At 45.5% G+C, this 66,108-nt stretch overlaps 7 protein-coding genes across 17 annotated transcripts in view; 5 read left to right on the forward strand and 2 right to left on the reverse strand.

Annotated features, from left to right (window-relative positions):
- The first annotated feature begins 13,552 nt into the window (after window positions 1-13,552).
- Tinf2 (TERF1 interacting nuclear factor 2) lies at window positions 13,553-19,154 on the forward strand. 5 transcript variants are annotated; one of them, XR_003713913.1, is made up of 10 exons: window positions 13,558-13,955; window positions 14,071-14,154; window positions 14,291-14,383; window positions 14,471-14,578; window positions 14,663-14,759; window positions 14,876-15,320; window positions 15,404-15,456; window positions 15,756-15,850; window positions 18,083-18,456; window positions 19,054-19,154. XR_003713913.1 is itself a non-coding variant. In XM_028787314.1 (9 exons), exons 1-9 carry the CDS (start codon window positions 13,764-13,766, stop codon window positions 16,023-16,025), a joined length of 1,236 nt encoding a protein of 411 aa, XP_028643147.1. In that variant the 5' UTR covers window positions 13,553-13,763; the 3' UTR covers window positions 16,026-16,219. The 5 variants fall into 5 exon arrangements, 4 of the variants coding, with proteins under 4 accessions (XP_028643147.1, XP_028643146.1, XP_028643144.1 ...); XM_028787314.1 differs by lacking the exons at window positions 18,083-18,456; window positions 19,054-19,154 and adding an exon at window positions 15,954-16,219 and having other exon boundaries at window positions 13,553-13,955; window positions 14,294-14,383; XM_028787313.1 differs by lacking the exons at window positions 18,083-18,456; window positions 19,054-19,154 and adding an exon at window positions 15,954-16,219 and having other exon boundaries at window positions 13,554-13,955.
- Window positions 14,621-22,937, reverse strand: Gmpr2 (guanosine monophosphate reductase 2). 4 transcript variants are annotated; one of them, XM_028787318.1, is made up of 10 exons: window positions 22,822-22,937; window positions 22,345-22,446; window positions 22,090-22,209; window positions 19,969-20,052; window positions 19,656-19,829; window positions 18,532-18,613; window positions 18,332-18,438; window positions 18,116-18,158; window positions 17,367-17,526; window positions 14,621-14,781 (listed from the first exon to the last, which is right to left on the reverse strand). In XM_028787318.1, exons 2-10 carry the CDS (start codon window positions 22,429-22,431, stop codon window positions 14,769-14,771), a joined length of 870 nt encoding a protein of 289 aa, XP_028643151.1. In that variant the 5' UTR covers window positions 22,432-22,446; window positions 22,822-22,937; the 3' UTR covers window positions 14,621-14,768. The 4 variants fall into 4 exon arrangements, with proteins under 4 accessions (XP_028643151.1, XP_028643148.1, XP_028643149.1 ...); XM_028787315.1 differs by lacking the exon at window positions 14,621-14,781 and adding an exon at window positions 16,623-17,178; XM_028787316.1 differs by lacking the exon at window positions 14,621-14,781 and adding an exon at window positions 16,623-17,178 and having other exon boundaries at window positions 22,767-22,884.
- A 158-nt stretch (window positions 22,938-23,095) lies between these two features.
- Nedd8 (NEDD8 ubiquitin like modifier) lies at window positions 23,096-32,880 on the forward strand. Its single transcript, XM_028787414.1, has 4 exons — window positions 23,096-23,415; window positions 30,899-30,946; window positions 31,233-31,315; window positions 32,517-32,880. The coding sequence occupies exons 1-4, from the start codon at window positions 23,398-23,400 to the stop codon at window positions 32,611-32,613; spliced, it is 246 nt and encodes an 81-aa protein (XP_028643247.1). The 5' UTR covers window positions 23,096-23,397; the 3' UTR covers window positions 32,614-32,880.
- Window positions 32,881-34,522: 1,642 nt separating this feature from the next.
- LOC114638832 (magnesium-dependent phosphatase 1) lies at window positions 34,523-36,942 on the forward strand. 2 transcript variants are annotated; one of them, XM_028787412.1, is made up of 6 exons: window positions 34,523-34,632; window positions 34,742-34,802; window positions 34,873-34,983; window positions 35,440-35,547; window positions 35,634-35,719; window positions 35,846-36,942. In XM_028787412.1, the coding sequence occupies exons 1-6, from the start codon at window positions 34,596-34,598 to the stop codon at window positions 35,935-35,937; spliced, it is 495 nt and encodes a 164-aa protein (XP_028643245.1). In that variant the 5' UTR covers window positions 34,523-34,595; the 3' UTR covers window positions 35,938-36,942. The 2 variants fall into 2 exon arrangements, with proteins under 2 accessions (XP_028643245.1, XP_028643246.1); XM_028787413.1 differs by lacking the exon at window positions 35,634-35,719 and having other exon boundaries at window positions 35,440-35,495; window positions 35,848-36,942.
- A 3,630-nt stretch (window positions 36,943-40,572) lies between these two features.
- On the reverse strand, window positions 40,573-42,991 carry Tssk4 (testis specific serine kinase 4). Of its 3 annotated transcripts, none has more exons than XM_028787418.1 (4): window positions 42,573-42,962; window positions 42,015-42,229; window positions 41,268-41,631; window positions 40,573-40,854 (listed from the first exon to the last, which is right to left on the reverse strand). In XM_028787418.1, the coding sequence occupies exons 1-4, from the start codon at window positions 42,795-42,797 to the stop codon at window positions 40,663-40,665; spliced, it is 996 nt and encodes a 331-aa protein (XP_028643251.1). In that variant the 5' UTR covers window positions 42,798-42,962; the 3' UTR covers window positions 40,573-40,662. The 3 variants fall into 3 exon arrangements, with proteins under 3 accessions (XP_028643251.1, XP_028643252.1, XP_028643250.1); XM_028787419.1 differs by having other exon boundaries at window positions 40,573-41,000; window positions 41,268-41,661; XM_028787417.1 differs by having other exon boundaries at window positions 40,580-40,854; window positions 41,268-41,661; window positions 42,573-42,991.
- Window positions 42,992-49,844: 6,853 nt separating this feature from the next.
- Window positions 49,845-57,891, forward strand: Tm9sf1 (transmembrane 9 superfamily member 1). The gene is made up of 6 exons (XM_028787421.1): window positions 49,845-50,284; window positions 50,709-51,070; window positions 52,046-52,667; window positions 52,922-53,107; window positions 55,683-55,956; window positions 57,221-57,891. Exons 2-6 carry the CDS (start codon window positions 50,726-50,728, stop codon window positions 57,612-57,614), a joined length of 1,821 nt encoding a protein of 606 aa, XP_028643254.1. The 5' UTR covers window positions 49,845-50,284; window positions 50,709-50,725; the 3' UTR covers window positions 57,615-57,891.
- A 296-nt stretch (window positions 57,892-58,187) lies between these two features.
- Window positions 58,188-66,108, forward strand: part of Ipo4 (importin 4) — a 9,740-nt gene continuing 1,819 nt past the window's right edge. Inside the window, exons 1-27 of the mRNA XM_028787359.1 lie at window positions 58,188-58,327; window positions 58,409-58,495; window positions 58,648-58,727; window positions 58,813-58,854; window positions 59,266-59,395; window positions 59,482-59,661; window positions 59,924-59,989; window positions 60,091-60,192; window positions 60,280-60,363; window positions 60,568-60,732; window positions 61,319-61,372; window positions 61,522-61,631; window positions 62,105-62,213; window positions 62,376-62,505; window positions 62,697-62,810; window positions 62,914-63,027; window positions 63,224-63,344; window positions 63,516-63,627; window positions 63,738-63,856; window positions 64,235-64,312; window positions 64,393-64,450; window positions 64,535-64,640; window positions 64,721-64,914; window positions 65,066-65,113; window positions 65,475-65,600; window positions 65,714-65,922; window positions 66,039-66,108. The exon at window positions 66,039-66,108 is cut by the window's right edge and continues 63 nt beyond it. Coding sequence (XP_028643192.1) covers window positions 58,259-58,327; window positions 58,409-58,495; window positions 58,648-58,727; window positions 58,813-58,854; window positions 59,266-59,395; window positions 59,482-59,661; window positions 59,924-59,989; window positions 60,091-60,192; window positions 60,280-60,363; window positions 60,568-60,732; window positions 61,319-61,372; window positions 61,522-61,631; window positions 62,105-62,213; window positions 62,376-62,505; window positions 62,697-62,810; window positions 62,914-63,027; window positions 63,224-63,344; window positions 63,516-63,627; window positions 63,738-63,856; window positions 64,235-64,312; window positions 64,393-64,450; window positions 64,535-64,640; window positions 64,721-64,914; window positions 65,066-65,113; window positions 65,475-65,600; window positions 65,714-65,922; window positions 66,039-66,108 — 2,877 coding nt within the window. The 5' untranslated portion in view covers window positions 58,188-58,258. The remainder of the gene's footprint in view (window positions 58,328-58,408; window positions 58,496-58,647; window positions 58,728-58,812; window positions 58,855-59,265; window positions 59,396-59,481; window positions 59,662-59,923; window positions 59,990-60,090; window positions 60,193-60,279; window positions 60,364-60,567; window positions 60,733-61,318; window positions 61,373-61,521; window positions 61,632-62,104; window positions 62,214-62,375; window positions 62,506-62,696; window positions 62,811-62,913; window positions 63,028-63,223; window positions 63,345-63,515; window positions 63,628-63,737; window positions 63,857-64,234; window positions 64,313-64,392; window positions 64,451-64,534; window positions 64,641-64,720; window positions 64,915-65,065; window positions 65,114-65,474; window positions 65,601-65,713; window positions 65,923-66,038) is intronic.

Here is a 66,108-nt window from a genome sequence, read left to right on the forward strand (position 1 = left end):
ACTTATCTGGGGGTGGGTTTGGGGTGGTGTCTGCTTATAGCAGCAGACAATTTATGGGACTGGTGCTGATGGAACAAAATTTAATTATCTGGGGTAGGCAAGAATGCCCAGAGAGAAACTCTGAACTCTTTTTAACTCTGAAGAAGCTGGAGGGAAAGAAACGGATAGAGGAAGTCATACACATGCGTGCTGGGCACACACGCACACACACACCTTGACTGAGCCTGACCACATTTTTCATCAATTTCGCAAGTGCACATGTGTTGGGGTTTTGATTTGTGCTTAGCTTACATGGGAATTCACATGTCCGCTGAGGGTCCCTGTCATCAGTTGGTTTATTGACTGGTCAATAAAGAGCCAGCAGCCAATGGCTGGGCAGGGGGACAGAGGCGGGACTTTGAGGATTTCCAGAGAGGAAACACAGGACAAGGTGAAGGAGAATTGCCAGGGCAGAAGGAAGGAAGAAGATACAAACACGAGAGCTGTGGAAGACAGAGAACCAGCCATGTAAGAGTCAGGGAAGAGTGGCCCAGGGGCCACTCCCCCGATTGGGCCTGGGGTAGCAGAGATAAAGTATAGATTTTAGAAACTCTAAAATGCCGGAGGAGAGTTAGCCACGTGGAGGTTCAGGAGTGGCCCAGCCATTAAGCTAGTTCAGGCATTGTCTTAGTCAGGGTTTCTATTCCTGCACAAAACATCATGACCAAGAAGCAAGTTAGGGAGGAAAGGGTTTATTCAGCTTACACTTCCACACTGCTGTTCTGTAACGGCCCTTTCTGCTGCTCTGGTCCGCAGGTCAGGGCCTAGCAAGAGAGAGAGTGGGGATGGAGACGCGAAGAATGGAGACGATACAGAGTCTGCTCTAGTCTCTTCTCTAGTCTCTCCTTTTATATCTCTCCTCAAGTCTCGCCTTGAGTCTCACTTTTAATCTCTCCTTGAGTCTCGACTTTAATCTAGCCTCAAGTCTTGCCTTGAGTCTCTCAAGTGTTGGGATTAAAGGCGTATGCCAGCACTGCCTGGCCTTGATTGAAAGGAAATCATGGGTATATCAAGATAATTATCAGAGTGTACTCAGCTGTTGTAGGCTGTTGAAAACAAGTCTTTTGTCAGGGTACATGGCTCAAGATGGCTGCAAAGATGATAACCACTTTCTGCTCAGAGTCGGCTCCCAACAGGTCCCCCTTTTTAAATTTGTTTTCAAAAGGGAAGGCTGGGAAAATTTACTGAAACCATGCCTGTCTTAAGTTGGAACAAAGGACCCCAGCCTCCCTTTCCTGTCTTTGGATACTCAACAGCCATTGGTTGAGCTCCTGTCTTAGGATGGTGAGGCCTCCCAGTTTGGGGTAAGGGTCTTGAAGTGTTCTCTTACCCGTCATTGACTATCTGGCTTAGCACGTAAGTTAGGGGTTAATCTTCGTCAGTCTTGATGACAAAGGTTTTGGAGTCCCCTACTTCCAGCCTGTAATAACGGACCTGTATGGGTTTCATTTGAATAGCATCTATCTATTGTCTTACAAAAGCCATCAGTTTGTTGAATAGTGTGAGCCCAAGAGACAAGAGACTTAGCAATGCCTGAATGGTTAGTGTAAAAGCAACACTCTTTTTAGAGTAGCACATAACTCCCTCTGTTGGAGGAGTAAAAAGTATAAGCCTCTTCTATTCTGTAGCACTATTTCAGCTAAAAAGGATAATGAATTTTACAATTGCATTATAGCAGATTCTATTCTTTCTAAATCTAAATCTATAGAAGTACAGAACTGATTGTAGCTTTGATCTTAACAAAACAAATAAAGAAAATCCCCATTCTTGTCTCAATCAATCTTAAACCCCAAAAAACAATTATAGTAACTGTGGTAATGGGTTTTCTCCTGAGTCTAAACAATGTACCCCACTAAATCATAAATCAGGGAACCAAAAGTCCAATAGAGCCACCCTGGAGGTGTGGGTGGTGATGTCTTCTTCCACACTGAGAACTTCTCAAGTCCGGTATGTTGGTTGATCCGCTCCTGTTTGAAGACAATTGTGAAGCATCTTCATGTTTCCTGTAAAGAAAAAATACACTTCTCAGGGGGTTTCTCTTCCCTGGATTTGTTGTTGTCTATTTGTTTGATCAGTCTCTCTGGCAGCCAGTGTGCGGCATCTGCCGTTCGGGAATATATGGAGACAGAACCTCTTCTCCAGATAAGCACTGGATCTGGCCCATTCCAGGTTCCAGTTAATGGGTATTTCCAGAGGACTGTTGTAAAATTATTTTTGGTATCAGGATGCCAGAATCTATCTGCCTTCAGAATCTAAAGTTAAAAAATTTAAAATGAAGAGCGTGTGATGAAGGATATTTCTGGTTGATCCCTTAGTAGGGTACCATTCCCCATTTTTAATTTTTTCGAATTGACATTTAATGGTTTGATGTGCCCTTTCTACCATACCTTGGCCCTGTGGATTACATGGAATACCCGTTTTATGTAGTATTCCCAATTTTCACAAAATTGGTGGAAACTGGAGCTTGTATAACCTGGGCCATTGTCAGTCTTGATCTGTTTTGGCACACCCAATACAGTGATTGTAGCAAGCATATGATTGATCACATGTTTGTTTGTTTCTCTAGTTTGTAATGTCGCATAAATGAAACCACTGTATGTATATATTTTTGATTTCCAAATTCATTATAATGGGTAACATCCATTTGCCAGAGACTGTTAGGTATCAGTCCCTTTGGATTCATACCTAAATGAGGAACTGGTAAAAGTTTAACACATGATTGACATTGTTTGACAATTTGTCTAGCTTGTTCTCTGGTAATTTTAAACATGACCTTTAAAGTTTTAGAATTAAGGTGATGTAACTCATGAGCTTTTATGGCCTGTCCCAAGTTAGATGGCAGATCTGATAAAGTCACTGCGGCTATACGAGTGGCTAGATCTGCCTTGGTGTTTCCTTCAGTGAGAGGACCTGGTAGCCCAATGTGGGCTCTCAGGTGTCCTATAAGGAATTTACACTTTCTCCTCAAAATTAATTGTTGGCACTGTAAAAACAAATCGGCTGCTTCTGAGGAGTGTTTTATTTGTGCAGCAGTTTCTAGCAGAGAAATAGATTGAGCTATATATGAACTATCTGTGTAAATATTAATGGTTTGATTTGGAAATGCTTGAAACACAGCAACAACAGCATGTAATTCAATCAATTGAGCTGACACAGCTGATGTAGCAAAAGAAATTACTTGATCCTTAAAGGCATAAGCAGCCGTTCCTGATGAGAATCCCATCAGTGAAAACTAGCAATGCTTCCTTTATAGGTGCATGTGCAGTACGAGATGGAAAAACAAATGTATGGTGATTACAAAATTGAACTAATTTGTCTGGCGGATAATGGTTATCTAGGTGACCACCAAATGAAGCACATGTTATAGGCCAAACGTCAGAACTCTGCATAAGCCAATTAACCTGATGTCTTGTATATGTTTGTACTATGACATCAGGATCGTTTTACAAATTGGGATGAAATAGCATTTTCTACCTTCCGTAAGGCTTTTCTAACCTCCTCTGTTAGAGCTCTGCCAGACAAGATCTCCTCTGAGAATGTCAAACAAAGGTTTCAACTCTCTTATCAAGTTTCAAATATGGTCGTAGCCAATTAATGTCTCTCAACAGTTTTTGAAAATCATTAAGTGTCTTAAGGGAATCAGTCTTCAAGGTGGCCTTACTGTTAATAATACGTGGACCATTAATCTGAAATCCTAAATAAGTATATGGATCTTGTAACTGTACCTTTTCTGGTGCTATTTGTAACCCTGTAGTCTGTAAAGCTGTTTTAAAATCATCAAAGCACTGGAGTACATGTTTTCCATCTTTTCTTGCTATTAAAATATCATCCATGAAATGAATCAGGTAGATTTGTTTCCACATGGTTCTAACACTCTCTATGGTGGAAGCCACAAACTTTTGGCACAAGGTAGGACTGTTAGCCATACCCTGAGGCAAGACCTTCTATTGATATCTTTTCATAGGTTCTCTAAAGTTTATAGCGGGAACACTAAAAGCAAAGCGCTTTCTATCGTTAGGATGCAAAGGGATAGTAAAAAAACAGTCTTTTAAGTCTATAACTATTTTGTAATAGCCTAAAGGTATGGCCACTGGTGTGGGCAGCCCAGGTTGTAAGGCTCCCATCAGAATCATGGTCGCATTAACAGCCCTCAAGTCTCGCAACAATCTCCACTTTCCTGACATTTTCCTAATGACAAATATTGGGGTATTCCAGGGAGAGTTACTTTCTTCTAAATGTCCTGCCTGTAATTGCTCCTGCACTAGTAATTGAGTAGCTTGTAATTTTTCGGTGGTTAGGGGCCACTGATCCACCCAGATGGGCGAGTCCTCCTTCCAGGTGATGGGATCAGCACAACGTCCTAGGGGTGCAGCTGAATCAATAGCCCCCATCAAAAATACCCCAAGCCTCTTCTTCCAGAGTTACCATGGACCTCAATAGGATGAGTAATCCCATTTTCACTTTTTCCTAATCCTTTCCCTGGGGAAAGTCCAGAGTTTATCATTTGAGCTGTGATTACTTCATTAGGGCTGCACATAATCAATCCCGACTGGGATAACAGATCTCTGCCCCAGAGATTAATGGGAAGGCCTGGGATGACATAGGGTTGTATATTCCCTGTATTTCCTTCTTTATCTTTCCATGTCAGCATCTTAGAGATTTGTTGTGGATTTTGACTTTGGCCAATACCCCTTAAATTAGTTAAAGTTGGGGTCAGAAGCCAGGCGGCAGGCCAATTGCTTTGTTTGATAATCGTCACATCAGCTCCTGTATCAACCAAACCTTGGAATGCCTGCCCATCGAGCAATATTGTCATCATAGGTTTTTGTTTAACTATAGGCTGTACCCAATATGCATCAGAGGAACCAAAGCCTTGATCCCCTCTCTTAGGACTCTTATATTTGTGATTAGTAGGAATCAATGGAAGTAACAATAGTTGAGCTATCCTCTTTCCTGTAGGAATAGTGACTATATTCTGTATTGCCTTGGCCATTACCTTAATCTCACCTTGATAATCATTGTCTATAACTCCAGGAAAAACTTGTAGTCCCTGCATAGTAGCACTGCTTCTTCCCACTATCAGGCCAAACACATTTGGATAGAGTGGTCCAAACACTCCAGTGGATAAGGCCTGAGGTCTCATTTCTGGGGTTAATACTGTGTGGGTGGCAGAACTGAGGTCTAGTCCTGTGCTTCCTGGGGTTGTTCGACTAAGTTCTGAAAGGGGTGGTTGTTTGTTGGTATGATACTGACTGTCCCATAAGCCTGTTTTGGCTTGTGTTGGCTCGGGGCCTGGGACTGGCCCCTGTTCCCGTTTCCCTGATTATGGGAAAGGGTGTTTCCTTGTGTATCTGTCTTGGACTTACATTCACTATCCCAATGTCTTCCACGTTTGCAACGTGGGCATAGGCCAGGCTGTTTTCTAGGCTGTCTCTGGGTTAACTCATTTTCTGCTTTGCAATATTTTGTAAAGTGTCCAGGCTTGTCACACTCAAAACAGGCCCTTTTGTCTCTACTTGTCAGAAAATCTCTTACCGATTGTCCTTGCATGGTGGCTGCCATAGCTAAGCCTTGTTGGTAGGAGGACTCTATGTCAGAACAGAGTCTGATATATCCAGTAAGGTCTGCCTCTTTCCTATAGGGTCTAATGGCCGCTTGGCAGGCAGGATTGGCATTTTCATATGCAAGTTGTTTCACATAATCTACACCTATCTCTGCATTACCAAAAATCTTCTCTGCTGTTGTCATTAATCGATGAACAAAATCAGAAAATCTTTCGTGAGGCCCTTGTCTAACTGAGGTCAAAGATGTACCAGGGTCTCTCTTTACCAGGAGTTTGTGTCAAGTCTTCATGGCTGCATTTTGAATTTGAGCGAATAAGCCTGGGTCATATTGCATCTGGTTATCACTAGAAGCAAATTGCCCTTCTCCTACTAAGGCATCAGAGGACCAACCATTGCCTTTCTGAATGTTTCTCCTAGCTGTCTCTTTACAATTCTCATAATATTTTGATTTCCAAATAAGATGGTCACCACCGCTAAGAACTGTTCTCACTAGAGTATTCCAATCACCAGGAGTCAACCACTCCTCTGTAACAGATTCTAAGATTGCAAGAGCAAAGGGAGCAGTGGCACCGTATTGTGCCACCGAATTTTTTAATTCTTTAATAACTTGAAAATTAAACCCTGTGTGATGTCTCTACGCAACCCCTTGGGCATCTCTAGTCTCTGATACAGGGAAAACCTCAGCCTCTCCCTCCTCTGGCTGATCTGTGGCTGAACTAAAACCAGAGGGCAGGGGCTGCATTTGGACTCCGGGTTGAGGAACTCAAGGACCTGAGGGATTTTCCTTTCCCTCTCAAGACATCTTCTCTGTCTTTAACTTTTGTAGCTGATTAATTAAGTCCTGATTTTTTCTCTCTCTCTCTCTCTCTCTCTCTCTCTCTCTCTCTCTCTCTCTCTCTCTCTTTAACTCTATTTGTTGTTTAAGCAGAGAAATTTTTTCTTGTAACTCCTTTCTGGGATCTACAACCACCATCTCCATAGCAGGAGCATCTGGAGGTGGAGGAGCAAAGGGAGGGGACCTATGGGAAGAGGACCATTCAGGGTTGTAATTTTTGGCTGCCTCTTCCTCTAGGTCAGCATAATCCAGCTCTGTCAAATCAATTACTTCAACCTTTGGTCACATTTTGGATTCTATACTTTTCTTTTTCTTTTGAACTTGAAAGACAGCATTTAAACAGCAAAACAGAAGCAAACAATTAACACACGTAAGCAGCAAACAACAAAACAAAACCAGAGAGTTGAAATCAGGCTGAGAGTTGAATTCAGGCTGACTTATTACTTGTCCCATTATCATTACTATGACCTACTGGTCTCCACACGGCAGGTTCCCACGGCAATCACCTCTGTTTCACTTCTGAATTTTCAGTCGACCCTTCTTCTGGTAATGTCTCTCACTAGGTCTCTCGTTCTTGTTGCCCCATATTGGGCTCCACTTTGTAACGGCCTGTTCTGTTGCTCCAGTCCGCGGGTCAGGACCTAGCAAGAGAGAGAGTGGGGATGGAGACGCAAAGTGGAGACGTGACAGAGTCTGCTCTAGTCTCTTCTCTAGTCTCTCCTTTTATATCTCTCCTCAAGTCTCGCCTTGAGTCTCATGTTTAATCTCGCCTCGAGTCTTGCCTTGAGTCTCTCAAGTGTTGGGATTAAAGGTGTATGCCAGCACTGCCTGGCCTTGATTGAAAGGAAATCATGGGTATATCAAGATAATTATCAGAGTGTGCTCAGCTGTTGTAGGCTGTTGAAAACAAGTCTTTTGTCAGGGTATATGGCTCAAGATGGCTGCAAAGATGATAGCCACTTTCTGCTCAAAGTCAGCTCCCAACACTGTTCATCACCAGAGGAAGTCAGGACTGGAACTCAAGCAGGTCAGGAAACAGGAGCTGATGCAGAAGCAATGGAGGGATGTTACTTACTGGTTTGCTTCCCCTGGCTTGCTCAGCTTGCTTTCTTATAGAACCCAAGACTACCAGCCCAGGGATGGTACCACCCACAAGGGGCTCTCCCACCCTTGATCACTAATTGAATAAATGTCTTACAGCTGGATCTCATGGAGGCTTTTTCTCAACTAAAGCTTCTTTCTCTGTGATAACTCCAGCTTGTGTCAGGTTGACACAAAACCAGCCAATACAGGCATATTAAAAATAACTCTGCACATTTGTGTCTTTCATTTGGGGACTCCAGAATGTTGGGGTGGGTAGAATTGAACCACCCCAGCCAGGAATTAAAGAGTGGATTAGCAGTCTAACATTTCACATATGCATACACATATACCTACATATGTATGTATGCTCATACATATAGACAGAGATACACACACACATACATATAATGTCCATTTGGTGAATGGAGCAGAGCCCCAATAGCCACACTTCTTTTTCTCCGCCTTTTTATAACTTCTTAGACAAAAGTTCTTTATAAAATTACCTCACAGATAAAATGTTACACAGAAGAAAGCTACAGAAGTTGACAGTAAGTTCAAAGCAGTGTTTCATTCTATAAGCTCATTATAGTTCAAAGCAACAGTTTCACACGGTCTTCTTTTACCATAGTGCACACCTGTGGCTACATCCTTGGACCTGACCTAGAATGAATGTTTTTCTTTGATCACAAATATGTCCCAAGTCTATTTCTCAGTGCAATATATAAAAGCTCATTGTTTTCCTTATTATGCAACCTTTAATTACTATTCTATGAGGAATGGGCATATTCTATTCTTGATTATAACTTTATTACATCTTTCTGGCAAAACAACTAAAACTATCTCCTTAAGCTTTCTTCCTAAAATTATTTTAATCAAATCAGGAATACTATAAAGTCATTAATTCATCTAAACAACATTAATTCATGAAAGTTCATCTTCATGTTGATCTGCAGGAAATATTCCCAATAGGGTGGGCTGTCACCCAGAAGTAATCACACCAGGCTATAGGCAGTGAGGGTTTCCCAGTGTCCACTCACAACACGCCAAATAACTGAGGATTATGGAAATGACAAACATGAGGAAGCCATTAGTAGCAAGAAGCAGTCCAGGGACGAAGTCTATGGAGCCATGACTCACCAGAGAGCACCCATGGTAGTCAAGCAGGAGGGCAGGCAGTCTCCAGGGAGCTCACTTGCCCACTTTAGCCTTTCCTGCATGGCGTCCACCAGAAATCTATAAAGAACATCAAAGACAAGTGATGTGTCAATAATAAAAAGTGCTAGAGGAATTTTAGTCTAACATTTATAGCTGTAGTGTACACTAAACACAACCTAACCTCTAGCCACATTAAAAAAAAAAACCTGGCACACTAAAGACTGGTTTCCTCAATTCCTTTACTATACACATCTGGAGTTCCACCAAAAAAAATTATTTGGTATGCTAAAAGAAAAACAAGCAGAACACAAACACAAAGTTTGAATTTTCAGAGCAAGCATAAGAACCAAACTCAGACATGGCAAATGTAATGGAATTATTATACTAAAAACTTTAAAACTATGCTAGAGCTTCTAACAGGAAAGGTTGATAATGTGGAAGACCAGGTGGGGGTAATGTGCACAGAGGATTCTAAGGAAGCGCTGGAAGGAAACAGCACTGCACTGGAACAGAATGCCTTGGTTCTTCTTGCTATTCTGAGCTTTCTGGGTCTGTGTTGATGGACAATTCTCATCAATGCTGTTGGAGAACCCTGCTATTAAGGTTGCAACCCACCATGTGCTGATAGCTCTCTGAGCTCTGCACAGAGTGGAGGACTCCCTTTCTCAGCAGGGATCTCCTTGCTCTGCCTGACCTTCCTTGGAGAGATCTCTGAGCACAGTGACCTTATCTGAAGAATGACCCAGTGCATGACTTAGCACACAAGTCACACTCTAGCTTCCTGCCTTATGATAATTACACACTGTGTTCTGACCAATCAGCCCTTTCCACCCTTAGCCCTAAGAGCCCTTATATACCCTAACCCTGGAACAATAAACTAAAGCTGTCTCATGGAAGCTGTCTCTGGAAGTCCTCACAGCCTTCTGAACCCTGTTCTCTGTTCTTGCTCCCTCTGCCCTCGTGGGCCAGTGGCCAACAAGCCCCCCAGGAGAAGAGGGAACCATAATTGCTTCAAACATTTCTTCATCATCTACTCTTATTGTGTGCCTGTGTTACATGAACATTTCCTGGAGAGACTAGCTAAACCTCTTAATTTGAAGAAATCAGTGTCAACGGAAATTTCCAAAACTAGGGCTCATGTTGGGGCCTACCTAGCATGTACAAAATACCAGCACCACATAAGCCGAGAGTGGTGGTGCACACCTATAATCTCAGCACTTGGGAGAAAGAAGACAGAAGGATCAGGAGTTTAAGGACATCCTTGGCTACATCGCAAGTTTGAGGCTACTTCAGGATGTATAAGAACTTTTGTAAAAATCTGAAATGTTTCCAAAACTGAAATGTAAACAATAGAGAAAAGTGAAAAAGATATAATATCTAAGAAGTGTTAGACTACAAATGGTGTAGCACACTGTTGTGAAATGCTGTCTGTTGTCCCGGAACTCACTCTGTAGACCAGGCTGGCCTCGAACTCAGAAATCTGCCTGTCTCTGCCTCCCAAGTGCTGGGATTAAAAGTGTGCACCACCACTGCCCAGCCAGTCATAACCATCTTAACCAGAGCAGCTTACTGTAAGATTACCTGTAAGAGCCATCTGGGTGCAGCCTGTTCAAATTCCTCCAGGGAAGTCGTGGGGAGAGTCCTGAGACCCTCACCTGAGATTAGCCACTCTCTCCTGAACCTCTCTGCTATTGTGTGTAACTCTGCCCTAGCTTCACGTGGTCCTTAGAGATAACAGTATAGGATGTGGACAATTAACTGAAAAGTGACCTCCATCTACATCTACAGCTATAGAGAAGTTGTCATTTATGTAAAGATGAGTCTGTGGTGGTGTGTTGTTTGGGGGCCACGTACATCCCTGAAGGAGATACTCACTGGTTCACAAAACTACACTTAGGTAGTAGGATCATTACTTTGGTCTGTCATTGTCCTATTTGGGATAAGCAGCTACTGTTTCACCTCCCCAGGAAAGTTCATTCAACACATAACATTGTTATAGGATATTTGAACCTGTTTCTAGTTGTGGTGTGGCTCAGCCCTTAGCACACACCTTTAATCCCTCCGGCTGGAATACAGACAAACTCTTCATACACACCTTCAATCCCAAATAATGAAGGCAAAGTTAGTTTGTTGAAGGAAACAGCTGTGTTTGAAAGTGATATGTAACTGAGTGACAAAGTGATGGATCAGAGAAAGATGTGACAGAATAGAATATGTCCAACTCTCAAGAGAAGAGAGAGAAAAGGAAAGCTACTTAAGGGAGACAGACAATACAGGAAGAAGATAGTACAGTACAGGAATACAGTAGAGTTTGTGGAATTGAACCTCAGTCCTCTGTAATACCAGTCTGTGTTCTTAACTTCCGGGCTATCCCTTAATTTAATTTTTAAGAATAATGTATTTGTTTTTATTTTATGCACATTGTTATTTACCTACATGTATGTCAGAATGAGGGTGTTGGAGCCCCTGGAGCTGGAGTTACAGTTGTGAGCTGCAGTAGAGGGGCTAGGAATTGAATCGAAGTCCTCTGGAAGGCAGCCTGTGCTCTTAACTGCTGAGCCGGCTCTCCAGCCCCCCCTTAATTTAATCTGTAACCTTGATGGTCATTAGACAGTGCTCGCTGGCCTAACTTTCATCCTTTCCTTCCTACTTGCTTTAGCATTTTTGTTTTTGCCTTTGTGTGTGTGTGTGTGTGTGTGTATGTGTGTGTGTATGCACGTGTGCAGTTTGAGTGTCATTTAGCTCTGTGTTTGTGTTGGTATTTATTCTGCTTGCTATAATGAATGCTCTGGATCTATCGTTACTTTGGGACACTTCTCAGTCATTGCTCCAAACATTCTTCATCCTCTATTCTCACTGCGTGTAACAGTAGTTTTTATTTACCTGGCTCTGTCTGCTAATCTAGATCTTGTCCTAGAAGCTTCTGGCCTCTAAACAATCTAATCTAGGACTGGAAGGTTTTCAGCTTCTGAGATTTTGTCTTAGTGAGGTTTCCATTGCAGTGAAGTGACACCATGACCAAGGCAACTGGTATAAGAGACATTTACTTCGGGCTGGCTTACAGGTTCAGAGTCTCAGCTCATTATCATCAATGCGGGAGCATAGCAGCATCCAGGCAGGCATGGCACAGGAGGAGCTGAAAGTTCTACATCTTGTTCCAAAGGCAAACAGGAGAAGACCGGCTTCCAGGCAGCTAGATGAGTCTCAAAGCCCACCACAGTGACACACTTCTTCCAACAAGTTCACACCTCCTAATAGTGCCACCCATTCCCTGGATCAAGAATATTTAAACCACCACAGACTTACTACTTGAAAAAGCTCACCCCTTTTTAGTTTTTTCTGACTTCTGTCCATCTGGTTCAACTCAGCTGTTCTAGTTTAAACTCCTCTCTCAGCTGACTTATTCAGTTTGGCTTTCTCTCAGCCTCTGAACTGCTCTGTTTGACCACAAATTAACTCTAGTGATCTTTTCTAATCTTCTGGCTCTCTCGGGCTTCTTCTCATTCTCTTACTTGTTCCGTCTTTACTTGCGCTTGTTTACTTTTCTTTTTTCTTTCTTTTTTTTTTTTTTTCAAGACAAGTTTTCTCTGTGTAGTCCTGGCTGTCCTGGAAGTCACTCTGTAGACCAGGCTGGGCCTCGAACTCAGAAATCTGACTGCCTCTGCCTCCCAAGTGCTAGGAGTAAAGGCGTTCGCCACCACTCCCTGGCTCCTGTTTACTTTTCAGTCTATCTCTGTACAACTGTCCCGATAAATTGCCTCCTCTTCCTTCTCCCCCGACCCCCATTGTTCTGCTCACAACCACCTGTAACTTCCGTCGTCCCAGGAGACACTTAATACCCTCATTTGTCCTCCATGGGCACTCCACATACATGGTTCACAGACATATATTCAGATAAAACACTGGTACACATTAAATAAAAATAAATAAAATCTCAAAAGAATTAAATTAATACACGCTAACTTTAAAAAGGAAACTAATTTTTCTCAGCTTTAAAAACAATGTATAACTTCCACCCAGAACCATGCAAGCAACAAGGGAGTAAGTAGAGTGAACTATTTACAATACTGAAAGCAGGAAAAAAAAAAAAGCCCACCTCACGTTGGAATTTAGAGGTGTGCGCCGCCATATTCTGTGAGACAATTCTTTAAGGAAAAAAAAAAAGAAAGTGATAAGGTCAGAAAATTCATATTTGCATAAAAATGACAGAAAAATTACGAATCAACTACAACTATAACATCCAATGCAGTACTTTGGTACCAGGTCTGGAAAGGCTCAGAAAACTGATGTGCAGAATGGAGGCAAAGTGTGAGCCTTCAGTCTGGGAATGGAAGAAACCATCCAAATAATGGCCAGGTTTCAAACACCAAAGTAAGTGTGCCCCGTTCTGTCCTTGGGGAAGGCAATAAGATCTCACTAAAGGGCTCCATCAAGTTAGTGCTCAAAAGAAACTTGGAAAAGGAAGCCTTAACTATTCTAAACTACACAAAACAGCAAAGATGTGGCACAGAAAAACTCAAAACGACTGTAATCCTACTGTCCAGAACCCTGGCTGACCCTGTGATATTTCAAACTACATTTTATTTGTTTAGGCGTCTGCGAGTCAGGACAGGAGGGCGGAGCTACCACCCAGCCCTGTTTGGTTTTTTTGAAAGCGAGCGCCCTCTTCCGTTTCGCGAGAGGAATGACAGAATACTTCCTGGGAGCCGGGGGCGGCCCGGGAAGGGCTTGGCAGATGCTGATTCAGGCGCCTAGGTTTACGGAACACCAGGGGTGAAGTGTGACGTGAGGCCGCACGTCACTTTCACAGGTCAGGGGGCCTCGTGACGTCACAGCTCCCTCCACGGCCTCTTCCGGGGCGGGAAGCTGCGCGCCCAGTCGGAAGTGACGTACGCTCGGGTTTCGCGCAGTGGCGGCATTTTAAGCTTAGAGGTCTGGACAGGTTGATAGACGGGCTCCTCGAAACGGGCCAAGCCAGCCCGCCGACCTTCCGGTGCCGATGAGAGAACCGGAGCTCCGCCCACGGGAGCGCCCAGGAAGCCTGGGCTGAGAGTAAGGGGGCGCGGAGGAAAAGGTGCCCGCGGGCCATGGCCCCACCTCCAGGGATGGGTCCTGCGTCTCTGCGGTTTGCTGCTGCCGCCAGCTGGCTGGTTGTCCGCCGTCGCCGCGTCGAGCACTTTTCAAGAGTGGTCGAGTTTCTGCAGTCCCTGCGTGCTGCTGCCCCCGGCTTGGTTAGCTATCGGCACCATGAACGCCTGTGTATGGGCCTAAAGGCCAAGGTACGAGAAAGAGTAGTATCTAAAGGGGCGGCATGAGAGGACCTAAGGAAGGACGACTCGTTGGGCCTAATACCGGCCGGAAAAGGGTAGGTATTCTGAGCTCAGTACCGTGCAGGTGGTGGTGGAGCTGATCCTGCAGGAGCGACCCTGGGCCCAGGTCCTGAATGCCCTGAATCATCACTTCCCAGAATCCAGAACAGTAAGTACCATTGGACCTTGAAGCTGTAAGTGCTATCTTGGTCAGACCAAAACTCATTAGGCGTGATGCAGCCAAGTTGCCCCTGGGTCCTGGTGACACCTCCTACCCCCAATTTTTCTGTCTTCAATATCCTCAGCAGACAAAACAAGATAGGAAGCTTTTGGAGGCACAGGAAAATTTTTGCCTGCTTGTGAAGCAACTGTCAGAGGACCCGGCTTCAAGCCTACAGGTGAGAATGGTTGGTTTGAAGGATGTTATGTGATTCCTGGGTTTTTTTCTAAAATATATCTGACCTGCTTCTCTTTCCCACATGCAGGAACTAGAACAGGACTATGGGGAACCCTTTCTGGTTGCCATGGAAAAGCTGTTGTTTGAATACTTGTGTCAGCTGGAAAAAGCACTGCCTACAGTCAGAGCACAAGAGGTTGTTGAGACAGAAACACTTTAGGGGGATACTGGGTGGCTTTGCTGAGAATTACAGTCTTCCTATCTGTCACCTTGTCCACAGCTTCAGGATGCTCTAAGTTGGATTCAGCCTGGCTCATTGATCACTTCTTCCGTTGCTTTGCGCCAGTATGGTATGGACATGGGGTGGCCATTTCCAGGTAAGGGAGTCATCTGAGATAACTAGGAATTTGGAGGTTAGTGTTTAGTTTGACCAAACCTGACTGAATTTTTAACCTAGTTCTAATTTTATAAAGCATCTTATTTTATCTTTCAGAGAGCTCTACTTCTGGCTCAGTAAATCTGATAGAACCCATGGAAGAGAGTCCTCATCAGCAAACAAAACCAGCACTCCATAATCCTCTGCCTAAAGCTAAGCTTGGCCCTCACCAGCCAGCCTCACGGGAGCACCCGCAACATTTAGCTGGCAACCACTTTAATCTGGCCCCTTTGGGAAAGCGAAAGTTCCATTCACAGTGGACATCTGCAAAGGCAGGCCATAAAGAACGGCCCACAGTCATGCTGTTCCCGTTCAGGAACACAGGCTTACCAGCTCAAGATGTGTCTAACCCTAAAAGCAGGGAAGAGCATGGAATGGACACAGCGGGTTCTGTGGGAACAGAACCAGTCTGCATTGGGAAGTCTAAGACTCCATCTCAAACCTTGGGGAAAAGGGCATTAGAGGAGATGCCACCTGACTCTCCAGCTGCAGAGCAAAAGGAGTAAGAATTGCTGCTGCTTCCTTGAGAATACATTCCCTGCCTGCTTCCCTTCTTTACCAACCTTTCCCTTGTCTTCACCTCAGGAACTGTGTGGATCCTCTAAGACTCTCATCACCACCCAGTGTCAAGAAACCAGGTAAGCAGGCTGAGTCAGAACTGGATTGGGCAGCCTGTCTTTGGGGACCCTTCAAGGCCTGTGCTCACCTAAAAGTGGGTTCAGGTTTTTTTTGGGGGGGGGTTGTTTGTTTGTTTGTTTGTTTTGAGACAGGGTTTTTTCTTCATAACCCTTGCTGTCCTGGAACTCAATATGTAGAAGCAGGCTGGCCTTGAACTCAAGAGATCCCCCTGCCTCAGCCTCCAGAGTGCTGGGATTAAAGGTGTGGTCTACCAAGCTAGGCTAAAAAAGTGGTTTTAATTGTGGTTTCTTTCCTGCAGTGCTGTCCCCTCAATCCCTGCATAACTCTGTTATTACCATAGAGGACTTGGTTTTGGACTCAGATGAGGAAGAAAATAACCAGAAGGAAGGGAAGGTGAGTAGGAAGAAGCAGAAACCCGAGCCAAAGGATGGGCAGAACAAGACAGGAATCCTGTGAAGTGTTCCCAGTTACAGGAATTATGCTTTCTTCTCTATAGGAGTCCTTGAAAAACTATCAGAAGACGAAGTTTGACACCTATATCCCCATGTTTTGTGACTACATCCCATAATGTCCTGCCTATTCCTTTCTGACTACATAAACAGTTCTCTCTCAGGTCCTCTGGAATACCCTCTGCACTGTCCATCTACCTCTGCAGCTCTGCATGCATTTTAGTGGAGGAGAAGAAGCCCAGACCTGAGTTGCCAGCTACATTGCTATAAGCTTTGTAACACTTGAAATTAAATCTTGATTTGTTTAACTGTCTTGATGGGAAGAAGGGGAATTAAGACTTGCATAGGTCCGTGTAGGTCATTCCTCAGAAACATAACAGGCTTCTCTTGGAGCTAGTTGAGGCCCTTTTCATATTTACTCCTTTATAAAGGGTTCAAACTTATCTAGAAGGGTTGAGAGCCTGGAAGGGAAGTTGTCCTTAATGCTATTCTAACAGTTGTCCTTAATGTCAGAATATACTTTGTAAAATTTTTGTGCTACCAAGTTAGCTTGGGCTGGTGTAGGTGCTTCGTGACAATAACATTCATTGTCCTTGATCCCACTGGGTCAGGATTATCCTACCTCTGCCCAGGAGGAGCATCTAGATGCCAACCTGTGCTGAAAGCCCAGCATCTATCTTTTTGAAGGTATTTCAGATATATAAGTACTTCTTAGCTGTTTAGACATTTGATGATTTCATTTAATGAAGCTGGTTAACATGATTCCAATAGCCTTCCTTTTCTAGACCAAGGTCTGCTATTTCTGTATGGATCAGCATCTTTTTTTCCTAATCTTCGGGGGCTGTCCCCAGATTGTCATTTGTAGATTTCCCATCTTCTCCCTCGTCTCCCTCTCTCCTGTAGCCTTTTGTGTGCAGCTAGAGAAGCAGGAGTGAGTAGAGGAGCCGTCAGAAGCGAGAACCGGAACTGAATTAGGTGGCTGCCACCACCACCACAGGGCACTGCCTGCCATGGGTGAGGCACACCCTGTTGGGAGGCTACACTGGCAGTGTTGCTGCCTCAGGAAAGTAGACTTCTTGGGTCTACTGGGAGTTGCTGAAGATTGGATTCACTTGCTGGGTGACTCGGATAAAAGTAGTTCTCCGACTTAATTCCTTCAGTTTAGCAGCACCTACATATGTGCATGTAGACCGGATGCCTCCTAGGATGTCACGAATAGTATGTTCCACATCGCCTTTAAAGGGAACTTCTACTATCTTTCCCTCTGAGGCCCTTGGAAAACAAAAAGTTTTATTACCTCCTTCTGCAGAATTCTTTAAGCCCAGTTACTCTTCCTGTCTCTAACATTTATACCCCTTCACAAGTTTCTCAGTAATACCCTACATTTCCCAGAGGGTATGACACCATTTTCCATCATCATAGTCACTGAGAGCACTCAGGTGCTAGCCCTCCATACATACCTGTACTCAGCCACACCTCCTGAATACTTCTTCATGGCCATTTCAGAACTCATTCCATAAAAGAGCTTGTATTTCTTGCCATCTCTCTCAATGAGTTCGCCACCTGATTCACTGTGTCCAGCCAGCATGCCACCCAGCATCACAAAGTCAGCCCCTGCCCCTGCCAAAATCAAGAAGTTGGAAAAGATGCATCTGGCCAAGGTACCCATATAGGCACTGTCAAAAACAGCTTGTGCAAGTCTCGATTCCTGCTGGGTCTGTTTGCATAACTGATCCACAAGTCCTTGAGAATGCCTCTGCTCTGGCCTCTGCTCCCCAGTGGGTCTGACTATCTCAAGATTTTTAAAGACCTAGAAGTTCCCTCACTGGCTTCTGCTTTTCCAATCTTCTTTAACTTCATAAAGAAAATATGTCTCCAATTTTTAAAGATTACCTTGGAAATAGAAAAATGAATATTTGTAGTTCTGTTCCTCAGGGTGATTTTGTAGGTCAGATATAGGGTGCAGCAATCTATATTACATTGTCAATCTAGGGCATGTCATAAATAGCCCTGGCTCACCCTTGGGAAGGTCAAAATCTCAGGATTTCCTTGATTGCTTGTCCCAGATGACATTTAGGTTTCAGGGTCACTGGTGTATGAATCTAAATGGCTTCTTCAGCTGTGTCTAGCTTGACATCTTGCCCTTAGACCCTCAGCATCGATTTATCTTCTACAGGATCTTCCTGCCATGCCCTCCCAGTCTCCTTACCAAAAGCCTTTGCCACATCCCCAGGACAGCTGCAGCCTCCATCCTACAAAATAAGGAATGCTGTGAGAGACAGCATAGATTTCTCAAGACTTATCAACTGCCCATGTCAAAGTGGACCAGAACTCATGTCCTGACCAGGACTTCACCACAGCCCCACACTGCAGAAAACAATGGCTGCTGAGCAGCCACGAGACCTCTCCAGGTCTTGAGTCTTACCGAAATGATATGGCCTTTGAGGCCATGAGCAGCATCTGCACACTCCATCACTGCACTGAGCTGTGGATACCCCACTCCAGTTTTCTTCCGAGTTGTACAGACAGAGCCTGGGAAGAGAGACAGAGGTGAGAGTGAACTGTCCTATGGATTTTGCCTTCCAACAGGGCAGATGACACGATGGCCCCAAGGAACCAGCTTACCAGGACCAATTCCCACTTTGATGATGTCAGCCCCAGAGAGGATTAGCTCTTCTACCATCTCTCCTGTTACCACATTTCCTGCCTGAGACAATAATCAAAACAGAGCATTCTTAGGGTCAGTGGTGGAGAACAGCTTTTGTGCTCTCATATAATCCATGCCTTGACTGGCCTTCCTATTACAGATAAAGGGGACCTAGAGCCCTCTCCAGGACCTTCCACCAAAGGACCTAGATTCCCACTCACCCATCCTCCACCCCACCTACATACTTTGACTAAGTGTGGAGGAGAGAGGAAACAACACTGTCATGTAAAAACAGGTCCAGAATGACCTTTAAGGCAGCAAGGTGAGGCAACAAGCCATAAAGTAGCATTAAAGAGCAGTTGGTGAGTCAGAAACCCCACTCAGATTGACAGTAGTGCCCATTCGCTAGCAGGGGACTACTGCCCAGTCCTGGAGCTCTCTACCTTGAAAAAAATGGAAAGACACTGGAATGTGGGCTAAAATATTCATCTTCCCAACAGTGTGTGGACAGTGTGACACCCCCTTCAATGCTGTGAAGAAGACGAAGCCTTGGATTTTGTCTCTAATAAGCTTCTAAAAAATAAAACAGTTTTATATGATACTTTTTGTTGTTAGTTTGAGACAGGCTCTCAATCTGTTTCAATTCCCCAAGTACTGGGATTATAGATATGTATCAATGTTAGGCTTTCATGTAATACTTTTTGTTATAGCACGGGCAGTAGGCAGACATATGTACAACAGGTACGTGCAATGTGTAAATGTCCCATCGTGTTTTTTAAGTCCTTGATTAACTATGAATCAAAGGTCAGAGTTGTTGCACTGATTAATACACATTTTAAACTCTGAACCATGACAGTAATATGTAGAAGTGCAGCAGAGACCAAGTACTGATACGACAAAAGGAAATGCCAGGAGAGAGGAGACAAAAGTAACAGGTTAATAATACTCAGAGTGTGGTGGTGCATGCCCTTAATCCCAGCCCTCCAGAGACAGAGGCAGGCATATCTCCTGAGTTTGATGTCAGACTGGTCTACTGAGTAAATTCAGGGCAGCCAGAGATACAGAAGCCTTGTCTCAACAAAATAAAAATGTAGAAACATACCATGATGGTGTGTTGGGGGAATCGCTTCCGTACATCCTTTACAAATTCAACAAAATGTTCAGAGTAGCCATTAGCCACATCCAGGCATATATATTTTACTTGAGGAATAGCTTCCAGGATCTGTTCCAGCTGCTCAAAGTCAGCAGATCCTGTGCCTGAGCTGGCAGCTAGATACTGTGGAGAAAAAGCATTAGACCAATCTGCAGCACTGTATCAGAAATGAGGTGGTAAGTGGCCAGTAGGGATTAAAGGGGAGGGTTGATTTCCAAAAGGATTCCTGGAAAACTAATGAGCAGGGTAGGCCCAGAGTTACCTCAAGACAGTCGGGATTCTGGCTAGCAAACTCCTGCCATTGATGGATGCTGTAGTGCTTATGGATGGCAGTGAACAGGGAGAACTGAAGGAAAAAAAAAACACATCAAAAGGGCAGAAACTTGATTAGACTATCTAGATATATCTTTATACTGCCTTGAGAGAAAATGAGACAATAGTGTGAGGAAGTTCATGGTTGAGCTGAGCCACTATTAGTCCTACAATCCCAGTACAGCCTTTACTCATTAGCACTTGTCCGGTATTCCTACCAAAGTACTGTGGTTCAGGTTGGGTTTCAACTAGTAGCACACTCATTGTTCATGACCTTAAAAATGATAGGGACATGCTCTTGGTACAATAGAACAAGTAACAGGTCTGGAGGAACTAAAGAGGCTAAATGGAGAGGGAGTTTGTCTACATTCAGCTCTAAGGGGATCCAGTTCTTAATCTATGTTTTCCTCTCTTTTGGTTTACTTGTTGGTAGTAATCCAACAAGTCTAGATACACAGAAAGTTAAGGGCTTAAGACTGGTAGAGGAACAAAATACTATTGCAACTATTCTCTCTTCTGCTGGAAAAGAACAGACTGTTCATATTAGGGACATAAACATGCAAATACAAAGATCAATGTCATTTCTCTTAAGCAAACTCAAAAAGACAATGATTTCCAGGCAGTGGTGGCGCAGACCTTTAATCCCAGCACTTGGGAGGCAGAGTTCAAGGAGAGCCTGGTCTACAGAGCAAAGTTCCAAGACACCAAAGGTTATACAGAGAAACTCTGTCTTAACTAAAATAAAACCTCTGACTCATGAAATTCCAAATATCTCAATACTGTGAGAAAGGCATAGAGAAGACACTGTGAATACTGGTGTTTTTGCTTTCTGAGCATAAGTGTGCAACTCCCAAGAGTCAGTAGTTGGTTGAAACAGCACAAATTTTTCAAGTGAGAAGAAACACAAGTCAATTATCAGCCAACCACAGGGAGTTCTATGCATAAGAGCCAGTATTCTGCTTTCTCAGTAAAATCAACTGTCAACATGTTGATAATCAAAAGCTATAGGTGATCAGCAGGTCTTGGAGATATGTTGGTTTAATAAGTTCACCCAATATATACAAACCTTAAGAAAAACCTTGCTTGTATCTAACCTTTTTATCATTATTGAGACTTGGCTATTTTTCTAAAATTTGATTTCTGTAGTACTTGTCCACATTATTGAAATCCAGTCCTCAGTAAGGTTCATGGATTACAGCATGTCTTTTAACAGATTTGCCAATTCCCCAAATCCACCTGTCAGAGAAGGCAGACAAGAGATAACAGATGGAACCCTGAAGAATTAGTAAATGGTAACAGGAATAAGGTAATAAAACTTCATAATTATGAGTCTCAGAGAAAGCACAACAAATATTCTATATAAACAGAAAGAAAACAAAACAAAACAAAAAACCCAGGTCTTTAAGGGTAACAGCCACAAACAGAAACAGAACTCATTAACTAGGGCTACATGGGTTAACTAGCAAAGCACACTATGTTCTCAAAAGTGCCCAGGCAACTATCTACCTTCTCAGTTACATGCATAGAGGCAACAGAGATTACTGACAGGAGCAGTGTCTTCCATTTTCAAAGGGAACAATCTGTATTTAAGAACAAAACTTCCATTTGGGATAGATCTCACAAACTCCCAGGAACCTAGAACTTAAAGAAGTGAAAAATTAAAAGAATAGTAGGCATACAAGAAACCTAATAAAGTCCTTTTCTCTGATATTCCAGGTAGAAAATTTTAAATACTCAAAACAGTATTAATTTCTGGACTAAAACAGTGACTGTTTAATGTTCAAAGGATGACTGACTAAAGAAATGCATGTGATTGGGTTGACCTGGGTGAGCACTGGAAGAATTTGGTAAAGATATAACTTATGGGGAGTTACAAATAAAAAGGATGAAACAAAGCTAATTTTGAATCTCATTAGTTCAGACAGATCTTTGAACTGATCAAAGGGTTCTTAGTAATGGAAAAATTAGTAAACCCAACATTCTGTTAATTGCCAGAGACTGAGAGTGGAGATGTAATGCCTCTGTAGCCAGCTGGGATAACATTTGGTAGGGTGTATAAGGTTAATCTCACCTTACAGAGAACCTTAGCCATTTCAAAAGTACCCACGGTATCCATATTGGCAGCAATGATAGGGATGCCATTGTACATCTGCTTTGAGTTCCGGAACGAAAATGATCTTGTGAGATCTACCTGTAGACATTAACAGGACATTAAGCATTTCATTCATTCAGAAAATATATATCATATTAGAACCCGACAGCTTTCTTGGTCCTGGTCCATTAGAAGCTTGAGGTTAAAAAAAAAAAAAAAAACAACCTGGCTCACCTCACTTCGAGACTTAAGAGTGCTGCGTTTGGGCCTCAACAGGACATCCTTGAAGTCTAGTTTCACATCATTGTCAATATGAGGCATGATGCAGGGCTGGAGCTAGATTTAAAAAAAAAAAAAAAAAGAGCTGTAGGAGTGGGAAGTAAAGTTCTAAACCAAGTCCCCTGTGAGCCTCAGTGTCTTGATGACGGTAGGACAAGAACCACCTCTCATGCTTAAATTGTGTATAGTCAGATCAGGGTGTGGTCCTTGAAGTCTCGCTGGGACCATCCTGTGTCTGGATTACCCTAATGCTTCAATCCCAAGTATGATTTTTAGGGAGAACTGGAAAGCGATTATGATCTCTGAACGTGCTTCCTTACCCGGTTAATCTCCCTTTTCCCACCCCTGCAAGGGGCAATTTAGAGTAAGAGGCTTACTTAGTAAGAGAGGAGAAAAGATATTTTAAACAGCTTCCGGCACAGCGGTACTCACTTCCTGTTGCTTTGACTCAGGTGGCAGTTGACCAAAGATTCTTTTGCTTAGCAACTACCCGCGTGCGGCCTCGATGAGCCTTCAGGGCGACTCAAACAAGTTCCGCTAATTGCAAACTCGACTACCCAAGGAATTCTAGCTTCGGGCGTTGTGCACGGCCTTCTGGGTAACAGAGTCCACACATTGAGGCTGCCGTTGAGTGCGAGCGGCAGGAGGACTACAACTCCTAGGATACAAAGGACGGAGCTGCCTCCAGGCATGATGGGAAAAGTAGTTTGTTCTGTTCCAGCTCGCCGCTAACACCAGTTCGCTGGGCACGCGCGGGGTCTCAGGACGTCGTCTGGCTGTTCCTAAGCCGGCTTGCCTTTCTCTTTACAACCCCACTGACACAAAACACGAGGACATTCCTGAGCGTTTCGGGAACCGGGTGGAAAGCGGAGAGGGTTGGTCCGGAGAGTGACCCGGAAGCAGAAGTGTTCCTCACCGTGGAGTGCTGGGAAGCGGCAGCAGCAGCAGCAGCGACCACAGCGGTAGAAGCAGCACTCTAGCCGCCTGCAACCCCAACCTGGAAGGAAGATGCTAATTAAAGTGAAGGTGGGAGCGTTTCCAGACTTTTCCAAGACCCAGTTGTGCTGAGTTGGCCGCTACGCCTTAGGGGAGAGGCGGGAAGGAAGACCATGCCTTTCCTGAACTTGGAGGGCTGACACCCTCGGGGCCCCGCGCGAGGCGTGATGGGAACTAGGGGGACCCCGGGAGGCTTTGAGCTCTGGAGGCCGGTCCAACCTGAAAACCTCGGGTGTTTGCCTCTCCTACTACTTTGCCAGGTCTGTGTTCTGACCTAGAAGGAGGCAGCGTTTGTCTTGGGCTCACTGTCTTCAAGCCCTTGCAGTCATAGAGAAGGCTTGGCTCCTCACTCCAGGATTTTTTGGAAAAGCTTTGTCCTCTAGTCTTCATGCTTAGATTGTATACTTCCCTCAGGCCCTAACATAGGCTACCTCCAAAGCACAGTACTGAAGCATTAGTCTGATGAAAGTGAGGGCCTTTCAGTAGCCAGATTATGAGCCAAGGTTAGTGTCTCACCCGTCTTTCAGTAGCTAAACTATGAGTTGTGACCATTTGGCACTTCCTGTCGGACATTAAGACCTAGCCTCACTTCTTTGGCCAATTCAGGCTATTTATCGGTGCGTTGGTTCTTGGTACTCTGTCTTCTTCAACTCCCTTAGTTCTTCACTTTTAAGCCCTTGTCAGGCCATTCTGCTGTTTTTACCTTTGTACATTTAGACAGAAACACAAAAGATAATAATGAGAAGGCCTGGCATTAATTTGACCTTTTCATCGCCGTGTGAGTCTGTCTTCAGCTACTGTATACGTCAGCTGTTAGCCTTTTTCCCCCCTAGTCCTTCCAGAAAACTTTAATTAAAGATCGAAGCCAGAGCGCAGGTTGATGTTTACTGTTTTTCAGACACGGGTAATCTGTGAGCTAGTCTTTGAGTCTTAAACACCATTTTATTCATTGTTTTTTTAATGTATACAACACTGTGTTCTGGGTAGGTTTCTCAGACTTAATGGATCATAAGAATAGTAGTCCCTCCCCGTTCAGTGGATTATAATAATGGAGGAGGAGGAGGTGGTGATGGTGGTGGTAGTGGTGGTGGTGGTATTTGTATCCCAGCCTCTGTAGCCTAGGCTGCTCTCAAACTTGTGGAGATCCACCCGTGTTAGCCCCCTAATTGCTGACAAGACAAGCTAATGGCAGTGTGCTCATCCACCGTGCACAGTCCTCCTTGGTGTGAACCTTCAGAGGCTAGGATTACAAGCAGGCATCGTCTTAGTATTTGCCACTCTCCTGTTCTGCAACACCTGCCTGTTTGTTTTTAAATCAAATTGTTTATTATTTGTATGTGTATGAGTGCTTTCCGTGCTTGTATGTCTTTGCACCTGTGTGCCTGTTCCCCAAGGAGACCACTAGATTCCCTGGAACTGGAGTTAACAGGTAGTTAACATGTGAGCCACCATGTGAGTTCTGGGAACTGTATCCAGCTCCTTTGAAAGAGTGCTCTTAAACACTGAGGCATCTCTTTAGCCCCACTTCTGTCTAATGTTAATCCCTCTGTCCATCTCTGTCTTGCATATATTATATTTATTATATATGTGCATGCATATTATTTGAAGATTATTCTCTTTCCAACTGCTCCTCTTTATTGCTGACTTCTTGCCTATCTCTCTTTCTTTCTTCACAATTAAGTCCTTCCTGGTTTGGTTTTGTTTGGAATGGGGTAGAGCATTGTGTATGCTAGCTACCAGCCTAGACCATTTCTGAATGAAATGTGTTACCCTATGTCTGTGGTTCTCAGAATGTAGCATCTTCTATCATAACTCACCTTCCCATTACCCTGATCCTGGGTTAATCCTTCGAGTCTTCCAGGTATCTGGAACACAATTTTTTTTAAAGATTTATTTTATTTGTTATGTATACAGCGTTCTGCCTGCATGTATGCCTACAGGGGAAAAGGGGGTACCAGATCTCATTACAGATGTTTGTGAACCACCATGTGGTTGCTTGGACTGAACTCAGGACCTTTTTAAAAGAAGCCAGTGCTCTTAACCTCTGAGCCATCTTTCCAGCCCTGGAACACAGTTCTTGAGCCATTTCTTTTTTATAGCTCTTTACTTTTTGTATGAAACCAATTTCTGCTTTACTTTTCTTCCCATCCTATTCAGATGTGGAGTGTCCTTAACTTTCTGGGTGATACCTCCATGTCTTCATACTATCATGCTTCCTCTGATGCAGTGGTTCTCAACCTTTGTATTGCTGAGACTCTTAGACAGCCCCCATCTTCTGGTGACCCCACACCGTAAACCTTTTTGTTACTATTTCATAGCTGTAAGTTTATTTCTGTTGTGAATCATAATGTTACTTACTATCGTGTTTTCTGATGGTCTTGGGTGCTCATGGTTATATTACTGTGAATTTCACATTGTTAATACAAGTCTTTTTTTTAAAAGATCTATTTTATATATGTGAGTATACTATAGGTGTGTTCAGACATATCAGAAGAGGGCATCAGATCACATTACAGATGGTTGTGAGCCACCATATAGTTGCTGGGAATTGAACTCAGGACCTCTAGAAGAACAGACATTGCTCTTAACCACTGGCTGAGCCATCTCCAGCCTTTCTTTCTTTCTTTCTTTTCTTTTTTTTTTTTTTAATAGGAGTGGAATTGCTAGGTCATGGTAGATGTCATATATAACTTTAAAAGAACTGTCAAATTGTTTTCCAGGGAGTCTGCCAGTTACCGTCCCACCCTGCAGTAGCTGGAATACAGAAGCTTTCCAGCTGCCTTGATTATATAGTGAGACCTCGTCTCAAAAACCAAACAAAAGCCTCCAATCCATAATGTATAGATCTTTCATCACCACAGTATGATAACTTGGTATCAAGAATATTTCTTGGGGGCTGAAGAAGTGGCCAGTGGCTCCTGGCCTCTTGGCTCTTTCTCTCATTGTCTGTCTGTACTAACCATGCTCCTGTGCTGTGTGGCTGTCCACAAACACAAACAACATGTGGTGTTCTCTCTTTTCTGTATTCCTCCTTCACACAGCTGCTGAGGCTACAGCTTGCCTGCCCTGAGGTTTTTCCTTTAAACTTCAGTAAAATTATCCTTAAACTTTAAAAAAAAAAAAAAAAAGTTCAGATCATCCTTGGCTACATAGTACAGCCTAGGATATGTCTTAAAACAAAAAGCAAAATCCTGTATTATTCATTCTTAGGCCCATATCATCTCAAATTATCATCTCTCAGACATTGTTATATGTAAAACTCATCTGTCCTGATTTTTTGAACCAAAGCCCAGAAAGCATAGCATATATTTATTTGTAAAAGAATTGCCACACAGAAAAAATTAGATGACTGGTGGGCATGGTAGCATGTTTCTTTCTCATGAGTTCAAGGCTAGCCTGATCTACATAGAGAGTTCCAGGTCCTGTCTCACAAAACAAGACTTAATGACTTCTTGCTGTCACCAGGTGACCCAGTGCTCATTTGGTTCATTTGTTTTTTTTGTTTTTTAAAATATACTTCACTTTCTTCTTCATTTCTTATCAGTTGGTAGTTAGATCACAGGCTAGAGTATTCTTTTTTTAAATTATATCCATGATTTCACTGGAAGCTATAAAATGAAGTCACTAATTCTGTTGCTTCATAGAGTAGCAAGAATGTTTGAGTTGTTTCCGTAATAGTAGCAGTTAGTGTGTACACTGAAATGTGATTAGTGAAACTGAGGAATTTAAGGCTTAAAGATCCTGAATTTTAATTAATTTAAAGTTTAGAGGTGAGCTGGGTAGCTGAGTCTGGTAGTGCAGCTCTGTAACCCTAACTCCTCAGGAGACTGAGGCAGGAGGAGCCTAAGATCAGGCACGGTGTGAGTTCAAGGCCAACTTACACAACTTAGAACCTCCAAAAAAAGAAGAGAGTTGGTGAGATGGCTTAGTGGTTAAAAGCATTTACAGCCTGGTTCCTACCACCCACGTGGCAGCTTGAAACCATCTGTAACTCAAGTCCCAAGGAATCTTGCACCCTTTTCTGGCCTCCACATGCACCAGACATGCACTAGGTATATTTACATACATTCAGACAAAGCACTCATACACATAAAAAATAGTTTTTCCAGCACTCAGAAGGCAGAGACAGGAGTCTAAGGCCAGACCCTGTCTCAGTAAACAAACAAATCAATCTTTGGTGCAACATAGTGACAAACTGCCTAAAGTAAGTAATTTTTAGGGGTGCAGAAGAAGCCTAAGGATACAGCTCAATGAAGGTCTCACCTGACATGCAGGGGAGGAACAGGTGAAGAGGGAAGAGGAAAAGAGAAATAAGAGCCTATAAGGTGAGGCTTGACCCTGGAGACTCAGCTCCTCAGGAAGCTGAAGCAAGAGAATCATCTGAGCCTAGAAGTGTTTAAGATCAGCCTGGGCAGCACAGCAAGGACATGTCTCAAAAATAGGAAAAAAGGGGGGCCTTTTATTTAAAATAAATACATAAAGCCCAGCTGATGGCTCAGTACTCTGGAGACAGATAAGGGCAGCCTGCTCAGTGAGCTTTGGCTAATCAGGGCTACACAGTGAGACCTGGTGTAAAAACAAAACCACAAAGTCTACTGCATCTTCCCTTCATCCCGCTCCCACTTCTTTGCAAAAATCACTATTGTGAGTTCTTTTTTTCCTCTGTATATACATATGTGAGCATCTAGATATCAATACATAATTATACATTTGAATAATTGCATACTGTGGTATAATGAGATGGCTCAATGGGTAAAGATCTTGCCAACAAGCCTAAAAACCTGGAGTTCAATCCTTAGGATTCACATGGAAGGAGAGAACTGACTCTTATAAATTGTCCTCTTTGTTTCACATGTATACCATGTAACAAGTATACTCACACACAAACATGCAGGTAGGTAGACTAAAGAAGTGTAATAATAAGAATTACACATTGTAGTTCGAGGCCAGCCTGGTCTACAGAGTGAGTTCCAGGACAGCCAGGGCTACACAGAGAAACCCTGTCTCGAAAAACCAAAAAAAAAAAAAAAAGAATTACACATTGTTACTGCATACATAAAATACATACATAAAATAGTCTGTATTTTTATTTTGTAGGGGGCAGTATGTGTGGTTGCACATGCCACAGGGAATATGTGGAGGTCAGAGGAGAACTTTGTGGGGTTGGATCTCTCTTTACATAGTTCCATTAACTTTTTCTAAGTTAATGACCTAGCCATGAAATTCTATAGTTGAAAAGTCTTTGTGTTTCAAGTATTAAAATAAATAAAGCAAAATGATAGCTGGACAATATAGAATTACAACCCTCCCTTTGTCATGTGAGAAATTTATTTTTTATTTTATTATTAAGTCAAGATCTCATGTCAGACTTGCCTGGACCTATATGTAGCTAAGGATGATCTTGAATTTGTTATGTTCTTGTCTCTACCTCCCAAGTGCTAGGATTCCAGCTGTGCACTAAAGACCCAGTTTATACAGTTTATGTTATGGAACACTCTACCTACTGAGCTACATCTTCAGCCCTAATTCTCTGTGTTTTTGAGATAGATCAGGCTGGCCTCAAATTTATTAACCTCAGTACCTGGGAGTACTGGGATAATAGATTGCTCTTTCAAAAGACCTAGGTTCTGATTCTTAGCATCCACATGACAGCTCATAATCATTAATACCAGTTCCAGAGGATCTCATGCCTTCTGAGTGCATGTGGTGTATCGTCTTCTGAGAACATGCAGGTATGACACCTATACAGGTAAAATAAAAATAAAGGTTTAAAAAATAAAAACAGCTGTCATAGAATGCACCTATAGTCATAATACTTAGAAGGTGGAGACAGGAAGATCTCAAATTTGAGGCTGGCCTGGGCTACAGAGTAATGAGAGGTCAGCCTGAGCTACATAGTAAGACTTTGTCTCAGAATAAAACAAGATGAAAAAAAAAAAGGTGGTATTGGTGTTAAGAGTGTTAATGACATTAACTAGAACAGATAAAGGCGTTATACATAGGAAATTTTTAAATTACATTTATGTAATATATAAGTGCATGTTTATGTGGGCATGTGAAGGTCAGAAGACAACCGTGCAGAAATTGGTGTTGTCTCTTCCATGTGGGACCCATGAATTGAACAAAGGTGATTGGGTATGGCAGCAAGTGCCTCCACTCGTTGAACCATCTTGAGGAAATCCTATATTAAAGATCCTTGAAGTTTAAAGGAAGAAGGGAGGGTATTGAAGAAAGTAGAAGCAAAAAACAAACAAACAAACAAACAAACAAACAAAAACCCAAACCAGGCCAAGTGTGGTGTTTGTGGTCAGAATTACTGCAGATCTATCTGTAAGAGCAAATCCATAAGCCATAGGGCACACACCTGAAATCACAGCAGTTAGGAGGCTGAGACAGGAAAATTATAAGGCTGGCCTGGAACACGTGGTGAGTTCCAGGCCAGTCTAGACTGCCTAATCAAAGCAATACAAAGATGATGGATGCATTAGAGATTGTATGAATCACAGATTTATAGTTTGTATGCAAATATATTTGGTTATCTAGTTTTAACCTGTAGAAATTAAACAATTTGAGTTGTAGTTTAGGATTTAGATAGAATTCTGGAAAACATAGGAAAAGAATATAATGTTCAACTCTAGCATTTCAAAAAAAAATCTAATTGGTAGTGATTTCTTGCACCCTTGAGAATTCTTTGAATTATGTAAATATGATTTGTGTACCAGAATAAAGTCCTTATTTAAGGATTGCTTTACCTAGTTAACTTGCCATTGTGTTTCATCCAAAGAATTCCTGATATTCTTCCTGAGGGGGGTGGTGGGGGAGATGGCTTGTGACATTAAGGGAATCAAATGGGTCACAGAATGCTGTCTTCCTCACACTGCTTGATATGACATGGGCTGTGGCACAAGCCTTCTGATTCTTCAAGGTAGTATTGCTAAGAATATATACATCTCAACAGAGAAAACCCCAGAGACCAAGGTAAGATATTATACTTAGAACATGTCTTGCCAGGCAGTGGTGGTGCACACCTTTAATCCTAGCACTTGGAAGGCAAAGGCAGGTGGAATCTCTGAGTTAAACAACCAGGGCCACACAGAGAAACTCTGTCTCAAAAAAACAAATAAGTCTTTTCTATTTTTGTGAAAAAGATACCATGATAAAAGAACATATTTAATTTAGGACTTACAGTTCCAGAGGGTGAGTCCAATACTATCATGGCAGGGAGCATGACAGCAGACAGGCAGGCATGGTGCTGGAGCAGAAGCTAAGAGCTCAAACCTCAATCCACAAGCATGAGGCAGAGGAAGAGAACAAAGGGATGGCTTGGGCTTTTGAAACCCCAAAGCCTGCCACTAGTGACACACCTCCTACAACAAGACCACATCTCTAATGCTTCCCAGTTCCGCTAACTGTGGACCATGTATTCAAACGTGAGCCTATTCTCATTCTGTCCACCACTGAAGGCAAGTTGGTACTGGGCTGTGGGACTTAATGACATCTTTGTCTGTTTTAGACGCTGACTGGAAAGGAGATTGAGATCGACATCGAACCCACAGACAAGGTGAGGTATACTCAGCATGTCTTTCTCCTTTCTCTGTGTGTTTCTTTGCCTGTGCTTATGACCTTGGTTCTTTTGTTCTCAAGTTGTCTGTACAGTCTTTGTTCTTAGTGTTTGTTTGTTTTGGTTTTACTAGACAGAGTTTCTCTCTGTGTACCCCTGGCTGTCCTGGAACTCAGGCTGGCCTTGAACTCATAGAGATCAGCCTGTCTCTACCTCCCAAGTGCTGAGACTAAAGACTAGTATTTGTATAATTCTAAGCAGCCTCTGACCACTTGTTTCTCCAAAGGTGGAGCGAATCAAAGAGCGTGTGGAAGAAAAAGAAGGAATTCCCCCACAACAGCAGCGGCTCATCTACAGTGGCAAACAAATGTAAGCTTGGGTGGAAAGTGAGGTGTAGCCTGAGAGGTTGAATGCAGGGAAAGGTGACGAGGCCAGAGGTGCATCAGGCCTGCACTACTTCAGTGTGTCCCTGCTTTCAGCTCTTTGGCAATCTGATAAAGCACAGGGAGTCGTCTCAGAATAAGAGAATGCATTGACTATTCCAGACACAAAATAAAATAGATTGAATTATAAACTAATATTAAAACAGTTAAACTACTAAAACAAATTTGTAGAATAGTAATATATGTGCTTCTTTATTAGTGTACTTTAAAATTGGTTATGTTCAGTTGTGTATGTATTTATAGGTATGTACACTTGAGTGCGGGTGCCTCTCAGATTTCAGAGCTGTCAGATCCCCCTGGAACTTTATTTAAATAAGACTGTGAGCCTTCTGAAGTAGGTACTGGGGGATCTGAACTCAGGTCCTTTGCAAGAGGAGCAGTTTGAGCTTTTAACTTCTGAGCAATCTTTCTAGCCCTCTTTATTAATATCTTATTGTAAGGCCTAATGATTAGTCTGATAACTGCTTTTTTCTTGTTTGTAAATTTTCTTTTCTTTTTTTTTCTTTTTTTTTTTTTTTTTTTTTTTTTTTTGGTTTTTCGAGACAGGGTTTCTCTTTATAGCCTGGGCTGTCCTGGAACTCACTCTGTAGACCAGGCTGGCTTCGAACTCAGAAATCCGCCTGCCTCTGCCTCCCAAGGGAGAGGCTGGGATTAAAGGCGTGTGCCACCACCGCCCAGCATTTGTAAATTTTCAAGGGCTCGAGAGATGGCTCTGTATTTAAGAGCACTGACTGCTCTTCCAGAGGTCCTGAGTTCAATTCCCAGCAACCACATGATGGCTCACAACCTTCTGTAATGGGATCTGATGCCCTCTTCTGGTGTGTCTGAAGACAGCTACAGTGTACTTATATACATAAAATAAATAAATTAATTCTAAAAAAAAATTTCAAGATACTTGCAAACAGTCATAATGTAATATAAAGATAATCTAATTTCTATTGTGTAAGTTACCATATTGTTAACACTGTGAGTCTCTTTGTCTATATTCAAAATTAAATACTAATTACCCTTAGAGGTTAGTAAAAGAATATTTTTCTCATACAGTTTCGCAGGCCTCAGAGATCCACCAAACCCAGGTTACAAATGCCCATTTTAGATGGTATTCTAATGCTTTTTCTTCCTCGTAGGAATGATGAGAAGACAGCAGCTGATTACAAGATTCTAGGTGGTTCTGTCCTCCACCTGGTGTTGGCTCTTAGAGGAGGAGGTGGTCTTGGACAATGAAGAAACTTGGTTCCGTTTACCTCCTTGCCCTGCCGCTCATAATGTGGCATCACATATCCTCTCACTCTCTGGGACACCAGAGCCACTGCCCCCTCCCTTGGATGCCCAATCTTGTGTGTCTGCTGGTGGGAGAATGTAAGGACCCCAGGGTGCAGTGTTCCTGGCCCAAATGGCCCTTGCTGGCTATTGGGCTTTAGTTTGCAGTCCCGTGTGCTTCCCTCTCTTATGGCTATATCCTTGGTTGTCAATAAAATATTTCCTGGCCTTCTGGACTCTTCTTCTTGACACAAATGACTGAAGTCAAATGGCCGTAATGGTAACCAGTAGAAGTAGATCGGTGGAGGAAGGGTGCTCTTAGGTCTGTTTTGAGAAAGTGTGGTTGTGTTGGGGGACAGGGTTGGGAGGTGTCTAACTTTGTAGCCCCAGCTGGCCTATAACTATGTAGACAGACTATATATAGACTATATATATATATATAGACAACTGCCCTCACATGGATCTGTCTGCTGGGATTAAATGTGCCATCAGCCTGGAATATTCTTTATTTTGAAACAGATTTTTAATAGGTATCCCAGACTGGCCCTGAACTCTTGATTTTTTTTTTTTTTTCTTTTGGAAACAACGTTTATAGCTCTAGCTGTCCTGGAACTCTTTCTCCTGAGTGTTGGAATTAAAGGAGAAGGCCACTACACCCTTGAATTTGTAATTTTGCCTTCGCCTACCTAGTAGGTGGGATTACAGGCATGACCCACCACCTGGCTTTAACATAGCTTTTCAACTGAAAAACATTTTAGTCCATTATACCAAATGATTATGGATGAGAGTGTTGTCATCCTGCATAGATGGGCACACTGAGCCCAGAGGAATTATTTATTCAAAGTTCTAAATGCCAGTTTACCCTGCTTTTGCACTCCACGTGAGAAACAAGCTCAGATTGTGTTTGGTCCTCATCCCCTAAAAGGATCTTTAGACTAGGAAAGCCTACTCCAAAGTTGTGCTGCGGTCAGTTCTTCTAAGCTCATGAGTGCCAAGTGTTGTCACTCTTCCTAACTACTGTGTTAAATGGCTCTCTTGGTGTTGGTAATTGAAATCAGACATGGTAGCTGGCTCTGGTGGTTCATGCCTGTAGTTCCAACACTTGGGAGGCTGAGACATGAGAATCAAGAATTCCAGAGCAGTTTCAATTTCTCAATTGAGAAAGGAAGAAAAGAGGAGGAGGAGGAGGAGGAGGAAGAGGAGGAGGAGGAGGAGGAGGAGGGAGAGATTGTGTCAAGAATAGTTTCAGAAATAGGCTAACAGCTACAAATTCATTTGTACAAACCCATATATCTGTTAAAATACTGTTGCTGAGGATGGTAGAAACCAAGGGAAGAAATCCTTTCCCAGTGCAGCCCTCCTGGGCCTTCACAGTGGCTTGGAGAAAGTATCAAAGACTTTACAAATTCCCCCACCCCCTTTATAAGACTAGATTTTCATTCATTGCCCATGCTGATCTCAATTCCTAGGTATCAGTAACCTCCCCTGGCTAGGCCTCTTGTGTAGCTGTGGTTAAAGCATACGTCACTTTGGGGTGCATACACTACATTCTTTCTGCTTATTCTGTTGCTGAAGACTGGTTTTTACTGTCAATAAGTGCAAAAGAAGACAAGATGAGCGCAGAGAAATAAACTGATGAGATGAGGTCTCAGTTCCAAGATAGAAATGCAAAAGGAAGCTTCTGTGGCTTCTCTAGTGAAAAGTGAGTTGGGTGGTGTAAGTAAGCAAGGAATGCTTGTGGCCAGTGCCTTGGAGAGAGGTGTGGTTGCCCGCTGCCTGTACTTTCCCCGCAGGGCCTCCAAAGGCGCTCTTGCGCTATCGGAGGAGGCCGAGAAGACGCTCTAGTCACCAGAGCTGCGCCGGTTCTCTGTGGTGGGCACGCCGCCTACTTTGCCACCGTACAGTTGGGGTGCGCTCAGCGCCAAGTTTGGGTTTGCAGGTGGATCATGACGCGGCTGCCAAAGCTTGCGGTTTTTGATCTGGGTAAGAAACGGCAGGGAGATTTTATAAGGCCCTTCCTTTTCCCGCTCTCCGCGATAGCTAAGTGTCTGCGCTCCTCTAGCTTGAACCTTCTTCCTTCTTCCTCTCGCAGATTACACGCTCTGGCCTTTCTGGGTTGATACACACGTAGATCCCCCATTCCACAAGAGCAGGTGAGACAATGGGGAGGTATGGGACCAGGAAGGACCTTGCAGGAGCTGAGCGTTGTGTCATCCTCTCCAGCGATGGAACTGTACGAGATAGTCGGGGCCAGAACATCCGATTGTACCCGGAGGTGCCCGAAGTATTGGAAAGGTTGCAGAGCCTTGGAGTGCCGGTCGCTGCTGCTTCACGGTGAGATAAGTGACAGTTCTGCAGACTCAAGTAGATGCATAAAGAAATTGCATGTAACTCCCTGGGTACCAAAAATTAGGAGGTACAAATGTACAAATATTTTAGTTGCTTTTCATTGTTTGTTCGTTTGTTTTTGTTGCTGTTTTCGAGACAAGGTTTCTCTGTGTAGCCCAGGCTGTCCTGGAACTTGATCTGTAGACCAGGCTGGCCTCCAACTCACAGAGATCCGCTTGCCTCTGCCTCCCAAGTGCTAGGATTAAAGGCGTGCACTTTCCATTGCCTGGCTTTCGTTGCTTTTCTATCATTTGCTTTCTGTACTAAAGGTTAGTAGTCAGAATCTCTGGTATTGAATAACATTGGGCAAAGTTGTCCCTTTATCCCCTTATACCTAACTTTGCCTGCATCTCTGACACTCCCCTAATACACGTATTTATTGCCTCTTTTTTTGTTTTAAAGGACAAGTGAGATAGCAGGGGCCAACCAACTCCTGGAGCTCTTTGACCTTGGCAAATACTTTATTCATCGAGAAATCTATCCAGGCAGCAAAGTCACACACTTTGAAAGGTAGGCAGACAGCTGGTGTGGGAGCGGGTGGACCTACCAAAGAGGTCAGCTCCACAACCGGGTTACCCTGACCCTGTTTTTCACAGGTTGCACCACCAAACCGGAGTTCCTTTCTCTCAGATGGTCTTCTTTGATGATGAGAATCGGAATATCATAGATGTTGGCAAACTTGGTACTGAGTTGCTGCTGGGGGGTGAGGGGAAAGTTCGTAGAAGGAGGCAGAGAAAGTAACTGTAGGATGGATAGTGCACAGCAGAGTCTTGAACGCGGGGTAAAGTGGGACTTCTTTTTGTTCCAGGCGTTACCTGCATTCACATCCGGGATGGAATGAGTCTTCAAATGTTAACTCAAGGATTAGAGACATTTGCAAAGGCCCAAGCAGGACTCTGAGGTCCAACCCTGTGGATAAGCCTCATCTACAGTGTAAAACTGAAAAGAAATCAAGAAAGCCTTGTCAGGAGCACTTGTAATGGATTAAAGTGTCCATGTGTGACGTTCAGGGTTTTACCACAGTATGGTCTATTTCCGTTTTTCTTTTTTCAAAAATATTTCAAAAAAAAATTTTTTTAAAGATCTATTTATGTATATGACACTGTCATTGTCTTCAAACACACCAGAAGAGGGCAATGGATCCCATTACAGATGGTTGTAAGCCACCATGTGGTTGCTGGGAACCGCTGAGCCATCTCTCCAGTCCCTGTTTCTGTTTTTCTAACATGTAAACTGGAGTTGTGTCCAGATTAGAATACAAAAGATTAGAGTGCATCAGGTTGTTCCCTTACGTTGGAAGCCATCCAGAGACCTCCTCCAACTATCTCAAATAATGGGGTGCCATAACGCTGCATATTTCCTTTAGGGACTAAAAGCTAATAATGTTTGGGAATAAGGTTGGGGCTGGCCTTTTTTGGTAGTAGGGAGTAATGCAGGAGTAAGCGGGTTGGCCGAGGCTTTGTCCCTTCAAGGTTTTAATTGCGCCTATTGATGATGTCACGGCTATGTTCTGGAGAGATTGGCCAGGCAGTTCTCAGAATGATGATAGTCTCGAAGGAAGGCAGGCAAGCAGAGGGGTGACCCTGGGAGACAATGGGCTGCCTGGGAGGTGCTGGCCAGAGGGAATGGGAACACCACCAAGTCAGGAAGAGGCCCAGGAGACAGGCTGACCCGAAACCGGTTGACCAAGCCTGACACTCTGTTGCCAGAAGGCCAACCTTGTCCATCAGCCTTGACCCAGCCTGCCGTGAGTAGGACTGAGTCAGGGATGTGAATGAAAGATGGTATGGCAATTGTTAACTCCTGTGGCACAGGCTGGAGGGGATTGGTTTCCAGGTGCCTGCATCTAGTCTTTTCTAAAATTTTGTTGCTTACTTGGTTTGAATAAAAGAGGTCTAAAGTGAAGAAGAATGATGATTTTTTTTTAAGCTGTATCTGCTGATGTGGGTGTGTCTAGAAAAAGTCATTGGCAATATAATGTGCAACTCATCGACAGAGATGATCCTGAGGAACCAAGGCAGCATAGAAGTACACTCTGGACACCATGTTCAAAAAGTGTTACCGTTTGCCCCGTGTAACACTGAGCTAACTCCGGGAAGGAGCTTTCAAGAAACAGAAGCCCAAGTACAATAGTTTAGTGAAAACAATTTCTGGCCGTTCTGGGTTTGTGGGATGTGGAGGTGTAAAAAGGGCAGGATGCAGAAGCATTTACAGAGAGGTGAACAGGTCATAAAGGACCTTATAGAATCCAGAAGCATTTTTGGGTTACTATCCTGTTGGCAATGCAGAGAGTATGAGAGGGTTTGAAGCAGGCAGAAACCACCAGGCTTTTATTTGCAAAGGTTATTCACTGTAGAAGATAGAGGAAGAGACTGGTCACGTTATCTTCCCTGCACCCCAGTCCCTTGAACTTCCTTTGATCATGTTTGATCATGTAGAACAGATCCTTTGACATCTCCTAAGATAGACAGCAAGTGGAACAATGGTCATCAAATATGACTTAAAATGAAACTAAGACAGTGCAAAAGAACATGGGCTTTGGAATCAGTTGCTCCTTTTTTTTTCCTCTTTTGAGACACGATTTTGCTATACATAGTCTTGGCTGACCTCAACTCATGTGTAGTTCAGGCTATCCTCCTGTAGCAGCCTTCCAAGTGTTGGTATTTATAGGTATGTGCCACCATGCCCAGCACAATGTTTTGATCACTACTTAATCTACTCAACATGACTTCAGACAAAAACATTTAGATCTTTGTGCTTGTCTTCATATTTGTCCAGTGACACCAACACATTCTTTATAGTCATTTGGAGATGAACAGCTTTGGTAAGAGCTAGCATACACTGGCATACACTTTGCACTCGGTGACTGGCGGCTAATACTTTTCCTTCACACAATACCGGTCTGCTCCATTGGACTCTTGAGGAAAAGAAGAGTTTAATTCCCGAAGAAGCAATACAGAAACTGAAGGAGACAGAAGCAATACTGATCAAGAAACTGGAACTGGAGTTTCAGGTGGATATGAGTTGTCAGATGTGGGTGTTGGGAACCGCTGGGTCTTCTATAAGGCTTTTTCTCTTTTCTTTTTGGTTTTGTTTTGTATGTTTTCTTTAGTTTTGTTTTGGATACAGGGACTTAACTCACAGAGATCTGCCAGCTTTTCTGTCTTCTGAGATTTTTTTTTGTTTTAAATTTCTTTTATTTTTAGTTTTTAAAGATTTATTTTTATTTATATGAGTACACCGAAGCTGTCTTCAGACACACCAGAAGAGGGCATTGGATCCCATTACAGATGGTTGTGAGCCATCATGTAGTTGCTGGGAATTGAACTCAGAACCTCTGGAAGAACAGTCAGTGTTCTTAACCTCTGAGCCATCTCTCCAGCCTCTTAATTTCTTTTATTTATGTGTATGTCTGCGTGTGTTTATATCACATGTGTGGATGTCCACAGAAATCAGAGGAGGGTCTTGGATCCCCTAAAGCTGGAGTTAACAGGCAATATGAGCTGGCTGATGTGGGTGCTGGAAACCGAATGTATGTCCTCTGTAGAACAAGTGCTCTTAACTAAGCCTTCTCTCTAGTCGTCACTTTGGATTTCTTAAATTTCTCAGATAAAATACACATCATGCCTTTAATAATTAGAAACCTTACTTTCTTCATGAAAGATCCTTTTGCTGGCCAGTGTATTCTAAGCAAACAAGATTCATTTTTAAAGCTTCTTTAGGGAAGGAAGTATAAAATCCAATGTGACGCCATATGATGGAAGGATTTTGTCGTGTGAAGTAAGAAAGCCAATGGTGGTTAGTGCTTCAGGGAGCGGAAGCTGAGGAAAGGGTACCCTCTGATTCCTTGGCCATGTATCCTGTTCTTAATGACATTGGAAAGGCAGAGGGACTGATAGCTAATATCACAGAACAACAGGAGCTGGCCCAGCAGATCTTGGATGCCATTTCTCACTCTGTGGGTCTTGGAGATGACAGGCATGAGGTAACTGGGGTGAGGGATCACAGAATATTAGAGTATAGGCAAAAGCATGGGACTGCTTAAAAGGAAACTCGAGAGAAGTTATTGGAACAAATTTGGGAGAGAACTTCAAAAGTGGGCTCTTTGGGGACTGGTTGTTTTCTTGGTTTGTTCTGATAGGTTGGTTTTTTCCTTTATCTTTGATCAACCTTGTCATCCCATGTTCAGGATGAATTGCTGAAAGATCTAGAGGAACTGGAGCAAGAGGAATTAACTCAGGAGCTGTTAAGTGTGGGCAACAAGGAGAGAGAAGCCCCCACCCCCAGTTGGATTGCCTGGGGTCCCATATACACATCTGTCTGCAGGGACAGGTCCCAGAGCTCATTGTTAAAGACTTGAGAGGGTAAAGATACCAGGTAAGGCTATTGTCTTGTTATTACTATCTGTATCATCTGTCTCATCACAAAGGATCCAGCAGAAGCAGCTGCTGCTACAGCTGTCCAGGCTGCTGACTGTGTTACAGCATCTGACTGAAAGGGAGTAGGGGTTGAAACCCAGAATCCAGCCTGTGTTCCACTCAGCAAGCTGTGTCCCTGCTTTTTAGGCTGCAAATACGAGTGATAAGCCTTTTCTGTTTGTTTTCCCACTGGTTCTGGGGTGCTGTGGGGAGTGAGCCACACTAAGCAGAAGGAGCATATCTTTTGATTTTTCAATGGAGAGAGACAATTCAGCAGGCTCTAGGTGTCAGAGCAGGTGCTGATGGGAGTTCTACGGCTTTAATACTTCTCTTTTTTTTGGGAAGCAAAGGCAGGCAGGCAGATCTCTGAGTTCAGACTAGCCAGGCCTGCACAGCCAGGGTATATACCTTGTCTCCCCTGCCCCCCAAAAAAAGGAAGAAAAAGAGGGAAAACTTTTATTATTTATCTTAGAACCATACTGATAGTCAGATATGGTGGCACATGCCTGTAGTCTCAGCACACTGGAGGGTAAGACAGGAGGATTATGAGTTTCAGGCTAGTCTAAGCTACAGAGGGGGTTTCTAGGATACTTGAAGGAGGGGGAAGGGGGGAAAGAAAGGAAAGGGAAGAGGGAGAGAAGAGGTCAGATCATAAGGAGACAATCTGAGTCTTTCTCATTTCTTTGGCTGTCATGCCACTAACAAGCTAGCCCCATTTTCCTTTTGCGGGGGCAAGTAGTTTTCTTTTATCCAGAACTAGCAGTTCTCTACAGGGCTTAACTGGAACTCTGTTACTTCAGTATCTAGTAGCTATGATTCAAGGAGCCCTGGATCACTGCCTTTTTTTCAGTAGTGGTTAAAGTGATACCTGAGGGGGAAAAGTACCTAACCCCCTCCACCCCGCCCCCAGTCCCATCCGTCACTAGAACATTAGAGAACAAAAAATGTGAAATAAGAGCCTCAAACTCAAACTTAGTTGGTACAGTAAAACTTCCCCAAGTCAATTTCATTAACTGTCACAGGTATCAAGAGTACTGGTTACAGGCTTTGGGCAGAAATCCATCCCTCAGGAATGGTCTCCACTAAGACTCTCTTGAGGAAAGAATGTCTTTGACCCTACATGGTGAAACTAATTAGGTTTATTTTATAGAAAAGATTTTTCCCCCAGTCTCTTGCTTTTTTCCTTAGCCTCCTGCCTCAGCCACTTTCAAGTTGTGATTTCCAAGGATTGGTGACGATTGGCGGTGCTGGCGGTGCTGGTGGGTCGATACATGGCCTCGAGCAGCCTGATTTCGTTCGAGGGTTGCTCAGGCTGGAACTTGAGCATCCAGGGGTCCCTGAGGACATCTAGGATGGTGGCACGCTTCAAAGCTTGACGTAGCATCTGGAGGATCAGGTTCTAGGGCAGGGGAGAGAGAGGGCTTGGCTGAGCTTGCCCCCCTTTGTGAGCACAGGCATTGCGCAGCTGGACCTAAGGAAGAAGCAGGATGGCCCATCGCACTACTCTCGTGAAAGGGGCTGGGGCTCTGGTTTTATGCTGGAGCCCTGCAAGAAAAGAGAAGAGCTCCTTGCATAATCCCTTCTGCCCTAAAGGGATCATTGCTAGAACCTAATTATCAAGCATATTTAAAGTTTGAAGCTCAGTGGTTGACCCTCTTAAAGCCTTGCCACACATTGGGTAGGGGCTAGAGCCAGCATGACAAAAAGCCAACCCTGGGGGGAGGGTGTAGTTGGAAGGCCTAAATTTGGTATTTGCTTTCCCCTCCCCATGGGTCATCCCTAAAGCCTCAGCCCTCCTGGGGGAGCCAGCACCTTGCACTCCTGGGAGATGGTGAGGTTAGCTGGGAAAGTGACCTCCTTCTGGGTTTCTCTCAGCAGCTTCTTGAGATTGGTGTCATCAAAGGGTAGCCGTGCAACCACTAGAGTGTAGAGGATGACGCCCATGCTCCAGGTGTCAGACAGGAAAGGGTTGTAGGGCAAGCCTAGCAAGATCTCCGGGCAGGCGTAAGCAAAGCTGCCACAGTAGGTCTGGCTGAGGTGAGAAAGGCAGTTCATTTGGCGGTAAGAAGGGCTACTACGCACAGGCTGGCTAGAAGTCACCATCTTGGCGAAGCCAAAGTCCGATATCTTCACATTCTCCCGCTTGTCCAGCAACAGGTTCTCCAACTTTAAGTCCCTACCAGCAGCAGAAAGGCTGGGGGTCAGGCTGGGGAGAGGGCTTAGTATTAGACCGGGAGCTGAAAGGAAGGGGTCAGAGGCTAGAGATGAGGACAGGACACGTGGGAGCGAGATGTCTATGGGAAGTAAAGAGGAAGCAAAGCCATGGAGTTGTGAGCAGAGCCCAAAAGGGAGAGAGGATGGTACCTGAGGACCACTAGTTCACCATTGTGTATAAAGTGCTCTCACACAGTGGATACAAGTGTCCTTGACCAGATGATTACAATATGGTGAACAAATGGACCTAGATATTGAGAGAAGTCAAGAGAAAAGGGCAGAAAATGGGCAATATGCATAAAACTCCCTTGAGATCCCAAAGCCCAGTCCAGTGACTATCCTCACCGGTGCACGATGCCCTTGCTGTGCAGGTAGGCGATGCCCAAGGCCATCTGGGAGAACCACTTGCCAGCAAGGGTCTCAGAGCAGGCCCCATATCGTTGGATCCATTCAAGGACATCACCACCCTGAGCCAGCTCCAAAATGATGTATACTCGGGATGTGGTCTCAATGGCCTGATAGAAGTTGATGAGGTACTTGTGCCGTAAGACTTTCATTACCTGATCCCAAAAGAGGGAACCATCAAGCCTGGCAAACTCCCGCTGGGCTGGCCTTTCTCCACTCTCCCATTGCTACTTACTACTTTGCAATAGAATCAGCTGGTGTCTGGGCAAATCCCATTTTGCATTTTTACTTGGGGGGGTGGGGGGTGGGGATGGATAGTGTGAGCTGAATGTTTGCACATAGGAAAGAGGATGTATACACACACAGAATTTTCCTACTTAAGACATTCAGTTCTCTAGTTTGGAGGTTTTCGGGTCCACCCTTCTATAGTTACACCCCTAAGAGACCTCAAGTAGCTTATTAAGAAGCCTTGTTCCCTCCTTCAGCTCCCTTTCTGACCTGTATCTCTCGTGGTAGGAACTTGTTCAGATAGTCTTCCGAGGCCTTCTTCTTTGAGATGACCTTGACAGCCACCATGACCTTCTGCTTTGTGTAGTAAGCCTCATAGACAGTTCCATAGGAGCCATGACCAATGATCTTGCCCACCTCATAACCATACTCCTCCATGACAGAGCGATAGGCTGGAGTGGCTGATGCTGTTTCCGGCGTGTCTCCCTTCCCCATGATGTTGGGCTTGCGCAGTGGGGAGCTTTGATACTTGGAAGCCTCTGTCTACTGAGAAGCCACCTTGAGCTTCTGAAGGGAGGGTACTTAAGTGAAGTTAGTGTCCCAGTGTTTACCTAGTCACACAAGTCTGGGATGCTGGGCTCGGCCCTTCACTAAGAACTTGGAAGGGGAAAGAAAAGAACATTCTTTTTGTCTTGGCTGGTTGTTGTTACTTCCATGTCTTAGTTACAGAACTTCCAAGGTCCCAGGTTCCATACACCTTTATTTATCATTGGCCACAAAGCTGGAAATGAAGTGCCGTTTGGAACATATTCATTATAAAAGGGACTTTACACAACCCGGTAAGTCTCCCCTGTGTTACTGAGTATCTACCAGGTGGTAGATAATATGTGGAATATTCTACGTTAAACTAATGAACAAGGTCAACAGAGTACTTATGCTTCTATAATCCAGTGTGAGAAACATGTTAGGGTGTACGCAGGACTGCGGGGTTGAAGCAGAGTCTGAAGTCATAGCCCTGCATTCTTGCTTTCCATATCTGAGATGCTCTTGGTTTTTCCCATTCTTCTAGTCATTCTTCCACTGGAGCAGCATCAGTTTCCAGTTTCCTTCCTTCCTTCCTTCCTTCCTTCCTTCCTTCCTTCCTTCCTTCCTTCCCTCCTTCCTTTTTCTTTTCTTTTTTTTTATTTTTTGAGACAGGGTTTCTCTGTGCAGTCCTGGCTATCCTGGAACTCACTCTGTAGACCAGGCTGGCCTCGAACTCAGAAATCCGCCTGTCTCTGCCTCTCAAGTGCTGGGATCAAAGGTGTGCGCCACCACTGCCCGGCAGTTTCCAGTTTTCAATTTTGTCTTGTTTCCACTGTTGATTAAGCCTAGGGCCTTTTGTATGCTAGGCCAGCACTCTACCGTCAACCTACATCCCCCAGCCCCTCTGTCTATCCCATAATCACAAGCTTGCTTCTCTCAGACCCTCACAGTCTCCCTCCCCTAGTGCTCCCCCACACTCTCAAGGCTCCGATTTCAAGTTTACTCTGATGGCTCCTCGTGCCAGTCCCACACCAGATACTTACCAGAGTTCAAGATCATACCTATTTGCTTATTAAATATTATAGGAGCATGTCTTCTCTCTGCACCTCAAATTCATATCCAAAACTGAGCTATTTCCTACTCTAAAACTTCCATGTTGTCCTGAACATAGACATCAAACATCACAGCAGCACTGTCTGCCTTGGTGCCTACATCCAATGTACTGAATCATCAAATCCTGTCTCTTTAATCTATTTTTCATTCATAAAGCCCTCAAAGGGTCTAGAGAGATCACTCAGATCTTGCTGTTCAAACATAAAGACTGAAGTTCAGTCCTAGCATCTACAAAAAAGCCAGGTGCAGTCCCAGCCCTGAGTAAGGTGGGCACGAGAGGATCACTGGGGTTTGCTGACTTTCCCACCTACTCCAGAAATGCCAACTTCAGGCTCTGTAAGAACCTGCCCCAAAGGGAGAAAGCAAAGAGTGATGGAGGACATCTGATGTCCTCCTTTAGCTTCCAGATGAACACAGGTGCATGTTCTTATACACACAACTGCCCATACACCACATATATAAAAATAATGCACTCACAGATCTATGTCCACTGCCATTCCCACTTAGCACAACCCTCTATCAATTAACTGGTTGCTTGCAAGCCTTCTACTCCCCTCCAGTTGAAGCATTTATGTGTGGACATGTGTGCCCACGTATGCAGAGGCCAGAGCAGGACATTGGGTGTCTCCCTGTCACACTTCCTTATAGCCGTGAGTCTGCTAATAAACTGGAAGCTTGCCATTTTGGCTAATGTAGGTGACCAGCGAGTTCTGTGCATCCACCTATCTCTACCACCCAATTCTGGGGTTACAAGTGTATGGGGTTTTCACGCTGGCAAAGGAAGCCATCTTGCTCACTGAGCCCTCTCCCTAACCTCACAAATCTGATTTTTATTTCCATTTAAGACTAAGTTGAGGCTAGGGACATGGCTCAGTGATTAAGAGTACTTCCTGCTCTCGGAGAGAAGCTGGGTTTGGTTCTCAGCACTCACAGGCACCTATAACTCAGTTTCAGGGCAGCTAATACCCTCTTCTGCCCTCCATGGACTCTTGTACAAATAAGATGCACATAAACTCAAGCAGGCAAACACATAATCTAAAACAATCTATTGTCTGCTGCGTCTCAGGATCAAGTTAATACCTTTACATCGGCCCTATGATAAACTTTGCCTTTCCAATTTTGCCTTTTGTTTTGTTCTTTTAATATGGGGGCTAGGGTCTCAATATATATCGTAGGCTGGTCTCAAAATTGAAATCCTCCTGCTTCTCAAATCTGTTACAGCTATGTGCTTTTTGTTTGGCTTGTGGATATTTCTCCTCCCACCCCACAAAGGGTATCTTTATGTATCCCAGGTTGGGCTTAAATTTTGAATTTCAGATCCTCCTGTCTTACCCCCCTTAAGTACCAGGAGTTTAATCTACAACTTTTCACATGGCAGGCAAATGTCCTACTACTGAAACTGTGAGCTATGTGCCTGCTCCTTTTTCTTTTCTTTTGACAGTCTAGCTTGAACATGCAGGCACCAAGCTTACAATTGAAGCTTGTCTGGGCCTTCACAGCAGTACAGATGCAAGCCCGTGACAGCTTAGCACATTCTTCCCTTCCTCCTCCTCTGGCAAATGCCTACTTTTCCTTCAGAACTTGCAATTTCTTGGTTTTGAAGGTCTCTTAGTTTTGGCTGGCCTTAAACTTATCTTTCTACTGCTTCAGCCTCCCAAGTACTAGGATTATATGCACACATGGCCACAACTGGCCATAACTGCTTATCTTACATTGCCTGCCCAGTAGGTTATACAGAGTTTACAAGTGATGACAGGTGTTTGAGAAGCTGGGGCTGGAGATATCCTCAGTCAGTAAAGTACTTGCTTCATAAGCATCAAATCATCAAACCCTCAATTAGATTCTTAGCACCCATGTAAGAAGCTGATGTTCACTTGTGACATGAGGGCTAGGGAAGGAAGCACGGCAAGGAAAGCCCTGGAGTTCACTGGCCAGACAGCCTACTCACATCAGAGAGCTCCAAGTTCCAGGGAGACAGCACAGCCAACAACTTCTAGCATCCCTGCACTTGGGAGGTACAGACAGATATCTCAGCAAGTTCAAGGCCAGCCTGGTCTATGCAGACTGAGTTCCAGGCCAGCTAAGGCTACAAAGAACCTGCCTCAGAACAAAACAAACAAAACTCTCAGGTAAGAATGTGGCTGAAATGATGGAATGTGGACTCTACATTATATAGAGAGGGAAGCTAGAAACAAACCAGAGGCTGGGGGATGGGTTGCAAGTCTCAGCAGGAAGGAAGAACAAGGGTAGGGAGTGACCAAGTGAGGAGGGCAGTGTCTTAGGGTTTCTATTGCTGTGATAAAACACCGTACCCATGAGGAACTTGGGGAGGAAAGGCTTCAGATCATTTTACAGCTTGTAGTTCATAATTCAGGGGATTCAGGACAAAAACTCAAGGGAAGAAACCAGAAGTAGAAATTACTGCGGAGGCTGTGGAGGTGTACTACTACTGGCTGGCTACCCATAGCTTGTTCAGCCTGTTTTTTTTTTTTTTTTTTTTAAATAGTTCCCAGTTCTGTAGCCCACCAACCCGCCCCCCAACCCCAACCCTCACTTCCCACAATGAGTGGGCCCTCCCTTATCACTTATCAGATCAAGAAAATACACAACAGGTTTGTTCATGGGCCCATCTGGTGGGGGCATTTTTTTCAACTGAGGTTCCTTCTTCCCAAAAGGCTCTAGCTTGTGACAAGTTCACATAAAACTAGCCAGCACAGGCAGGAAGGTGTATTCAGTTATTATATGATTTTGTGTGACAAACTTGGGCATGACTGGTGCACACCTGGAGTCTGAACACTTAGGAGGCAAAGGTAAGAGGATTGTTAAGTTGACTTTTGTCCACTTGTTATGAGGTTCACAAGCATGTGGGGGTTGGAGAAGGATGCTGGGTGACTTCACCACTGTGTTGTTGTTCTATTGCTGTGATAAAACACAATGACCAAGGCAACTTATAGAAAACAGTTTATTTGCACTTATAGCTCCAGAGGATCATGTCTTGAACTGCAAGCAGGAAGCTGCGCAGACTCTCAGAGCCTGCCCCCAGCACTATAAGTACCACTCTCAAACAAGGCCACACCTCCTAAACCTTCCTAAACACTGCCACCAATTGGGAACCAAAACTTTGAATGCCTGAGACAATGTGGGGCCTTTCATTTGTATCACCACAACCGTGGGTTGTTCTGTTTGCTTTGAGACAGGGCCTCAAAATCTGAACATCTTCCAATATAAATGACTCCATCATTACTGACTTATCAAGTCTCGCCTTTTGAGTGTGTGACCCTGCTGGCACCACAGTTTCAAAGTCTATTGGAATTCAGCTCTACAACCTGGTACAATTAAAGAACTGCCCAGAGTACATCACAGTTAAGGAGATGCCCCCAGTACTGCTCATCAATGTGCATTAACCAGCCCTGGATAGGTGGTTTGGTAACAAGCTAGTAATCTCTCATCACAAATAGAAGGTTTACCAACTTGTTCAAGTAACACCTTTTAAACCAACCAGTATATACAAGAACCCTGCTAAATTCTGAAGATAAAAAGAGGGATAAATTAGTCTCCTTGAAAGGAGTTTGAAATTATAAAAGAGACACATGAAATATGCCAGCACAGTGAGATGACATAATATAAACAAATGTGGAAGGAAAGGAAGGACTTCCGTGAAAAGTGTGATCTGCTCTGTTCAGAGAGTGGGGTTCTCTAGTCAGGTAAGTAGGGAAAGGCAGTGAGCAGTCTACACAGGGAGAATATGAGGCTTAAGAAAGAAATGACATCCAGAGCCAGGCGGTGGTGGCGCACGCCTTTAATCCCAGCACTCTGGAGGCAGAGGCAGGCAGATTTCTGAGTTTGAGACCAGCCTGGTCTACAGAGTGAGTTCCAGAACACCCCCACCCCAACCCTCACTTCCCACAATGAGTGGGCCCTCCCATATCACTTATCAGAGAAACCCTGTCTCAAAAAAAAAAAAAGGCTAGAGATGGTTCTATGGTTAAGAGCACTGACTGCTCTTCCAGAGGTCCTGAGTCCAATTCCCAGCAACCACATGGTGGGTCACAACCATCTGTAATAGGATCTGATGCCCTCTTCTGGTGTGTCTGAAGAGAATGACAGAGTACTCATATACATAAAATAAATAAATCTTTAAAAAAAAAGAAAAAAGAAATGGCATCCAATACTTCTATGTGAACACAGAGTATCCCAGAAAGTTAGTGTACCTGGAGAAGCAGTAGGATATGGCTCAGTAAGGCCTTGTGTTAAGCTATTCTCTACTTTACTCCACATTGTCACTGTCAAAATTTGTTAATTTGTTACACATAAAAAATTGGAGCTTGCTGGGTGGTGGTGGCGCACGCCTTTAATCCCAGCGCTTGGGAGGCAGAGGCAGGATTTCTGAGTTTGAGAGTTCGAGGCTAGCCTGGTCTACAGAGTGAGTTCCAGGACAGCCAGGGCTACACAGAGAAACGCTGTCTTAAAAAAAAAAAAAAATTGGAGCTTGTCAAAAAGAAAAAGAAAAAGAAATTCGGTGGAGAGATAACTCAGTGGTTTGTTTTGTTTTGTAACTCAGTGGTTAAGAGAGCTTTGTGCTTGCTCTTTCAAAGGTCCTGAGTTTAGTTCCTAGCATCCACATTCAGCAACACGTAACTCTCTGTAACTCAAGCTACAGAGGGACCAACATCCTCTTCTGGCCTCCTTGGGCACCCCTACATATGTGGCATACACACACAACTTGTCTTAAAGCTAGATGGATATGAAAAAGGAGAAATAAAAACAATGGTATTCAGCACTTCCTCTTCCTGAGGTACTGCCTGTTCAACAATCCTTCCAGTAGCAGTTTGAAAACTGGTCCTGGGGAAAGGTGGGTCGGAGACTAGCAAGATGGTTGACATGAAAGAGTATGGGGCCTCTACATTAAGAAAATGATGGAAAGCAAATATAGAAAGATAATCAGAAAACATATCAAGAGAGCTTGCGATTTGAGAGGTGCTAACAGAAGCTCTGACTTCTGGCTTCACTGGGTAGGTCATCAGAAGGTAACTCCAAAGCATCTTAAGTTATCCGTAACCACAAAACTCAGTCAGGCCTGCCTCAGAAATGCAAGCCTTGCACATTTGCAGTCCCAGCTACTCACGCAAAAGATGCAGGAATATTGCTTCAGCTGGAATTCCAAGGCCAGCCAGGCAAGACTGTCCCGAGGAGGACAAAGGGGACAAAACAAAAGCCATTGTATCTGACTCAACCCCAACTTCCTAGAATCTCACTGCTTCAGGACAGTGGGTGGATCAGAAAATAATAGTCGTAGGACTGGGGGAAAGAATGGCTACTTGTGATATTTTTTAGTACTTGCTTCCCCTAGGACAGAAAACTTTTAAGTCAGCTTCCTCCCGTTTGTTCCCATATTCCCATGTTTCCAAGTGAAAGTCACTGCTCAGAGGGAATCCTGGAATCTGGGAATCCCTCAGAACGGTTGAACCAGACAAAAGTAAACGTTTTCGAAGTAACTTGCAAAATTAGGGAGAAGCCCAAACGTCCCACAGACATACTTAGGAACAAAATGACGGAAGTGAGGTAAGGTGGTGTGTACCTGTAAGCTCTGAAACTCTGAAGGCTCTGAAGGCGGAGACTCAAAAGACCCCGAATTCGGGTCTGCAGGGATTCCAGATTTAAAAACAAAACAAAAACCTACTTCCTATCAAACACCGCGCTGTCAACCCGCGCAAATTGTGGTGTGAAATGGCAAACTGTAGGTGCACCTCGCCCAGCTCCCGCATGCTTGTTGCCAACCATGACCGGTCTGTGCCTCCAGAACGCGTCGGAGGGGCATCCTTACCAAGGTGTTCGAGCCCACAGGTCCCTGGCCTGGGAACGCGGCACAAAGCCCCGCCCCGCCCAGGTTAGGGACAACTTTCCGCGTCAGGGCCGACCTCAGCAGCCGGGGGTGGGTCCCGCCTTTACCCGGCCGCGCTCCCGCTAACCAGCTGTCTCTCTCCAACCTAGGGAGGACGGCCCAGCCCGCGCGAGACCCGGTAGGAAGCCGCCCGCGACAAGCCAGCGAGCATCGCGGAGTTCCTGGCTCAGGAGAGGAGCCTTCCCGCCTTCCCGGAGCTGAGGTCCCCGTCGGCGAAGGCGGAAGTGGTAAGACTGACGTGTCCGGGCTGCGGTGCTGCTCGCCGGGACGACCACGGGCATCGGTCGGTGGCTCGGGGAGCGAGCTTCCTGGTTTCCGTAGCGGGGCAGGATCGCGGGCGAACCAGAGCTCTTCGGGGAGCATTAGAACGAGCCGAGTGCGGACGCCGGCGACGTGGCAGCAGCCGCGGCAATCAGGCGCAGCAGCGGACAACCCGGAGGAGGTCCGTCGTCAGGTCCTCGCCAAGCCTACCGCTCCGGCGCCGCTGTCTGGAAGACCCGGGCAGAAGCCCAAGGGCAGCTACGGGGCCCTGTGAGGCCACTGGCGCCTCTTTGGCCAGCCGGTACCTCGCAGTGAGGACCCCGGAGCTGCGGCGGGTGCCCCTTCCGGAGCAGCGAGCCCGCCGGGGGTTGCTATAGAAACGGGTTGGCACGCGCAGCCCCGGGCGGGGGAGGCCTAGAGGCGTGAACCCTAGGTTGGGAGTACTATTGAGTACACGACAAGCCCCGTCTTTGGGATAGAAGTCCTCTGGTGTGGGGATCGGGAGGCCAATGGGAGGAGGTGGAACCAATGGGCACTTGAGAGATCAGACCCGGGGCAGCATGATTTGATTCCTAGTTTCTGTAACCACGGGATTCCCCCAACAGGTTCTGCTGCCTTAAGGATGACAGTCGTAGGGTACCCTCGAAGTTGGAGCTGCCACTGTTTGTCAATCCTGATACTGTTGCTGGGCATGGGCCATGGGCCATGGGTGGAAGGTGTCACACACTACAAGCCCGGCGACCCCGTCATTCTATATGTCAACAAAGTGGGACCCTACCATAACCCTCAGGAAACTTACCACTACTATCAGCTTCCCGTCTGCTGTCCTGAGAAGATCCGCCACAAAAGTCTTAGTTTGGGTGAAGTACTGGATGGGGACCGAATGGCCGAATCTTTGTACGAAATCCGCTTTCGGGAGAATGTGGAGAAGAGAATTCTGTGCCACATGCAGCTCAGTTCTGCACAGGTCAGCTCTCCACATTAGTTATCACTTAGTCCCCCTTGCCAGGGACTTAGGGTGCCTTGCATCTGGGGAATTATGTTTGGATTCCAACCACAACCCAGTGTAGATGCTTAGATGCTCCAGACTGACTTAGATGTTCCAAACTGACTTTTCAAGATTACATGGATACAGAGATGCAGAACTGAGATTAGAGCCTGAGGCTCCTCGATGTCAGTAATGAGTCCCGGACTCCTGTGCCAGTCTCTTTCCTTCCATGCATACCCCTGGCTCTTTCATGACTTCTTTACTTTCTAGCCTTCCCTCTTACTTTTTTTTCTTTAGCAAATTTTGGAACTTCTTAATTCCAGTCTTTTTATACTTTGCTCCATTTATTTTTCTGGGACTTTATCCTGGCAAAGACATACTTGTTCTTTTTTGGGCTAATATACCAGAGTCAGTGAGTTTCAATGGGAAAGAGTTTTGTACCTAGATTCTTTGGCAGTCTATAAAGACATTTTATTTGGTTGGTTTGGGGTTTGTTCTTGTTTTGTTTCATTGCTGAGATAAGGTCTTGTTATGTAGCCCAGGCTGGCCTCAAATCCAATATTAGCCTTCTGAGTTCAGGTATAACAAGGATGTCCTATATCAAATCTCCACCCACCCACCAAGACAGGGTTTCTCTGTGTAACTGGAACTCACTCTGTAGACTAGGATGGCCTTGAACTCCAAGATCTACCTGCCTCTGCCTCCCTAGTCCTGGGACTAAAGGTGTGCACCACTTTAGCCCAGCTTGGAAATAATTTTGATTGTCACAATTCTGTGGTACTATTGATGTGTAGTGGGTAGGGATCCAGGATGCCAAGCCCTGCAATGCACAGATCACTATCTCCCTACAACAACACAGAATTATCCAAACCAAAATAAGAGTCCTGAGTTTTTGAAACACTGTTTTAACTCGGAGAGGCTTTGTGTAACCGACTCCTGGCTTGTTCTCTATAGGTGGAGCAGCTGCGCCAGGCCATTGAGGAATTGTATTACTTTGAGTTTGTGGTAGATGACTTGCCAATCCGTGGTTTTGTGGGCTACATGGAAGAGAGTGGCTTCTTGCCACATAGCCACAAGATAGGCCTCTGGACACATTTGGACTTCCACCTAGAATTCCATGGAGATCGAATTATATTTGCCAATGTTTCGGTTCGGGATGTCAAGCCCCACAGCTTGGATGGGCTAAGGTCTGATGAATTATTGGGCCTTACTCACACTTACAGTGTGCGCTGGTCTGAGACGTCGGTGGAGCATCGGAGTGATAGGCGCCGAGGTGATGACGGTGGTTTCTTTCCTCGAACCCTGGAGATCCATTGGTTGTCCATCATCAACTCCATGGTGCTTGTGTTTTTACTGGTGGGTTTTGTGGCTGTTATTCTAATGCGTGTGCTTCGAAATGACCTGGCTCGGTACAACCTAGATGAAGAGACCAGCTCTGGAGGCTCTAGTGATGACTTTGACCAGGGTGATAATGGCTGGAAAATTATCCATACAGATGTCTTCCGCTTCCCTCCATACCGTGGTCTGCTCTGTGCTGTGCTTGGTGTGGGCGCCCAGTTCCTGGCCCTTGGCACTGGTGAGGGGATATGATTTGCTCTCAGAGGGTAGCAGATAGGTTATTAGAAAAGTTCAGTGGATTTTCTCTTCTGTTCAAGGTGAGAGATAGACCTAAGGGAATTGGTAGCTCTCGTGAAGATGTGTGTGGGTTTTCTTGACTCTAGTAGAACTAGTAAAATCACTTGAGGACCTGGGTTAAGGGGTATGATTTCTCTGGCATCAAGAAGAGATGTAGGTGAGACCTAACTTGATCTTTCCACTACTACCTTATAGGCATTATTGTTATGGCATTGCTGGGCATGTTCAATGTGCACCGGCATGGAGCCATTAACTCAGCAGCAATTTTGTTGTATGCCCTGACCTGCTGCATCTCTGGCTACGTATCGAGCCACTTCTACCGGCAAATTGGAGGCGAGCGTTGGGTATGGAACATCATTCTCACCACCAGTCTCTTCTCTGGTGAGAACTTCCCCCTTTTATTGTGGGTCTGCCTAGACTTAGTAACTAAGAACACATCATGGGTCCTGGGACAGAATCACAGTACAGGGACCATAGAATTTTTTTTTCTTTTTAGGTTTTTTTTTTTTTTTTTTTTTTTCCTGAGACAGGGTTTCTCTGTATAGCCGTGGCTGTCCTGGAACTCACTCTATAGACCAGGCTGGCCTCGAACTCAGAAATCCCTGCCTCTTGCCTCCCAAATGCTGGGACTAAAGGCATGCGCCACCACTGCCCAGCTAGAATTTTTTAACACTTACGTTTATGAGTATTTTGCCTGCATGTGCATATAACACATATGCAACATGTGCATCATTGTACAATACATACAGTCCCTATGGAAGCCAGAAGTTGTTGGATCCCCTGGACCTGGAGTTACAGATGGTTATGAGCCACCATGTGGGTGCTGGGAGCTGAACCCTGGTCCTCAGTAAAAACAGCAAGTGCTTTTAACCACTGAGCTTTTGCTCCAGCCCCCTGGGTAGGGATGGGAGTACAGGCGGGGGTTAGGGTTCAAAACAATCCATCAAAAAAATACCTATTTCTTTATCTTATTATTTTTTTTTTTAGACAGGATCTTGACCTATGTAGTTCAGGCTGTCTTTGAATTTATGATCCTCCAGCTTAACCTCTTGAGTATTGTGACTATACCCCAGAAAAATATATATTTCTGTTTGAATACTTTAAATTTAAGTACTGGAAAGTGGCTATACACTGTGGTTAGCATTTCATATGTCCTCTTAGTTAATCTTCACAGTCGCCATGTGACATAGGTAATAGAGTTCCCATTGTACCAGATGAGGAAACTAAACTAAGACAGGGTCACTGTAGAGCCCATGTGAGCCTTTAACTTTGTTCTAGTCTTGCCCCAGCCTCCCCAGTTGGTTCTGGGGTTATCATGCATATCACCATGCCTGGGCTTCAACCATTTGTGTGTGTGTGTGTATGCTCAAGTGCTTGTGCAAATGTGCAATTGTAAGTGTGGAAACCAGAGGGTAGCCTCAAGTGTAATTCCTCAGACACTGTCGGCCTATTTTGAGAAAAGATCTCTCTCTAGCCAAGTAGTCAAGACTAGGCTGCTTAGCTGACACACTTCTGTGATGTCTCCACTGCTCCAGTGCTGAGATTACAAGAATGAGAGCCAGGCATGGTAGAGCACACCTTTAATCCCAGCACTCAAGAGGCAAGCACATCTCTCTGAATTCCAGGTCACCCTGGTCTACACCTTGAGTTCTAGGACAGTCAGGGTTACATAGACTCTGTCTCAAAAAAAAAAATAAAAAAAGAAAAAAAAAGAAAGGAAGGAAGGAAGGAAGAAAGAAAAAGAAAAAAGAAAAAAGGGCATGAGCCACTATTCCTAGTTTTCTTCAGGTGGATCTGGGAATTGAACCTAGGTCCTCATGACTGTAAGGAAACATTTAACCAACTGAGCCATCAGTTCCTCAGATATTGTTTAAATAATTTGGTATGTGTACATTCGTACACGTGTACACTTGTGTGGGTGCTGTGTATTCATGTGCATTTGGAATGCTGAGGTGAGTATCAGGTCTTCCTCAGTAGCTCACCTTACCTCTTGAGTGAGGGTGTCTCACTGAAGTTGGAGCTCATTGAATCAACTAGACCGATAGCTGGGGAGCCGCAAGCATCCTCCTGTCTTTTGCCTTCTGTCTACTGTGATTATGAGCTCTGGCCACCAATCTGACTTATTTTTCTTGTTTGTTTTTAAATGGGAATGCTGGGGCCTCGACTCAGGTCCTCACACTTTCGTGGGGGAATGGCTTTACTAACTGAACCATTTCCTCAACCCTCCTAAATAGCATTCTTGAATTTATTTTTTTTGATACTCTTTTTTTTTTTTTTTAAAGATTTATTTATTTTTATGAATGTGAGTACACAGTTGCTGTGATCAGACACACCAGAAGAGGGCATCAGATCCCATTACAGATGGTTGTGAGCCACCATGTGGTTGCTGGGATTTGAACTCAGGACCTCTGGAAGTGCAGTCGGTGCTCTTAACCACTGAGCCATCTCTCCAGCCCTTTGATACTCTTTATTTTGGAGATACGTTCATTCTGACCTTCAAGCCAGTTTGCCTTTTCAGAGACAGTAGTAGTCTATATTCTGAACTTTGTTATTTCCAATCTGATGTATTTGACTTAAATCCCATCCCATTTATATTTGAATCATGGCTTTCTGATAACAGGTCCTTAACACAAATTACTGTTTTATGCTAGGAATTATCAGTGCCATTGCAAGACAGGTTTCTGTAGGCAGGTGGATTTGTATCACTCTTGGACCATAATGACACAACTGTCTTAGTTCTTGATGGCATTGGGTTGGGGAATAGGGTGTTTGAAAAATAGAGAACAAAGAACAATGAGCTATAAAAGGGTCACGGCAAATTCAATCGGCTCTGGCCATCTGGGAGCATAGATGGGCCCTGTAAGTGGCAGGCTACTTCATCCCTTTCCCCTTTAGGTCCAGTCAGAGTGGGGTGTCACGGGGATGTTGCTCCTACTGCTGACCCTCCCTCCTGCAGTGCCTTTCTTCCTGACTTGGAGTGTGGTGAACTCAGTACACTGGGCCAATGGTTCGACACAGGCTCTGCCAGCCACAACCATCCTGCTGCTTCTGACAGTTTGGCTGCTGGTAGGCTTTCCTCTCACTGTCATTGGAGGCATCTTCGGGAAGAACAACGCTAGTCCCTTTGATGCACCTTGTCGCACGAAGAATATCGCCCGGGAGATCCCACCCCAACCCTGGTACAAGTCTACTGTAATCCACATGACTGTTGGTGGCTTCCTGCCTTTCAGGTATCCTCACTTTATACCATGGCCATCCACTCTGGGCAGTTTTGGTTTGGTTTTGGACACGAGAGGGGTTTTTGTTTATTTTGTTTTGTTTTGTTTTTTATTTTGTTTTCTTTTTTGAGGCAGTCTCATAAGGCTCATGGGCACTTGGAGGGTAGAGGTAGGTGGATCTCTAAATCTGTGGTCAGCCTGGTTTACAGAATTCCAGGGTACAGAGAAACCCTGTCTTGAAAAACCAAAAAGGAAAAAAAGAAAAAAACGTTAAAGTTGTCCTGCCTTGAGTGCTTAGACACAGGCCACCACACCTTGCCTTCAGCAGTATTTTGATTCACCTTTGCCTTTCCCGCTCTCTCAATACCATAACCCAGTATTAGTCCTCAGCTCCGCCAAAGCTCATTGAATGGTTCTCACTGTCTAATCGGGAATGAACTTCAGCTAGTTCAGGTATGAGTGATTCACTGTGAAGCTCTTTGACTCAGTAAACTGAAAGAGTAATCAAGTGGGCTTTAAGCCTTGTATCGGAGCCTATAGAACCTGATTCTCTTTAATGTTTATAGGCAGGGAGAGCTTAAGACCTGTTTGTTTTCTCGTTCAGTTTGTTACATACTTTTTTTTTTTTTTTTTTTTTTTGGTTTTTCGAGACAGGGTTTCTCTGTGTAGCCCTGGCTGTCCTGGAACTCACTCTGTAGACCAGGCTAACCTCAAACTCAGAAATCCACCTGTCTCTACCTCCCAAGTACTGGGATTAAAGGTGTGCGCCACCACCAGCTTGTTACATACCTTTTAAACAATACAAAAAGTAAACAATACAGTATCTGCCCCCCCCCACACACACACACCCTTTTCTTTCTTTACTACCATTTTGTAGTACTGGAATGTGCTTAGGGCTTCATGCACCATTTGGCATGAGCCACATCCCACCCCTTTTTTTTAAACCTTTCATTTTGAGACAGTCTTAAGTTTTCCAGGCTGGCCTTGAACTTGTTTTATAACCCGGATTGACTTTGAACTTGGCAATCCTCCTGGCTCAGCCTCCCAAATAGTAGTAGTATAGATGTATGTCCCCTGGCCTAGTAAAGATCTCCGCTTTCAGCCTGTCAGGGGAGATGTTCATGAAACAAGAGCAACTAATAAACTAAACTAATAGCCAGAAGACTCCTCACGCTGCCTTAATCTCCACAGTGTGACATGGGAAGGTGCGACTCAGGACGCTGTGGCTGTGCACCGACCGCACTTTAATGATGTATTTTGTCTTTTCTCTCGACAGTGCCATCTCCGTGGAGCTGTACTACATCTTTGCCACAGTCTGGGGCCGGGAGCAGTACACGCTGTACGGCATCCTCTTCTTCGTCTTCGCCATCCTGCTGAGTGTGGGGGCCTGCATCTCCATTGCACTCACCTACTTCCAGCTGTCTGGGGAAGATTACCGCTGGTGGTGGCGATCTGTGCTAAGCGTGGGCTCCACTGGCCTCTTCATCTTCCTCTACTCAGTTTTCTACTACGCTCGGCGGTCCAACATGTCAGGGGCAGTACAAACAGTAGAGTTCTTCGGCTACTCTTTACTGACTGGTTATGTCTTCTTCCTGATGCTGGGTACCATCTCCTTTTTTTCTTCTTTAAAGTTCATCCGTTATATCTATGTTAACCTCAAGATGGACTGAGTCCCGAGTGGCAGAACTATGGCTCTCTCCTGCTTTCATCATGCTCCATTGATTTCACTTGATAGCTTCTCTTCCGACCGAATTGTGTGACGGCATTGTCGCCTTCCTTCCCTCTTTTACCCCTTGGACCTCCCTTCTTTAGAGAGGACTTGGAAATTAAAAATCTCTATTATATAAGGAATATATATATTTGAACTTTTTAAGTTGCCTTATGTTTTGGTCCTGATTTTTTTTCTTTTTACAATTAATAAAATAAAATTTGTTAAGAAAAAGGATCCTGTAGTTGGAAGTTTTGGTCTAGTTATAGAAACCCGAGGCCTGTTGTCAATGCACAGTTGCTTTGAAAACCCGAGTCCGCTACTGCCACACAAACTCTGGACTCTGGGAGCTCTCGGCACAGGGAACCCACGTTGCCGAGACTCTGTTTCTGAGGTTTAGCAAGTGCTCAACCAGACGGAAGCCCAGAATGGCTCCAGCCACCAGCTTTCTGCAGGAGTTTCTGAAGGGAAGCAAGCTGAATCACCCAGGCGACTGGAGAGACGCAGAGTAACGCCCTTTCCGCCGGAAGTTGCTGTCGGAGTCTCCACGTGCCGTTCCTCCCCCTCCCTACCCGGCCCTGTAGCGGCGGCGGCTAGGCAGCTGCCATGGATGCTGCGGGTCTGGAACAGATCCTGAAAGAGCTGCTGCTGCCGGACACCGAGCGCATCCGCCGGGTATGGGCAGGCCTGACCGGGCTAGGGGGATGGGGAGGCTGTGGGAAAGGCCCGCTCTTGACACCCCCAGCCTTCCATCAGGCTACGGAGCAGCTCCAGACCACCCTTCGGGACCCTGCTGCCTTGCCTGCGCTCTGCGACCTGCTGGCATCAGCGACCGACCCGCAGGCGAGTTACCTGCCCCTTCTTGCCGAAATTCTGAAATTTCTAAATGTGCCCCTGGTCCCGCCCCAGCCTCCGCCCCCTGCGGTTTTTATCTGTTCATCTTCTCGCTGCCTGTGATTCTCATTTGGCTGGCTACCCCCTTCTCGAAACCCTAGATCCGCCAGTTTGCAGCGGTCCTGACCCGCAGAAGGCTGAACAATCGCTGGCGACGCTTGGCACCTGAGCAGCGGGAGAGGTGGGCTAGATTTAGGATGGGAGGGGCCGGGCCTAGTCGACTTTTTGACAGTCCCAGTACCAAGCCTTTGCCACCTGTCTTCCAGCCTCAAGTCCCTGGTCCTGACAGCACTGCAGAAAGAGACAGAGTAAGTGTGGAGCACCCTGTCTCGGGGTCCTAACTGATTTGGGGCTGAGATACTCTCTGGGCTTAAACCTTCTTTTTCAGCCGAAGACTGGGACTTAGGGATCAGAGATTTAATTCAGGCCTAGAAGGTGGAGCCTGTGAAAACTAAAAATTTTGGGAATGGCTGAAAATGATCTGCTAAACAGATCGGGGAAACAAGACTGAATTCAGCCTGTCCAGTGGTGCTGAACAAGCCAGATCACAGCAACCCTCCTTCCTTCACCCCCAGCTGTCATCTTATGGGGCCTGCCTTAGGAAAGACTGTGCACATACCTGGATGCTTCTCTTTGGCCACTCCTTGGGCCCGGGGCATTGTTTGCAAGGGATGGGCGGTGAAAGGTGTTTAATGGATGAAGGAATCTCCTCTTTGTAGGCATTATGTGAGTGTCAGCTTGGCCCAGCTCTCAGCCACCATTTTTCGAAAGGAAGGTCTGCAAGGCTGGCCTCAGTTCATGAACCTTCTTCAGCACAGCACTCACAGTTCCCACAGCCCTGAGAAAGAGGTACTGGCATTGCCCTGTTGGCAGGAAGGAGGGACTAAGGCTGGATAGACCACGAGACCTTTTCTTATCCTCCTCCTCCTGGCCAGGTGGGACTTCTGCTGCTGAGCGTGGTAGTGTCTTCTCAGCCTGAGGCATTCCACGCCCACCAGCAGGAGCTTCTGCAGCTTCTCATTGAGACTCTCAGTGAAGTCAACTTCCCGGGAGTGCTCTTCTACTCCCTGCGTACTCTGACTGCCATAGCCCGCTACCTCAGACCGGATGATGTGGTAAGACATTGGCTGTCACACCTCAACCCCTGTCACTGACTGTATATCTCTTGGCTTCATGCCCTAGCTTTTAGAAGTTTTGGCCCAAGCTGCTTTAGAGTTTTATTCTGCCTTCTGTTCTTCTTAAGGGCTGAGGGGATAGTGTGCCAGCTGGGCCTGGCCAGCTCCTTAGAGGGTGTGCTATGAGGAAGCCTGCAGTTTCTGGCTTCTGGGATTAGGCTGCATGTGCTGTATGTGATTAAGCTCACCCCATGTCTTCTAGTCTCTCGCACGGATGTTGGTGCCCAAAGTTGTTACGGCACTGAGGACTCTGATCCCCTTAGATGAGGTAAGGACAGATGAGAGAGAGCTCCTTTTGGAAGAAAAATGGAGGCACACCCACCCTGATTCCCTAGAGGAGAGAGTACCCTGTGGCTTACCTATCCATAGGTAAAGGCCTGTGAGGCCCTGGAGGCCCTGGATGAAATGCTGGAGACAGAGTTGCCCATCATCACCCCCCACCTCTCTGAGGTCCTCACATTTTGCCTGGAGGTGAGCCTGGGGTGGGTGCTGCCCCTGCTTCTTGGTGTGCTGTTAAGTTTTCCTGCGTGTTTCTGATTCTTGTTAGTGTCTGTACAGGTGGCTAAGAATGTAGCCCTGGGCGAAACACTTCGTGTGCGTATTCTCTGCTGCCTCACTTTCTTGGTCAAAGTCAAAAGTAAAGTAAGTCCCCAGACGGGATATTTCCCCATCCCGCTGTCTCTGCCATTAGTCATATTTGTAGTCTTAGCCCTGCTCAAGTCCTGGCCCTGCCTTCTATTCCTGCCTAGGAGACTGGGAAGCTCTGGCTGGGCTCCTTGTGGTTGGGAAGATGGAAGTTTCTCATGAGCCTGTTCTATATGCTCAAGGATAGTCCTCCCCTCCTAGGCCTTGCTGAAGAACCGCCTCGTGCCTCCCTTGCTGCATGCCCTCTTCCCTATCATGGCTGCTGAGCCACCCATGGGCCAACTGGATCCTGAAGACCAAGATTCTGATGACGATGAGCTGGAGATTGGGCTGATGGGAGAGACTCCCAAGCACTTTGCTGTACAGGTGAGATATCGGCCTTGTCACTGGGACCAGATGCCTCAGAGAAACCCCTTAAGGGGAAGAAGTGCTTTCCATGGCTTCGGAGATTGCCATTTACTGTGGTGGGAAAGGAGTAGCCACACAGAGTGGTTCAGGCCATGGCAATCAGGAAACAAAACCAGAACCATTCACATTATGAAAGGAAGCAGAGAAGGGATATACAAAAAGGAGACAGGGCAAGATAGCTCCCATAAGGATGTGGCCCCGAACTAAGCTTTAGATTATTAACCCGTCAAGTGATTAACTCATCTTGAGGTCAGAGCCCTCCTGATCTAATTGTCTCTGAAAATGTCATCACAATCTCCTAAGCACTTCGCAGTCCAGTCAGGTTGATTACTAAAGTCAACCATTGCTCCCACATGACCTGGCAGACACCTATAAGCTCAGCTCCCAACACTTGGGAGGCTGAGGTGGAGTTGTAAGCTTTGGGCAGTCTGAGCCATCGTGTCTCACAAACATAGAAGCAGTCATCACAGGTGGATTATGGGCTGGACGTTAAATGAGGACAGGAGGTTAGAGGTGGAGTTACAGTGTACCTGAATTTCCTCAGGTTGTGGACATGCTGGCACTGCATCTTCCCCCTGAGAAGCTCTGTCCCCATGTGGTAAGTGAGACTCTCCTGCTCTTACTAGCCCTAGGTAGGTATAGTCCCTTAAAGCCAAGGACATCTGGGATAGATAGGTGAGATAGGCCTGGTGAGAGAAGGTAGCAGGCAGGCCCTCACTGGGCTCTCAATGTGCCGTGTACCCCTAGATGCCTATGCTGGAAGAAGCCTTGCGGAGTGAGGCCCCGTACCAGCGCAAAGCAGGGTTCCTGGTGTTAGCCGTACTATCTGATGGTGCTGGTGACCACATCAGGCAAAGGTATTCCGTTCCTGTCCCAGGGTGAGGCGAATCACATGGAGAGGATGGCTGTACATCCTCTGGCAGTCCTGGTACCCCAGTTTCAGCTTAACTGGTTTTATTGTTTGTTTGCTTGTTGGTTTGAGTCGGGGACTCTGTGTAGCCTTGACTTGTCTGGAATTTATAGAGAGCTGCCTATATCTGGCTCCTGAGTGCTGGGATTAAAGATGTGTATCACCACACCTGGGCCAGCCTTTTGTTTTGTTTTGTTTTGTTTTGTTTTTTAGTTTTCCAAGACAGGTTTCTTTAGGTAGCCTTGGCTGTCCTGGAATTCACTGTGTAGATCAGGCTGGCCTCAAACTTGGAGATGCCCCTGCCTCTGCCTCCCAAGTGCTGGGATTAAAAGTGTGTGCCACCACTACCACCATGGGGCTGAGACTAGGGTTCTACTGTCCTGTCCCTCAGACTTTGTTCTTCTGTCTTGCCCTATCCAGACTGCTATACCCACTGCTACAGATCGTGTGCAAGGGCCTGAATGACCCCTCACAGGTTGTTCGAAATGCTGCTCTGTTTGCCCTGGGCCAGTTTTCAGAGAACTTACAGGTCAGCAAAGCTAAATGCAGATGGCTACCCCGTGAGAGAACCTCCACCCCCAAGGCTGAGGACCCTTGTCCCTTAAACTCTCATCTCAGATGCTGTTGGTGCCATTGGCAGTGTGTGCTCCATAGGTAAGCCTGACCAGGGTCCTGCTTGCTTCTTCCCCAGCCCCATATCAGCAGCTATTCTGAGGAGGTGATGCCCCTGCTGCTTAACTACCTGAAGTCAGTGCCTATGGGAAACACGCACCACCTGGCCAAGGCCTGCTATGCTCTGGAGAACTTTGTGGAGAACCTAGGTAGTGATGGCTGCAGAGAGTACAGGGTAGGAGGGGAGCAACACATTAGCTAAAAGAGGCACAATGTGCATCTTCCTGAACTGCTTGGTGGGAACGAGGTGTGGGAGGGTCACATAGGCTGTCCGGCTAAAGGAGGTCAATTTTCTAAAGATTAGAGGCCTGAGTTGGTTAGTAAAGAAACGTTCCTATAGGCCCCAAAGTGCAGCCCTACATTCCGGAGCTTATGGAGTGCATGCTGCAGCCTTTGAAGAGCCCCAGCAAAGCCCGGACCAAGGAGCTAGCTGTGAGCGCCATCGGGGCCATTGGTGAGCAGAAGGACCAAGGAGCCAAAAGTGTGGATTCACCCAGGGTCTGTTAGGCAGACCCCAGTCCCTGCCATCTCTGATTGTGTTCTGTCTTGTCCTGCAGCCACAGCTGCCCAAGATTCCCTGCTGCCCTACTTCCCAACCGTCATGGAGCATATCCGGGGATTCTTGTTAACTGGCCATGAAGACCTTCATCTTGTGCAGATCCAGAGCCTGGGTGAGGCCAGTGTTATCTGATGTTTACCTGTTTACCTGACTTCTCCCAGGACAGTCGGGTGTCTTCCTTTGATGAAAAGGTGTTCTCCGTGTCATACCAGAGAGTAGGGTAGAATCCTGACCTCCATCTACTTGCCCTGCTTGATTTTCTGGTCTCTGTCCACACCTCAGTGCTGACTGAGCTCTTGCTCCCACAGAGACCCTGGGAGTGCTAGCACGAGCTCTAGGAGAGTCCATGAAGCCCCTGGCTGAGGAATGCTGTCAGCTGGGGCTAGGATTATGTATCCATGTGGATGACCCTGACGTGAGGCGCTGCACGTGAGTGCCCTTTCATCCTGCCCTGCCTCTCCCGCCCACTCATGAGATTGACAGTCCCCATCCCAGATACCAGTCCTTCAGTTTCCTAACCTACAGCTAGATTTCCTGGACTCTCCCATTTGTCTTGTCTATAGCAGGTAGCACCATATAGATTCTCTCTACCTTTATCAGGTACAGCCTGTTTGCAGCCTTATCAGGGTTAATGGGAGAGGGCTTGGGACCCTACCTGCCTCAGATTACCACGCTCATGCTGCTGTCGCTGCGTTCCACTGAGGGCATTGTGGTGAGCAGAGGATGGGTGTGCTGGGCCAGTTAGGCCAAGCTAGCCCTGTGGTGGGATTTATCTCCTGGTCCCACCTGAAGCAAAGTCCCCTACCTGCTCTCTTCAACTAGCCTCAGTATGATGGGATCAGCTCCTTCCTTCTGTTTGAAGATGACAGTGAAGCTGAAGAGGAGGAGGAACTCATGGATGAAGATATGGAAGAGGAGGAGGATGATTCTGAGATCTCGGGGTAGGAGGGGGTGCTCTTCTACCTAACAATGTAGATTTTGAGCCAGAGGGCATGGCACATGCCTTTAATTCCAGCACTCAGGAGGCAGAGGCAGCGGGATCTCTGAATTAAAGGCCAGCCTGGCTGAGCAGTGGTGGCGCACGCCTTTAATCCCAGCACTTGGGAGGCAGAGGCAGGCGGATTTCTGAGTTCAAGGCCAGCCTGGTCTACAGAGTGAGTTCCAGGACAGCCAGGGCTACACAGAGAAATCCTGTCTAGAAAAAAAAAACAAAAACCAACCAAACAACAAATAAGTAGACTTTGATTGTGGACATAGCCCCAGTGTTAGGTCTGCCCCCTGCTGGCAGTTGTCATTACTGCCTCCCCATCTTTCCCTAGGTATAGCGTGGAGAATGCCTTCTTTGATGAGAAAGAAGATACCTGCACTGCCCTGGGGGAGATCTCTATGAACACCAGGTGAGTGAGCAGCAGCCCTTCTGAGGTGCTGGGAACCACACCCAGGATCCCTTTCCCCACTGCCGTGTGTCTTTCCATAGTGTGGCCTTCCTTCCATTCATGGACGCCATCTTCGATGAAGTATACAAACTGCTGGAGGTAAGTTAACAGCGCCCTCATGCTCCTGTCAGGCTTGGTGTCACCTTGCACATGCCAGGCGTACACCTGTCCTCTTGGTTCCAGTGCCCTCATATGAACGTGCGGAAAGCAGCATATGAAGCTCTGGGACAGTTCTGCTGTGCACTGCATAAGGCCTCTCAGAAAAGCCCTTCCGTTCCCAACAGCACTGGTGAGGAGGAGACGCTAGCAGGCTGGGAGCCCTCGGGAGTGGCTGGGCCTGACCAGGGCTCCCACCAATTGTGTTTCCAGCTCTGCAGTCCTCCCTGGCTCGAGTGATACCATCTTACATGCAGGCAGTGAAAGTGGAAAGAGAGCGCCCTGTGGTGATGGCCGTGCTGGAGGCCCTGACAGGGGTGCTGCACACCTGTGGCAATCTCACCCTGCAGCCTCCTGGGCGTCTGAGTGAGCTCTGCAACATACTCAAGGCTGTGCTGCAGAAGAAGGTGAGCAGGGGAGGGGGAAGGGCAGCTGTGGGGAGAGGTGTCAGGCCCCAGGAGACTGCATTGTCAGGCTTTAAGTCCTCTGCCCTTCTCACCACCACTGTGGAAAGGGGAAGGCGAGGAGTCCAAGCTCAGCTGAATGTGTCTTCCACAGACAGCCTGTCAGGACGCTGAGGATGATGATGATGAAGATGATGACCAGGTGAGAGCTACAGATAAAAGTGGCCTGGACCATCTAGGTAGGCCCCATAGGGCCAGCAGTGGACAGTGCACCGAGCTTAGCCTGCAGGAGCTAGGGCTGCTAAGAGAAGCTGGTGATTTCCAGAGTGCCACCCTCATCCGAGAAGGGCAGTGAGGAGTTCAGAAGACAGGCAGGCACTGAGGCTGGGGCAGGATTGGGAGTGATAAATGAGGGCTATAAAAAAGCCAACCTGGAAATGGCTCAGCCTGGGAAACAAGGGTCGACAGCCCCAGAAGCATCTGCAGCCAGTGGAGTAGCAGGGTTGGGAGGTGTGTGGTCACAGAGCTGGCCCAGTGCTCTAGTGCTGTACTTGGCTCCACAGGCGGAATATGACGCCATGTTACTAGAGCATGCTGGAGAGGCCATCCCTGCCCTGGCAGCCGCAGCTGGAGGACATGCCTTCGCTCCTTTCTTTGCCACTTTCTTGCCATTATTGCTGTGTAAGACGGTGAGTGCTCTCCTCCAGCCCAACATTGTAGTCCACCTCCGTGTGCATGCAGTGCCTGCACCCTCCCTGCTCTGCCACCATGCCAATTTGTACTCCTTTAACCTCCCCTACAGAAACAGAGCTGTACAGTGGCAGAGAAGTCCTTTGCCGTGGGAACCCTGGCAGAGTCCATTCAGGGTCTAGGTGCCGCCTCAGCCCAGTTTGTGTCTCGGCTATTCCCTGTGCTATTAAACAGTGCCCGGGAAGCAGACCCCGAGGTGCGGAGCAATGCCATCTTTGGGCTGGGCGTACTTGCAGAGCATGGGGGATGCCCTGCTCGGGAGTATCCTATGCTTGCAGGGGGGAAATGGGGTTGGAAGTGAGCCCAGGGATTTGATGAGGTGCTGCTGCAGGGTGAAGTCCACCAATGTGTGTGTGTGTTCCTTAACTATGGACCAGCCACTTCCCTAAGCTACTGGGCCTCCTTTTGCCCCTCCTGGCAAGGGAGCGACATGATCGAGTTCGTGAT

The sequence above is a fragment of the Grammomys surdaster genome, unplaced genomic scaffold (assembly GCF_004785775.1).
Source record: "Grammomys surdaster isolate TR1022 unplaced genomic scaffold, NIH_TR_1.0 125630, whole genome shotgun sequence".
Taxonomy (NCBI): Eukaryota; Metazoa; Chordata; class Mammalia; order Rodentia; family Muridae; genus Grammomys; species Grammomys surdaster.

Coding starts and splice junctions, on each gene's coding strand:
- Tssk4 (XM_028787417.1), bottom strand. CDS start 42,797: ATGGGGAAGGGAGACACGCCGGAAACAGCATCAGCCACTCCAGCCTAT. Junction 42,230..42,572: donor TCCTACCACGAGAGATACAG/GTCAGAAAGGGA, acceptor TTTTGGGATCAG/GTAATGAAAGTCTTACGGCA. Junction 40,855..41,267: donor CCATCTCCCAGGAGTGCAAG/GTGCTGGCTCCC, acceptor CCCCTGCCCTAG/AACCTGATCCTCCAGATGCT.
- LOC114638832 (XM_028787412.1), top strand. CDS start 34,596: ATGACGCGGCTGCCAAAGCTTGCGGTTTTTGATCTGG. Junction 34,633..34,741: donor GCTTGCGGTTTTTGATCTGG/GTAAGAAACGGC, acceptor TTCCTCTCGCAG/ATTACACGCTCTGGCCTTTC. Junction 35,548..35,633: donor AAAGTCACACACTTTGAAAG/GTAGGCAGACAG, acceptor TGTTTTTCACAG/GTTGCACCACCAAACCGGAG.
- Tm9sf1 (XM_028787421.1), top strand. CDS start 50,726: ATGACAGTCGTAGGGTACCCTCGAAGTTGGAGCTGCCACTGTTTGTCA. Junction 53,108..55,682: donor CACCACCAGTCTCTTCTCTG/GTGAGAACTTCC, acceptor TCCCTCCTGCAG/TGCCTTTCTTCCTGACTTGG. Junction 55,957..57,220: donor GGTGGCTTCCTGCCTTTCAG/GTATCCTCACTT, acceptor TTCTCTCGACAG/TGCCATCTCCGTGGAGCTGT.
- Gmpr2 (XM_028787315.1), bottom strand. CDS start 22,431: ATGCCTCATATTGACAATGATGTGAAACTAGACTTCAAGGATGTCCTG. Junction 19,830..19,968: donor AGAATCCCGACTGTCTTGAG/GTAACTCTGGGC, acceptor TTTTCTCCACAG/TATCTAGCTGCCAGCTCAGG. Junction 17,527..18,115: donor GGATGTGGCAAAGGCTTTTG/GTAAGGAGACTG, acceptor TGATTTTGGCAG/GGGCAGGGGCTGACTTTGTG.
- Tinf2 (XM_028787311.1), top strand. CDS start 13,764: ATGGCCCCACCTCCAGGGATGGGTCCTGCGTCTCTGCGGTTTGCTGCT. Junction 14,384..14,470: donor ACCCGGCTTCAAGCCTACAG/GTGAGAATGGTT, acceptor TCCCACATGCAG/GAACTAGAACAGGACTATGG. Junction 15,321..15,403: donor CCAGCTGCAGAGCAAAAGGA/GTAAGAATTGCT, acceptor TCTTCACCTCAG/GAACTGTGTGGATCCTCTAA.
- Nedd8 (XM_028787414.1), top strand. Junction 30,947..31,232: donor ACATCGAACCCACAGACAAG/GTGAGGTATACT, acceptor GTTTCTCCAAAG/GTGGAGCGAATCAAAGAGCG. Junction 31,316..32,516: donor ATCTACAGTGGCAAACAAAT/GTAAGCTTGGGT, acceptor TCTTCCTCGTAG/GAATGATGAGAAGACAGCAG.